This window comes from Esox lucius, chromosome 4 (genome assembly GCF_011004845.1).
Source record: "Esox lucius isolate fEsoLuc1 chromosome 4, fEsoLuc1.pri, whole genome shotgun sequence".
In the NCBI taxonomy this organism is placed as follows: Eukaryota; Metazoa; Chordata; class Actinopteri; order Esociformes; family Esocidae; genus Esox; species Esox lucius.
In genome coordinates this window covers 26,030,256-26,102,344 of record NC_047572.1, presented here as the reverse complement: position 1 = coordinate 26,102,344, position 72,089 = coordinate 26,030,256, and the positions used below count along the sequence as shown (strand labels likewise).

Genomic DNA, 72,089 nt, shown 5'->3' with positions numbered 1-72,089 from the left:
TTATACATTTCCGTCATTGATTGGATGGCTTTATCCAATCAATGATGGCTCTAGCCTTTTGGGGGCCCTAATCAAAATATAATTTGGGGCCCCATCTCCCCTGTTGGTCGGGGGATCCCTAGCAGTCAAAGGCTCCCTACCAGTCAGAGGCCCCCAAGCGGTCGGGGGTCCTAAGTGACCCCTTATGTCGCTTATGCCTTGAGCCACCCCTGATCCAGGGCAATTTTCTGGAGAAATTGAGTTTAAGTGCCCTGTGATTTTAGGTGTTATAACCAGCAGCCTTTAGTGTTCAGGCTACACTATTGATCACTTATCTTATTAAGCTATCTGTCACCTATATTTGTTTTAGATCTATTTAATAAATGTCGGTCACATGTTGCGTTTGCATTTCTCTTCAGTGTATTAATAAATATTTTTCCACCCTAAATAATATACAGGATCAGAATATTTTTGTGTTCCAACTGGTGCTTGGAAAGGAGACAAATATGTGTGTTGTCATGTGCTGACACAGCTGGCTTACCCTCTTATAGAGCACCAACACCTGTTTGTTGTCATTGCCTTCACCTGTGTTCCTGATCACTGTCCATCCCTAGTGCACCATGGCGGTCATTGTTTCGGATTCTATTCCTAGTGTTCTGTTCATGTTGTTCTATTCCTAGTGTTCTGTTCATGTTGTTCTATTCCTAGTGTTCTGTTCATGTTGTTCTATTCCTAGTTTTCTGTTCATGTTGTTCTATTCCTAGTGTTCTGTTCATGTTGTTCTATTCCTAGTGTTCTGTTCATGTTGTTCTATTCCTAGTGTTCTGTTCATGTTGTTCTATTCCTAGTGTTCTGTTCATGTTGTTCTATTCCTAGTGTTCTGTTCATGTTGTTCTATTCCTAGTGTTCTGTTCACGTTGTTCTGTTCATGTTGTTCTATTCCTAGTGTTCTGTTCATGTTGTTCTATTCCTAGTGTTCTGTTCATTTTGTTCTATTCCTAGTGTTCTGTTCATGTTGTTCTATTCCTAGTGTTCTGTTCACGTTGTTCTGTTCATGTTGTTCTATTCCTAGTGTTCTGTTCATGTTGTTCTATTCCTAGTGTTCTGTTCATGTTGTTCTGTTCATGTTGTTCTATTCCTAGTGTTCTGTTCATGTTGTTCTATTCCTAGTGTTCTGTTCATGTTGTTCTGTTCATTATGTTCTATTCCTAGTGTTCTGTTCATGTTGTTCTGTTCATGTCTTGTTTAAGTTTGGTTACGTCTTAATTATTGGATTAAAGGTCCTCTGTTCTCCCGGCGCCTGTGGCCTGCCTCGTGTCCTGCCTCGTGCCTGTAATGTTACACGTGCTTTCGCTTGGCTTTCCATGTATTATAGTCATTCAAAAATATCATTCATATATGTTTGCGAACATATAAAGGGATGGTTACAAAAATAACATTTACCAAAAACCCTAATGAAACAAAACATGCATACAAGAAAATATGTTTGTCAGTTTAAGCTACTGAAATAAATGTATTCAGTTTGCACAGTGTAGCCACACCTGTAGAGAGTCGGTCAACACCAACTACTGGGAAGTGCCTAAAAAGGAGAAAGGAAAGGAGAACATTTCTAATTTCAAATAAGGTCCATGGGACTAAAACATAATAATAAGAAATAATTGTTTGTTAGGAATGTACTCCTTGTCCAGGGCAAACAATATAATATTTTCAACGATTCAACAGATTGCTTAACTTGTGGTTGTTTCAAGTCAGAATCTTTGTCCTTGGCAACATCACACTCATGTCACTTGTGTCACCCTGCATTCAGATCACCCTATTCTCAGATCAAAAGCAATGCTCTGCATAGGGTGTAGACTGCCATTTTAGACATGCCTCTAATCTTTGGCAGCATCCTTCTGTGTGGTAAAGAATGAAACATGCCAACAACAAAGACAGAGAAACTGGGACAGCAGTGTTGTGAGAAGTAACATTACATTATGTAACTACAGTTAACAGTGGAATGAGGCAGCAAATTGAGACCATTTGGAGAAGATGTCATGTTGCGTTGTTTCAGTGCTGTTTAAGTAAAAGAAAAAAGACACAGTACAATGCCTTTCAGATTAAACAAAAGAACGTTTCAATGCCTTCCATACTAAAATGACTGAACAGTGCAATGCCTTAGAGATGAATACCATAACGTCAGAAGGTCTAAGAGAGTACATGCAAGCTGTCTGAAATGGCACCTATTCCCTGAGTTGTACCCTGATATCTGACCAGAGCACTGTGGTATTACAGAAGTGCCCTTCACAGCAGATATGATGCAATTTGGGACTAACCGCACCACAGAGCTGAACCCCCAGCATGCCCTCTGATTGTGAAGAGATAACACACACATGTGTGTTTTTTGTCCTCCAATGAGATGAAGGGAGAACCTGAGGGAGCTTGGCCTGTGACATGGCTATAAGAACTGCACCATCATAAAACATTACATCTCTTGAAAATAAAGAATTGAGAGGCAAACAAGTAATAACAAAACATTGCCAAAATGTATATTGTTTTGGTTTGGAGAGACCGGATGTGTGGGTGGGTGGATTAATGGATGGGTTTATGGATGGATGAGTGGGCTGGTGAATGAATGGGTGGATGGATGGAAGGATGAATGATGTAGTGGTGTTTTGGGTTAAGTAGTAGACCTAACCGAAAGGAGTGTGTAACTGAGTGGCAGCACTGAAAGACGTACAAATGGGTTTCAAGTTTTGTAATACTGAGTCAGATCCATTAGGTCCATTACCTAACATGGATATAACCAAAATCTAAAACAACAGCCCTGTAAAGGATGTAAATAATATGCTATGCATCAGTGGTCAGTATTTAAGAAGTTTTACTCGTGAAAGGTAGTTTTATTCGTGAAAGGTAGTACAATTTGCTAAGCTTGGTAATTTTTGCTAAGCCAGCAACTCTGCTAGTAACAGCTGCTTCATATAAAATGAAAGGGTTGGTGCAAACTAATGGGACATGGATATTATCTGAATCCAATTTTCCACGATCCAATCCGGCATCCAAATAATGTTGTTGACATTTTTTTTTTTCATATGGAAAAAATAGTGGTTATGTTTGTATATGACTGTTCTAATGGAATTTGAATTTTTCATTATTTGCAATCGCAGTGGATTTGCAGCTCTTAAGGACACTTTATATAAGTATGTTTTATCCTACTATCACACATCATATATGAACCAAGGCAGCACATACAAAGTTCACCAAAGGTAGCTAGCTACTGTTGATAAGTTAGTAGCTGCCAGCTAACATGATCATGAGTTCCCAGTAAGCCAGCTGTCTGTTGTTCCCGCAATGCCTACTACAGTAAAATAACGCTGTTACACTCTATACACACATTTTAAATAACATTCGCTCTTGATTTAGGTGCAGCACGTCAACAACAATAAGTTAAATACAATAAGCAAGAATTGATGTCAGACGGCGTAGCTGGCTAGGTTGTCACACTCCAGCTTTGTCAGTAACATCAATAGCTGTAGCTAGCTAGTTATCTAAGAAGCAATTGTTTGTTTATTCAAAATGCTTGTTAGGAGTGAGATATGGTTCACAGTCTGGTATATAGCCAAGCTTTTGTCTTAGTACTAATACTTCCTCCTATATTTCATCTCATCTAATCTCTTTTTTGATATGCATCGTTGTAAGCATTTCACCTCAACTTGATTTTTATTTCATTGTAATATTTTACTTAATTTGATGGATGGAGACTGCGCTGGGTGATGCAGACAGACATATGGATATGAGTCCAGGGGGTCCCAGGGGAGCAGGGTGGAGGTCATACAGATGCTGGTAGTGGCCCTATACCCAGATGATCTACATGTATCTTGCAGGCAGAGAGATCCGAGTTCACAAGCCGACGAGCCTCTAGGATGCTCCAGGACAGTGTGGTGAAATGAACCGTTTGCCACAGCTGCTGTTTGCCTGGGCAGCCCCTAAGTTACACCAGACCAAAAAGAGGTCAGTTCTACACAGAAATTGATTTGGGTTAGATAGACCATTTGGTGGGGTTGGGGGAGTGTGTGTGTGTGTGTGTGTGGGGGGGGGGGATTAAACGGCCCAAAATGAAGGACATCTCACTGAATAAACTAAGTTAACAAAATATATATATATCTATAACAGGATGGGTGTCTGGGCTGTATCTGACCTTGATGCCGATGGCTGAGGTGAAGCCTGAGTATTGTAAATAAAGAAAAAAATGATGACGCATTACTTTCAAAGGGGCCTGTAAATTTGTTCATTTGACACCGTGCTAAAACACCTTTGTCGATATTCCTCTTTCTTCACAACCTCCCACCTCAGGACCAAAGAAAATCAGCCATATAGATACAGGATGGGAGACGGCAAAGCAGTGCAAAGCACATCTCATCAAGTAATGTAAAGCGCCCATACAATGAGCGGGGAAGGGTAGCCATGGAGGAATCAATAGTGCCAGCCACCAATCTGTTCCAGGTGCTTTATGATGTGGCTGAGGCAATTATCACTGGGTCAATATGAGAGTTTGTTGTGCTGGTGGGGATGGAGGGAGAGGAGGAGGGAGGAGGAGGGGATGGGCTGGGTTGGGGCGGTGTGCTGGTGGGGATGTAGATAATTGGTTTCTCCCAAGATACTGATTTCATGCACTGTCTGTATTTTCCCAAAATGGGAATGGAATTTGAAGTGGGGATGGGAGGGCTGCCTAATATTACATAAATAAAATATGTTCATCCTAATAAGTTAAAAAGCTATATAGGACTACGTTTCTCTCTCCATTTAAAAAAAAAGGCATCACCATATTCCCACCTTGTGATTCTGCGATGTTGCACATATTTCTGAGGGAGGAATGTGGGCCCCTTCTGTTGTATTCACGTCTCTTCTCTTTCCCCATGGGGGCCCAACACCAATATTCTGACATGTCGCTGTGTTGATTTGCATTTATGTGCATCATTAGACAGTCACAAGTGAAGGGGGACATTTTGGGAGCCTTTTTGGAGATAGAAGGAAAGTGCCAAGCTTGTGAATACAGGGCAGAAGGAACAGAAGAGGAGGGTGGAGTAGGGGGAGACTTGTGTTGGGGAATTCAGTGGGGAGAGATGATTATGTTTATTCTGAATTACTTGTTTTCACTGGTGCCTCTGTACTTCTTAAGTTGAAGAAAAATTATGTTCAAGAAGCACAGTGTGATTACCAGCATGAGGTCGCCCCTTGTCTTTTTGTATCCCTCTCCCTCCTCTCTTCTCTCTCTTCCCTCCCTCCTCTCATCCCTCCCTCCTCTCCCTCTTCTTCCTTCCCTTCCCTCCTCTCCCTCCTCTCTTCCCTCCCTCCTCTCCCTCCTCTCTTCCCTCCCTCCTCTCCCTCCTCTCTTTCCTCCCTCCTCTCTTCCCTCCCTCCTCTCTTTCCTCTCTTCTCTCCCCCCTCTCGGTCTCACTCTCTCTGTCTCATTCTCTCTGTCTCACTCTCTCTGTCTTGCTTTCCATGATACACAAACTAACTACATAAAAAACAACCTTGAGACTAGTACATCTGGTTCTCTGATCAGTGGATTCCAACAGGAGGGTGAGTCAGAGGGCAAATTTGCCACCAAAAATTTAGAATGGTTTTCTTTTTAATTCATGCTTGAATTAATAAAATGTACAGAATTGAAGGCCCCAGGCTGAAACAATTACTAGTGGTGCATCATTAGAAAGGCAATGGTAGCAGGTGTGTACTGTACTTACATTTGTGAGAGAAGAAATAGGTGTTACAGAAACAAAATCTTAGAAATTACAATTTGTTTTTACTGGGAAATTACTCATCTTTTGCAGACAAATCAACATAACTGCAACTAGTACAATAGAATTTGTTGGGTATGTAATGGAATGCTTGGAACGATGAACAGTAATAGTTGTGGTGTTTTTTCATTACATGAATAAATCGTGATTTTGCTGATTTAAGCAGCTTTCAAATTTCAGAAGGGAAAAGGAAATTCAGCCTACAGCATGCAAACAAAGAGGGTGGCAAAATCTGTCCCACCAACAATACTCTTTGGGCCAGGAAACCTCCACCGATCACCATATTAATTATTTAAAAACAAAATAATAATATCTGAACTATGTTGCAAAATACTCCAAAGGTCCCATGAAGGCAATTACCCCTCCTAAATAATGCAAAATGTTCATTTCAAATTACATTAATGAGATGACAGAATGTGGGAATCAACTCATGAGGGAAGTTGCAGGCACCTTTATAGTTCCAAAACAGGAAGCAGCAAACAGTTTGGTTTGCTGAAACAGAAAGCAATTACCACAGCATGATCCAACAGAGTTGGACAGGGAATGGTGCTGAATAGGGTATTCACAGCAATGTATCATAGGTTTTCCTTAAATAAGCATAAATGCTTATTAGGAATTTGCGACATGCTCACATAAAATGCCTTTCTTCACGTACAGAACACAATGTTCTGTACGTGAATTGGAAGAAAGTCATGTGATTGGTTGACTCAACTGGCATCACGAACAGGAAGAGGGCTGAGGTTGCATTGTGAATGGCTAGCAAGAACATTAGACCCTACCTTTCTTTATCCTAACCTAAACCCTTGCTCATAGCCTATCTTTAACCCTTATCCAACATTTAAAACATAAACGTCTTCCCTCAGAGCATATCCGAAAGAATCATGGCCTATTCACAAAGTTCTTTTAAACTCAGAAAAAAAGTTACGTCCAGTGCCCAAATCTTATTGAACAACTGAAAATAAATTATGAATTTTGTTTGTATGTATCATTTCCATGCAATTTTCTGTCCATTTCACAATCACCTGTGACCATGTTATGGCTTTTGACAATTTACTTCACTAAAAGCAGAAGGAGTATTTGGAAGACTCTTTATAGTAGAATAAGACCTAAACCTGCCAGGTAGTTAAATCCATCCATAGATGACCTGCAGCCAATTAATCCCACACTGTCATCATAACCTCCTTCCACATCCTTGTGGCTGTAGAGCTGAACTAATACCAGACCTCAAAAACTGTAAAAGTTTCCTAAACCATCCTGGGATCTCGTTGAGTAATGGTTCTGTAATGTCCCCTAAGGGACAGCTTAAAAGCTCCATGGAATTGAACACAGTCAGTTAGCTTTGATAAGATTTGCCAGTTCATCTTACCTTCCAGGTTGTATTTACACAAAGTAAAAAAAAAAAATCCTTTCACCCGGCAAAACCAGAAGAGGACTGGCCACCCCCCAGGTGTCTGGTTCCTCATGAAGTTTCTTCCTAAGCTTCAACCCAACATGGGAGTTTTTCCAAGCCACTATGTATAAACTCTGCTGTTGATTGCTATTTTGGGTTTCAGGCTGGGTATCTGTAAAAAAAAACTGCTGGTGTAAAAAGGGCTTTATAAAATACATGTGTTTGATTGGTCTTTAGCACCATCTGTTGAGTACCTGAATTATGTAAATAAAAATGATTTTATTTACATACCCCAGAGGTAAAAGTAATTGCTATAACCCCACCCAAGCCCCTTGAGCAATGGCTGTCTATTTTTAAGAACATAAAAAAACACAATTTCTCTTTCTTTTGAACAGCAACAATTGCTTGTACAAAAGACACTCTTGTTCGACATTTTAGAGAAGTAAGGTATGAAGAATGTAGATGTTTGTGTTAATTTGTCCCTGAAACTTATTTCTCTGTTCAACAAACCAAGAAATAGACTTAAAAATGTATTTCTTAATTGTGGTTGGGTGACTTGATCAGTGTAACCAGAGCAATTTTCATTTAATTGATTATTTACTTACTAGATGTGTAAAATATGTTGTTTAATTTAACAGCAGGGCAGGGCCTATAAACATGATCGCTATCATGTTCTGGACCACCAACTGTTAAAATTGGTTTCTGTTCATTGTGGTTCACCTTAAAAGCTAGTGACCGGTCTTCGAATAAAGCAGCTGACCAATTGAGTTCGGTTCTGGGTTAGTCCAGATTAGTAAATGTAGGAATGGCCAATTATGATGGATGGTTGTCTGTTTTCCACTCCAAAATGTCCTGAATGATCAATGTTACTGAAATGAACAAAAAATAAAGATTATTGGTGGTGTACTTCCTTTGAAATGTGCCAGTGTTTTAAAACTCAAAAGTGTATTGATCTTGGTTTGGTAGAGCGCTCTGGGAAGCATTTTGTTCCTACCTAGATTTTTTTTGGCAGCAATATTTCTTACAAACATTTCACAGTGACCTCCTGAAAAATGTATATCCTCAACACTTTTATTTTATAGAGCTCTAATTACCTTATCTACTCCAGGGCAGAACACCCTTCTTATATTCTTCCCCCTCCCAAATTGTATCTTCTTCCACATCTCCTTGAAAAGGTGAATGATTTGTTGTTGCTTGAACAACTTTCACACATTGATTATATTTGTAGACTTATTTAGTTATTTCATATAAAACATTTATTAGTGTTCTTTGCTTTTATCATTGCACTTAGGAGAGAATGTGAACCCTTTGCCCTGACTTTTTTATAGGTCCGTGCTTTGTTGCCAACAGCAAAAGCCAGATGCCCGAAATATCTCACAGTTGTGTCCGTCTAGCCAGGCTGGTTTCTCTGGGCTGCAATGCATCTTAAGTAGTTGCAATAATCCTCCTAATTAATTATAAATGTGATTGATGCTCGGCAGAATGCCTGGCGACAGCATTCCGATCAATTACGTTTGATTTATAGTGTAGATCTCCTTTAGTGTGGATGATTGCGTAATAGCTGCATAGCAAACAAACCCCAAATAATAAATTTCCGGCCTCTTTTGAATGACCACTCTAGTGCAAGATGTCCGCAATGGCCCTCCTGTTGCCTAAGTAGTGCACTACTTTTATATGATGCCCATTGGATCGATAGTGCATTATGTAGTGGATATGGGGGGCATTTGGAAAGCAGGCCCTGACTACAGCAGTCTTTTCGTAGAGCAGTTCTTTCCCCTCCCTTACCAACTAGAGCTACAGGGTCTTCATATTTCATTAGGGTAATTCACAGCGAAGGTCATTTTTATGAATTGACTGAAGATAGACCCGGCTTCGTCCCAAAATCGTTAGGAAAGCAGGCAAGAGGCAGAACAGTGGTAGCGGAGTCCCAAATGGTGCCCTTTATCCTGTATATTTCACTAGTTTTGACCAGTGCCCTATGAGCCATAACTGAAAATAGTGCACTGTAAGGAGAATAGGATGCCATTTGTACTGTTAGATTTCCTCTACTGCTATGATTCAATAATCAACAGAACTAAATCATTTCCAGTCTATTGCATCTGTAGCCAACAGGCTGGAACAAATACTGGAAAATAAATAGACCACTCACACCGACTACGGCACTGCTTCCTGCATCTTAGTGTTTTGGGCTTTTGTGTGGTTGCTGTTGCAGGTTTTCACAAGATTTATTAACTAATATACCATACATTATACCATTTGTAATATACCATACATTATACCATTCGTAATACACTATACATTATACCATTCGTAATACACTATACATTATACCATTCGTAATACACTATACATTATACCATTCGTGATGTACCATACATTATACCATTCGTGATGTACCATACATTATACCATTTGTGATGTACCATACATTATACCATTCGTAATATACCATAGTTGTAAGTGCTATCTAAATGAAGTACTATAGTAGCTGATATACATTACACATTCTGAACAATGTCAAATACTAGAATTAAGCATTAGTTGTTTAGTATATACTATACAATGAACAGGGTGGTTCAAATCCTGAATGCTGATAAGGAACATACATTGACTTGTTGCTCTTGTAAACCGGTTACCGACACGATTAGAGCAGCAATATTAAAAGCATCAGGGAGGTTTGTGATATATTGCTGATATACCATGGCAATACAAATATACCACTCCAAAACGTGTCGTGGCTAACAGCTCTTACCGCGGCAGTATACCATACCCCCCCACACCCCTTGTTGCTTTCTTATAAAAACTACCAGCCAATCGACATTTTAACCACCAGGTTTAATAGAGACTTTATACAACAGGTATCATGAAAAATTGACTTTTATTGTTCTAATTACAATAGTAAACAGTTTTTAATAGCAATAAGGCGCATGGGGGTTTGTGTACCATGACAAAGTTGTGTGTCGAAGAGCTGCACGCTGTGTTGTGCATAATAACTGGCCCTATGGGACATATACAGTGGGGAGAACAAGTATTTGAGACACTGCCGATTTTGCAGGTTTTCCCACTTACAAAGCATGTAGAAGTCTGTAATTTTTATTATAGGTACTCTTCAGCTGTGAATGACGGAATCTAAAACAAAAATCCAGAAAATCACATTGTATGATTTTTAAGTAATTAACTTGCATTTTATTGCATGACATGAGTATTTGATACATCAGAAAAGCAGAACTTAATATTTGGTACAGAAACCTTTGTTTGCAATTACAGAGATCATACGTTTCCTGTAGTTCTTGACCAGGTTTGCACACACTGCAGCAGGGATTTTGGCCCACTCCTCCATACAGACCTTCAGGTTTCGGGGCTGTCGCTGGGCAATACAGACTATCAGCTCCCTCCAAAGATCTTCTATTGGGTTCAGGTCTGGAGACTGGCTAGGCCACTCCAGGACCTTGAGATGCTTCTTACGGAGCCACTCCTTAGTTGTCCTGGCTGTGTGTTTCGGGTCGTTGTCATGCTGGAAGACCCAGCCACGACCCATCTTCAATGCTCTTACTGAGGGAAGGAGGTTGTTGCCCAAGATCTTGCGATACATGGCCCCATCCATCCTCCCCTCAAAATGCTGCAGTCGTCCTGTCCCCTTTGCAGAAAAGCATTCCCAAAGAATGATGTTTCCACCTCCATGCTTCACAGTTGGGATGGTGTTCTTGGGGTTGTACTCATCCTTCTTCTTCCTCCAAACACGGCGAGTGGAGTTTAGACCAAAAAGCTCTATCTTTGTCTCATCAGACCACATGACCTTCTCCCATTCCTCCTCTGGATCATCCAGATGGTCATTGGCAAACTTCAGATGGGCCTGAACATGCGCTGGCTTGAGCAGGGGGACCTTGCATGCGCTGCATGATTTTAATCCATGACGGCGTAGTGTGTTACTAATGGTTTTCTTTGAGACTGTGGTCCCAGCTCTCTTCAGGTCATTGACCAGGTCCTGCCCTGTAGTTCTGGGCTGATCCCTCACCTTCCTTATGATCATTGATGCCCCACAAGGGGAGATCTTGCAATGAGCCCCAAACCGAGGGAGATTGACCGTCATCTTGAACTTCTTCCATTTTGTAATAACTGCACCAACAGTTGTTGCCTTCTCTCCAAGCTGCTTGCCTATTGTCCTGTAGCCCATCCCAGCCTTGTGCAGGTCTACAATTTTATCCCTGATGGCCTTACACAGCTCTATGTTCTTGGCCATTGTGGAGAGGTTGGAGTCTGTTTGATTGAGTGTGTGGACAGGTGTCTTTTATACAGGTAACGAGTTCAAACAGGTGTAGTTAATACAGGTAATGAGAGGAGAATAGGAGGGCTTCTTAAAGAAAAACTAACAGGTTTGTGAGAGCCAGAATTCTTACTGGTTGATAGGTGATCAAATACTTATGTCATGCAATAAAATGAAAATTATTTATTTAAAAATCATACAATTTGATTTTCTGGAATTTTCTTTTAGATTCTATCTCTCACAGTTGAAGTGTACCTAAGATAAAAAATGACAGACCTCTACATGCTTTGTAAGTAGGAAAACCTGCAAAATCGGCAGTGTATCAAATACTTGCTCTCCCCACTGTATGTGACTTAATTTACATGACTTAGGTGCAGAGAGTGTTTATAGTGTACATGTTTCACCAGTGATTGGTGATCTCAGTATTTCTACTATGCATAATTGAATGCATAATGAGCAAAGGCTGTTTAGGGCTACAGAATGACCTCATATATATAATGTGGTTTCCAGTGAATTTTCAGAATGTGATTTTGATATTTGGCGCGGTGAGTCGCATGTAATTACAGTGTGTTTCTGCGGTTACTAGTTTATAGTAATTACAAGTCTAACAGAATGTATAAAGAAATGAGACATCATTATATCACACTGTGTGGTTTGCAGTGATTAGTGATGTTGTGCAGTCATTGATTGGACTATAGTAATTAGAGGCAATGTGTTACTCTTTCTGCCCCTACCAAGGCTTTCTTAATTAACCAGCCAGTGATTTACTGGAAGACCGTGATTATTCCTGCTCCCGTGCCGCTGGGCCGATTTTGTGGAGCACCAAGCCCTCATGTCTGTCCCACTGACCGACCATTTTGTTGTCGTTGCAAATTAGGTGTGCAGTGTGATTAATGTTTAGGAGTCACCCTTCTAAGAGAAGGATCAGCAGCAAGCCGTTTCATTAAATGGTTGTCTCTATTACTTAGCTAACTAATGTAGCTTAAATAGAACCAAGCTTTATCAAAGGCACAAATAAAACGTCAGCCATATTGAGTTGTGGTTGTGCAACCAAATCCCTGCATCTCATTCAGAATGCAGAGGCCTGTGTGGTGTTCCACCTTCCCAGTTTCTCCAATGTCACCTCGCTTCTTCGAACTCTACACTTTGGCCTCCAGTCATATCTTGAGTCCACTTCAAGGCTGTGGTTCTTGCTTGCGAAGCAACAACGGCCTCACCTCCCTACCTTCAGGCAATGCTCATCCCTACCCGGGCTCCTTGTTCGGCCTCCTCTTCTGGTGGGACCTGCTTCCCTTGGATGCTAGGAGAGCAGAGCCCTTACCTGTCCTCAAAATATCTATGTACTGTATATTAAACATCCGTAAACTCACCATTTCGTGGGGTCCTTATATGGTTCCACTCCCACCATCTCTGTCTGTTGTCGGTTGTAAACTTTTTATATCTCATGTATATTATTAATTTGGTCTCCATTCCAGCACTGACCTTTTCTGATAACTAATCAATTGGTTTGAATCCACCACTAAACATTGTTTTTGATTCAGCTACAGTAGCTCTTTTAAAATGTGCACACTTACTGTAAGCCGCTCTGGATAAGAGCGTCTGTTAAATGACTAAAATGTCAAATGTAATCTAACTAGTTGTAATACCTAGCTTGGCCATACACACAATGGGTGGGGGTGGATTGCTGTTCATAGTTTTTCAACACAAGCCGTGTTTGCAGACAAAGAAACATTTCCACCCAGTGCAAACACTGAATTTGTACATCTAAAGACACAACAGATCTTCTCATCTAACCATGCTGTCTTGCATCCCATTAGTTAGTTGATGTTTCATAATAAAAAGTGCCTCTTGGAAATTGCTCATAATTTGCCACCACCTGGCACCTGCCGCCACATCCTCCCAACCTGCTCCTTTCACTTCCAGAATTTCCTGGCCAGTTAATTGCTTCTATCAACTGGTTTTCCTTCAGTGTGCCACAGTGGGCAAGACACAGTGGCCAGCCAAACAGCGTGCTCCACGCCATCCATCATTCCCTGGTATTAACTACTCCGCCACCCATTGCAAAGAAAAACAATTAAAGTTAAACTTGTTGATTTGTTATGGTCCATCATCAATCAAAGCTCAAAGTGAGGACTGCCGTCTGCGCTTCAGCTATGCAGCTACCTTTGCAGCTCTCTACCTGGTTGGTTCGCTTCAGTGGAGGCTGGTGAGACTTTAAATTGGAAGGCGGCTAGGGCGTTGTGATGGTTGGAGCACAATGAATGGAAGGATGTTTCAAACACATCAGGCATATCTGTTTTCATGTATTTGGCACCCTTCTGTTAACTCCATTTTAGGTATTAGTATGAGCTGGTTACCCCTCATAGACATCTAAACCAGAAATAGATGGTTTGTCAATAACCGTAATTTTTCAGGGAAATCATTTGTAGAGGTAAAAAAACAACAATATAGGACTGTCAAGGTTTCTAAGACTGCATAGTCTTAAACTCGTTCTCTTTACAGTCTTTAAAATCCTCTGAATTCAACAAATGGGAGGAGAAAGTCTTGTGTAATATCCAACAGTGCTTCTCCCTCAGAACTACAACAACATTCTGAAAGACATTGTTGTGAGATTGGTTTCAGAAACCAAGATTAGATTTAGCTGTCTTTACATCCATATTATTTTTCCCTACATTTTAGCAGCATATTGTTTCTTAGTAAATGTCCACTTTTCCCAAATTAATAATAAATGCATTAGAATTAACTTTATTAGTAATTATTAGAATTAGCATTTAGGGCTATAATAAAGTTCCCTGGAAAAGTCACCCAAATTAGATATTGTTTTTTTACATATATTTAAATGTAAGTAGAGCACAAATAAAGTTGACATTAAATAGTATGAAATATACTGTTACCTAAGTTTGAAAGATGTAAAACACATTTAATGCCTTTAAAAATAATTGTGTCTTGGGTCTCTTTAAAGCACATACGAAATAGGCTGCTATTCAGAATACTGACATGTTTGCAGTTGTCAGCTGTTAATGCACTGTAAGTGAAATTTAAAAGCTGCGTATTGTTTCCGTAATTGTTGCTACAAAAGCGTCACATCTGGAGTCACCATCAAAGACACTTTATAGGTGTGTCTGATATTACAATTTCTTACCACTATAGATCATTAAGTTTGACACAAGGGCTGATCAAAAAAAGTGCACAGTGAGATTGCCCTTTGGCAGGTCTATTGTGCTTGCTTGACAATGCAATGGCTACAGTCCTGCCATGCATATTTTGCTGCTGTTGAAATCAGGATGTCAGGATCCTCTTATGCAGGCAGAACATAGAACACAGAACACTGTCCCTGACATGTAATCAGTTCATTTATTCATGTTCTGACATTTCAGAACCCATGTGTGGAGTGCTGTGACATTCTCTCTCCACGTTTTCTCCTTTTCAGGAGACTGGAGCAAGAGCTAATAAGAGAGCTAATGAGATACAGCAACAGAAAGTAGATCTGTGACTCCACAGCTAGTCGGCCTGGGCAGGAGACAGGGAATGGTGGAGAGAGGGGATGGAAAGAGAGGGACGAAAGAGAGGGCTGGAAAGAGAGGGCCAGAGATAGGAGGTTTGGAGAGGGGCAGCTTCAGAAAAGGAGGACTAAAGATAGGTCTAGAGAGACATGACCGGAGATGGGTGGGCTGGAGCGGTGGAGAAGCCCGGAGTGAGACAGGGCTGGAGGCGGGGGGTCAGGAGAGGGCCAGAGAGAGCTGGGCAGAAGGGTCTGGGGAGCGGAGGCCATGGCTGAAGCAGGGTTAGAGGGAAGGTTTGGGGGGTCGGTGAGGGCTGGAGGCGGGGGAGAGTCAGGGAAGTCTACGATGTTGGACAGCACCTGCCTGAATATTTTATGGATGGTACTTTGTCTGAAGAATGTTTCAGACATACTGTGGCTGCCTGCTTCACCTAATAAGCCTGTGCAGAGCATAATGCACCTCTCGTTCTCTCATCAATCCTAGGATCCATTATGTCAAAACCCGAGGAAGACAGAAAACCCTTCCAGATTTGCCATATTTATTGAGCTTTGCAATATTTCTTTGGATTGCGTTCCGTGACAAACAGTGTGTGTAATTAAGGCTGCCTGTGTCCTAAATGGCAACCACCCTTCTATAAGGTGCTTATGAGGCTCATGTCCAAATTAGTGCACTGAATTTGGAAAAGTGTGTCAACTGGGACGTGGGCAGTGAGTGAGCGACACGACAGACAGCTGCAGGACAAATTACCTTATCCCGTTAGAATCAAGCCAACGTTGCTCGGTGCATAACTTAGGCCTTGATTGGATTTTCATGTAGCCACTTAGCATTTTAACATCCAAGATGTTTATTGTTTTAGATAATTCTGGGTAGTGGGATGGAAAACTGCCAAACTGCCGAATAATAAAAACAACAACGAAGAAAAAGAACATGAGACGCATTGAGTAGTTTACTGTCTTTCCGTGATTATAAAACATTTCTCGGGTGAGGGTGTTGTTGTCAATGTGTAAGTGCATGTGTCAAACATCTGTGCAGGTGTGTGTGTGTAAGCAACTAATAAGCTGTTATTATGGATGTGCACAGCTGTTGGGCAGGTCAAAGCAAATTAAGCCTTTGAGTGTTCATTACAGAAAAGCATTTAATAAAGAAAAAACTAACATTTGTACAGCTCCTGATTGCTCCAAACAGCAACTATTATTAATTGCACACAGAACATTTCAAACAAATTCGATTCTCTGATTCAATTGATTGTATTTCTGAAGTAATTCGCAGTATCACAGAGAGCTTCTAACATCCGTTTATCCTGATTTTTGATTCATATCCTAAATGTTTGGTGTTTTGCGTCCATTTAACTTACAATATTGCTTGCAATATTAATTGGTTACATTCTCCAAAAAATTTGACTGATTGAACTCAAAGAATAAGATTTAAAGTCCCATTCACAAAATGTCTTCCCACATAAACACGTTGACTGACTCTCAAAAGTCATGCTATCCCTGGATCACCAGTTCCAGTTTATCAATGCAAATGAAAAAGACAGACGTTTATATTATGCTAACAAAGCAAAACTTAGTTTTGACCCTTTCTCCAAATTTGCTGGATCAGTTGAACTGTGCCGAAGAGAAACTAGATATTTGTTTTTCATTCTTGTCAAGGTCACAATGTGGAGGTTTTGTTTCAGGAATCTATCACGGCCTCCCTGATACACAAACAGATTGCTCTGCCAATCCAACATCACCCACAACCCTTTCTTGGTTATTGTTAATGCCAGACATCGCTATATTGAGAACAATGTCATCCATGCAGATTGCCAGCAGAGCAAGGCATTCAGCTTCATCCCATATTGCTTTGTATTCCCTGTTTCTGACGTCGTTTGACAATGGCCCGAAGGTAGTCCCAATGGCTTGAGCTCAAAAGTAGCACACCTAATATCTCAATTTTAATTATTTCACTCAGGTTATTGGCTCACATAGAACAAGTTGGCTCTGTACGACAATGATAACTCTAGCTAATGAGCTGTCTAGAACACAGAAATGCAACTATGGCCTTCTGCTTGGAGAGGCTAAGTCTTTCAACTACTGTAGGACAGAGATTATAAAGGTTCTCATGACAAGAGTACTGAAATGTTTAAAATTACTCCCCCTTGTTTAAGGTGCCATTTTGTCATCTCAATCCCTGATGATCAAGTTCAATAGTATACAACAAAAAATTATTTAATAATTCTATTCTGAAGCTTCCAAAAATAAATAATGATTGAGACCAGCACTGGACATAGAATAGCATTGAAAATGTACCCAAGCGGTTGGCAAACCAAGTAACGTTGGCTGTAGAATATATTTTAAACATCTAAATTGCTGCAATAGAAAGCCAAAAGTGACTGTGATTGTGTTGCTGTTTTACTCTGATGTTAATACTTCACATTGTGAATTGTTAATGCTACCATTCATTCCCAGTTACAGTTAATGCAGAAACTGGTTCTTTGTTAAATAGTGGCAGACAGATTTATCAGAAATGATTAAAATCCCCCGATTTAACCATGTGTAATTAAACCTAGCCTGATGATAGGTAATAACAAACTCATTTAAATGTGTCTAGGATGCTTGCCATCTGAATTGCACTTGCCACCAGCCACCTGTAAGCCACTGTCATACTCATGGTAACCCCGTTACAGTGGAGTCACTCTCTTAGTGATGGCGTGTAAGTATATGTAAATAGTTTAAATTGCCACTGTAACTTTCCCAACACTTACCATAGCTGCATGTGATTTGTACTAATATGTCATTACTTTTTCCAGAAACCCCTGCAATTCAAAATCTCGGCCAAATGCCACTTGCTTCTGTTTCCATAGATCTGTAGGCCTCGCATTATGGCTGGCATGCAGAGATCGCATCTTAGCTCCTGGCTGACTCTAATTTAGGGACCTTTGTCACAGAGGAGAAGGGCTTCATGCTGGGGATCTGCCGTTGCTGGGTCACTCTGCCAGCCAAACCATGTCAGCCACCCAAACGGCTAATTTGTTGATTTGACCATGAAGCCCTTGAGTCGAAGGATGAATGCCAAATGATACTACCTTCCCTTTGAAGTGCACTACATTTGCCTAGGACCCATAGGGACGGTAGGGAATAGGCTGGGGAAGCAAGCTCAGTATCAGAGGAGTCATCAAGATTTCTATCTTTGCACTTTTAACCCTGTCAGCGTCTCGCTCCAGGGCTGGCCGGAGAATTATTTGTCCCAAATGGCACCCTATTATATATTCTTGCAGTAAATTTGACCTAGGCCATAGGGCTCTGTTCAGAAGCAGTACACTACACAGGGTACCATTTGTAATGCTTTTTCAGGGGTCTCCATCCTTTTCAAGCGTGATTGCTAAAAATGAAACATTTTGCCATCAGCTCATTCATCTCCTTGCTGAAACTCTTCTCTAGGATCTTAGGCTTTTAAAGCTTTCGAAACATCTCTTTCACATTTGATATCTAAAATCTGTTTTAGATTTTCACAAATTATCCTGGTTTGTTTTGGTGTAGGATTTGTTATCTGCTCTTCAAATCGTAAAGGTACAAATATTTAAATATTAATAGCAATTGTGATGTGTTCTGAGGCTATGCCAATGAGGAAATCATATCAGAAGAAAACACATTAACAAGAGAGCGTAAAGTATTTTTATCAACCCACAAAACATTTATCATTAGTGACTGGCTAAACAGAGTGAGAGCTAGACATACCACACTCACATATATACAGACACGGGCAGTGTAGCAGGAAATGAACTCCCCCATGTGTATGTTGTTAGATTTGTCTATCTAAGCCAATAATGGCTCCAAAACAGTTGAGGTAATGTCAGTATTTTGTTCATTAGATTGTAGCAAGGAGTTCACCACCCTTGGACTTTGTTGCAGCAGGAAGACAACATTGATTTAATCAGGAGGTCTTGCCACTCATCAATGCAAAACATTACGGAATATCAAAGTGAAAAATAAAAACTGTAAAGATTTATCTGTAAAGTTAATTACAGACACAAAACTGGATGCATAAACTGAAAATAATTGGTTGCATAAGATTCCATCCCATTTGCTGTGACACACCTGAATGAGCTGTGGTGCAACCAATTGTCTTTAGAAGTCACGTAATAAGTTCAAACGAGTCCACCTGATTGCAATCAAGGCGTTTCACACAATTTCAGATTAAATACATCGACTGGAGGCCCCCCCAGTCTGGCAGGTCCCCTAACATCACAAAAAAACCAAGGAACATTCAAAACAAATACGGAATATGGATCTTCAAAGCCCCAATCAGGGGTAGGACGTAAGAACATTTTCAAGCAACTGCAATACCCTAGAGCACAGAATAGTTTACTATTAAGCAATGTAGAGGAAATGGCACAGTTTGTGAAGAACACACCATCCTCAAAAACTGAATATCTGGGCATAAAGGGCCCTGGTTAGTGAGCCACCAAGTGGCCTGTGGCAACAGTAAAGGAGTTACATTCTTGAGCTGAGAGACACTGTACATACTGCAACAATAGCCCCGGTGATTCACGAAGTTGGCCTACTGTATATGGGACAGTGGCAAGTAAAATGCCATGGTTGAGAAAAAGCAGGTGGCATGTGGGAGACTCTGAGACCAAGCGGAAGAGGATGCAATGGCCTGAGGAGAAAACCCAGTTGAGGTTGGCACGAGACCATTGGAGAAGTTTAATCTTCCAGCGAGACAATGACTCCAAATGTACAGCCAAAGCCACACTGGAGTTGTTTTCAAACACACGGGTCAATGTCCTGGAGGTGCCCTCTCAAAGCCCAGACCTCGATCTAATTGAGAATATGTGGAAAGAGTTGAAAGAAATGGCCTTGTTCAGAAAGATGAAGATGGCATAGAGCAGACTCTTCGTTATGAATTCTGTGTCTACCAAATTGAAACTAAAGCAACTTTAACAGTTTGAAACTTTAACAGTATAGACTTTTTTTCAGTGGCAAAAACACCTAATTAAATCCATTTTGATTTCATACTCTAACACATTATTAAATGTGGAAAAGTCCAAGGAGAGTGAACACTGTTTTTGTGAGATTTCTTCATAAGCCTTTTGTTGGAACACGTGAAAAATGCACTTTCAGAACTGTTTGCCAAGGTAATGATAAGCGGGGTTGGTAGCTACTGGACAACCAGTTGGAGAGCTCTGATTTATGTCGGGTAAAATATAGCCACACTATTGAGAAACTGCTGGGGCTCTGCAATTACGAGCTCTGACTCATCTGACTAAAGGGACATTGAAGTGAATATTCTGATTCTGAGTGAAGATATTCCATTTGGTTCTGAAATATTGGAGATAAGCCCAGTCAATAGTTTCCATTCAACTCATTCCGCCGGAAGCCATTTTGTTCTCTATGGCAAAGCTACAAGGATAACATCAAGCTGTTCAGACTCTTTATTGAAGAGGAGGAGGATAGGACAGGGAGAACGGGAGGGCAACCTTTTATAGGAGAAAAATCTATTCGTTATTACACCAGCGCGGAGCTTTGAAAAGAATCACACCACTGATAGATGGGAAGAGAGGAAAAAAACAGAGAGAAAAGTACAGTGGTTGAAATGGTACTTGAACTTCATGTTCCTTTGTAGATGTTCTTCTTAGAATGATTCAGATGGTTATTTTCAGATTTTTTTTTAATCAAGGAGCATAGAGCAGCAAGTTCATTCACATATGTCCATAGAATAATAGCAGACCCCCATTAATGGCTAGCAGTTTCTGTATACAGAGGTCAACAAACTGTACAGATACAAAGTTTGGTTAACAAGTAACTGTTATATAATATATCATATATATTTTCTTATATATATATTTTTTCCTAAAGTGGAATATTTCTTTCATTCAAAAGGTTGACTCAGCGATATGATGAAGATGCAGAAAGGAATGAGTATAGAGCATCAGTTACCAGAAAGTAGTGAAGACTGTTGAAAAGTGATGCACAACTTTGTCTGTGTTTTTGGACCCCTGACTACCACCCTAATACACTGTGAACAAGATGTGCAGATATTTTGTGCGACTGGGAGAAAGCATCTTCCTTACTGTAACTCCGCATCTGCTGTGCTGCTTGAGGCAACGTCTTTTCACAGAGTCTACCTTTAAATTTTTCAAGAGCATTATACTGTAGACCACAATCACAAAGCCAGCTGTCTAGCAAGTGGTGCCAGTGGCATCTCTTATCTTTAAGTTTCTCTTGTTCGCTCTTGCTTCTCTGCGATCAGAAGGCCTAGTGGGTAAGTCTATTGGGCCAGTAAAAGAAAGTTTGCTTTGTTGATCGTTGCAGCCACTCCACAGCAGGTACCGGATAGTTAAAGATCCAGACATGGTTTCCGTCACGCACGTTTTGCAAAGCTGTTCTGATTATCATCACAGTCCTTGCTCAACCAAGATTTCTAAGCTGGTAAACACTAGCTGAGGAGATTGTATTCCCCAGCTAACAATCACAATTTGGCTCACAGATGCCCATCCTGTCACAAGGACTTCTGCTATTTTGTCGGAAAGGAAACTCTGGCCATCATACACCGGTCCACACTGGGTGTTGTAAGTACACTGTGACCAGCGTTTATACACCTTCCCGTAATGATGCAGCTGTACTGCTAGATATTGACTTAGGCCACTGCGCCCATTCTCAACCTAGACTTTGTATTGACATGTTATTTCAGCACCTTAACCTATAAATGTTGATTAAAAACAAATCTTTATTGTTTGAAACAGCAACTGTAATGTTTGCTAACTGTAATGTTAGCTAACTGTAATTTACTAACTGTAATGTGGAGCTAGCAGTAATTTGCTAAATGTAATTCGGAACTAGCTGTAAATTGTTAACTGTAATAACAGCCTGGACTTTCCACTATAACAGTTGTTTCCCCACAACGAAATTGGGAAGGAGTCTTCCGCTGTCTTCCTCTGTGCATCTCTATATATTGTACATCCATAATATACAGTGGGGAGAACAAGTATTTGATACACTGCCGATTTTGCAGGTTTTCCAACTTACAAAACATGTAGAGGTCTGTCATTTTTATCATAGGTTCAGTGACAGAATCAAAAAAATAATCCAGAAAATCACATTGTATGATTGTTAAGTAATACATTTTCATTTTAATGCATGACATAAGTATTTGATACATAAGAAAAGCAGAACTTAATATTTGGGCTTCTTATAGAAAGACTAACAAGTCTGTGAATATATATATAAAAATTCAATAATAAAGACAAATAAGTCTATAGTGTCGAAGTAAAGAAAGACATCTACAAGTTTTTGTTTTATTTTGGGAAAGAACACTAAGCATTCACAAGCCAAATGCCACAAATCATCCTGAGAAGAACTTCCCTATCGTGAAGTGCAGTGGTGGCAGCATTTTATGGAGATGCTTCCCTGTGTCCAGGACCGGAAAGGCTGGGAAAAAGAAGACAGATAGAGAATAAGATAGCGGGTAAAATGGATGCAGCAAATGTCATAGAAATCATGGAAGGAAATCTGCTGAATTCTGCGGACCTGGGACTAGGGAAAACATTGATTGTCCAGCAGGACAATGACCCCAAACATACAGCCAAAGCCAATGATCAATAACCTGGAGAGGCCCATTTTGCCAAAAACTCCTAATTCAATACATTCTGATCATGTTTCATTTTGTAACACAATAATCACAAAGTTTTAAATGCCACAGGTCCAAATTCCATCTTGCCTTACAGATCTGGCATTTACAAAATGAGTACACTGTCAAGGAACTCAACATATGCAAAAATATTGATCACACACTGTTTCTGTAAAAGGCAAGCGTTTACATTTCTTCATCTGTTTGAAGAAAAGTGATACAATTTGACTTGTGAGTTTCATTACCAAAAGCGAAATCTCAGACCACACTGGCCAGATTTTTTACAAAACCTGTCTGAATGATTAGTTTTGTCATACAGATACAGCTTCCACATAATTCCACTGATTGAACGATTGCAACGGTGGGTGTTACCTGTTGTCGTATGATAACATATTTTTCAATAATTGGAAGACAAAAAACATGCCAATGTGAAATTTTGGGACCTAATGAGTAAGGTGACGGTGGCATTTTGAACCTAACGGGCTCCCGTTCTTCAGCCGGTCACTGTAGGAGAAGTCTCATTAGAGAGATTAAGCCTGTCCTCTGAAGACTAGCACCTTCCACGAACTCCACAAATGCTTCTGGGAAATGAGTGTTGTACATGTTTTTGTTTTTTGGTGTGTGTGTGCATGTGGGTTTTGTGGTTTTAAATGTGGTGTTTTGTTTATTTTGTGTTTACGTGTAATGGCATGACCGCTGTTGGATGTGGCACTGTTCCTTTTCTTGGTCAGGGGGAGAACACGCTGCTTTATATTTCTGACCTCTGACCAAGCAAAGGAAGTAGACCATCATTAAAAATGGCAGCATATCAAGCTTGCAATGCAGCTTTGGTATAGTGGTGTGCACTGTTTCCATTCATGAATTTGGACAATGCTAATTACGGACTCGGACAGCTGAATAATGGATTGTTTAAAAAAAAAAAATACTCTATGTGCCTTCAGGAACAACTCAGGTTAAATAGACTTGTATCAAAATATGATTTTTGGACAAACTATCCCTTTAACAAAGATAAAGGATTAAAGGTAATTTAGCCACATAACTAAGGGAGTTCCATGATCTGTACTGTCTGTGTTTCTGTGTAGGTACATATCTTAGCTGTTTGTTACAAGGTACACAATTACAAGTCATCATTATATGTGGTATTTCTCATTTTAAGAGACAGAATGAATCTTTTGTCAACACTTAACAAATTTTGCAATAATTTTGACAGGATATTGACATATGCATTTTATGCTACAATTTGACGTTGCTATTTTTTTCCTGTGAATTTGAATCACTTGGTGAGATCAGAGTTCATCACATGGTTGTCTGACTTTCCACCCTTTATATTTTGTTACAAAATCTATTGCCAAGTCCATACTGTTTGGGCTACAAACAGATCAACTTCTAGAGAATGTTGTGAACAAAACACAATTAATTTAAATGCATTTAATCCCATTTTGTGTAACGTTTTGAGTTTTGCAGGCCCCAAGTGCGGACATGAAGTGTAAAGAAAAAGGCTTTTAATAACGGAACGAAAACAAGAAAAGTACAAGAAACGGGTGGGCTGGCAGGCAGGCAAAAACACAGACTGGTAGAGGGACGAACATAAACCTAGCAGAAAAACACAATGACTGGCGAAGGGCTAACAGAAGAGGGCAAACTTTATAGGGAACTAAACAACAAACAGGTGAAATCATTCAGGACCAAAGGGAGAGAACTCGTTCAGAAACGAAAGACAAAAACCAAACAAAACAGGCTACAGGCAAAGACAAAACACCAAATGGAACCAAACCTAACAATTTGTTGTTAATTGCAATTCTGATGCTGACTGGAAGTCTTTGTTAGGACTCTCAGTGAGCCCATTCGCATATAGAGTGCAAAATCATAATTGAAGAACATAAGTTTTATTCCATATTTCACACTAACCTGGTCAAATTCAAAGCAGCAATTCTTCTCTTGAATTATAATATATTTTATACCAGAATGTGATGGTTTACTATTCAATATTGTCATACAATGTCACACATTTCCTCAATGAATACTACTCAATAACAACTCATCTGAGCAGCTTGTTGTGATGTTATCATCAGGGCAGGGCCTCTACAGTTTTCATAGTGTCTTAACAGGTGCATGATTCTTGACACTAGAGAGGCGCTTTATCAAATTTCTTTTTCATCATCAACCAGAGGCCTTTCAACTTTAAATAAGCTCTGCCTCTGGTATTTCTGCTATTTCGAGTAAGGATCATGGCAACATGTATGCATTGTTCAGCCGTGTTGATAAAAACCTGATTAATATAAGTTAACAATGTGGTACCAGACGCATGAGTTAACTGTCTGTTTGGTATTGTCACCGTTCCTGTCATAATGACGTGTGTCAGGTTGCACTTGAAGGCCTGTGGTGGCCAGCCAGTGAAGGCTTCAGATGTAGTAATCACATCTGTCTTTTCCACTTTGTGTGTGTATGTGTGTGTGTGTGTGTGTGTGTGTGTGTGCGCATGTGTGTGTGTGTGTGTGATAAAGAGAGAACATTTGTTTTTGTAGTGTACATGCAACCACAAATCTTATTTCAAAGGTTCACTTTGATCACATAATCAGTCCACCTGAAATTGCCAAAGGTCTTCTCTAAACACAGAGCTCTCAGGAAGTGATCATAGATTGTCTAAAACTGACCTCACACTTACCCAGACACATCCAGCAATTTCAATTCCAGTCGATATGCAGCTGGTTACTGGCTGAGTGGTGGTGCCCTGCTGTCGGTTTTAATAGTCTGGTATTAGTGGTCACTCTTATTTTCTCTTCTAAACCAGTGATTGCTCAACAGGGTACTTTTCAGAGGGAAAGAGATTTAAGTCGGAAGACCTCAGTGGCCCTTTTAAAAGTAACAAGTAGTGCATTATGTTCAAAAGTAGTACACTTTGTTGGGGAACAGGGTGCAAATTAGGACAGACCCATACTTAGAATACCAAATCATGTTTTTGTGTGCGTGTGTGTGTGTGTGTGTGTGTGTGTGTGTGTGTGTGTGTGTATGCAAGCGTGTGAGTAAGTACACAGTTCTAGCGTGTGTGCATAGTCGCCAATAGATCATCCTATGTTATCTCATTAGTTTGCAGATTTAAATAAGGTTCTCATTTGTCAAGTGACAAGTTGATATCACATCTGACAACCGAGGGACGTTTTCAAGACCCTGTATTGTCCTCAAATCACTTTGGGTATTGTATGTATAATCAGTCTTCTGCCTTGTATAAACTGCTGCTCATACAGTACCGATTGTATCCCAAACAGCATCCTATGTACTCCATAATTCACTAGTAGTATATGGGTCCTGGAGAAATTCTATGTACTCTGTTGGGAATAGGGTCCCATTTGTTATGATCACATGATGTTAGGAAGGAGTTAGACGAGGACAATTTGAATACTATCCTGTTTTATGTTCTCTGTCTCAGTCTTAATCATCCGAACAGCATTACTTTGTAAAGTAAATGTATTGAGTATTAACAAAATTCAGAGTTAACGTAGAAGAACTAACATGTACGAATAGTCAACATGGATACAAAACCGGGTGTGTATTGCAGCCCTTTCCACGTGGCTACACCCTGTGAGGAAATCCAAGACAGTTTGATGGCCAGACTCCACTGAGAGCATGTGTTTGTGTTTGCATGCTTGTCACCATTAGACTGATGTCAGCAGAGAGAGAGAAAAAGAGAGGGAACCTTGGACACAATGTCCTGTTCTTTGAGAAAAAGCTACAGCAGACAAACCCACAGATCCCTTTAGCACCTTCAGACATATGTGTGAGTTATGGCTGTGTTTAAACACTTTATCTGTGCCAAATCTAGTTATATTTATCTAACTTTATAGTGCAGTACAGCCCATAGGGTTCTGGTCTAAAGTAAAGTACTAACTAGGGAACATTTTGTAATTTGGGACAATTATTACACATTATTAAAGGATAATGGGATGTTTCTCCTTGAGGCCAAACCGCTGGTGCCCGTTTCTAAGAGTCAAGGTCAACGACATCCACCATTGAGCAGCCGTCTACAGTAATAGGTCCTGACAAATTAATACATATTCGGCTTAATTATTAATTACCCGAACTGGACACACCAATACTGTTCATTGTAATTGACGGCAAAGGAGAAATCAATAATGTTTTAATTAAATAATTTATTAGGTGTGAAAATGAAGGGATGGATGTGCCGACTGTGTTAGCTGATAGGACAAACAGAACACTTTCTATTAACCCTGGCTAATGATGCATTAAAAACAAAATAGTATTACAATAACATATGAATTAATATGCTTACATTTATGTATTGTTGACCATTTACAAGGTGTTTGGTTATAGTACTTATATATAATATAAGTAATAATGTATTAGGCACCCCTGCTCATTAACACAAATATACAAACAGCAAACGTGGTTGCAACTCTAATAAAGCATCCAGAAAATGGTCAAGAGGTTTATTTGTTGTTTGACCAAAAATTGCAACGGGGAAGACGTGTGATCTGAGTGACTGAATACTTTCCAAAGGCGAAGTATCTACATTGTCAAGACAATGTAGATGAGTGTATGTGCTCTAGTACAAGTATGCCTTTACCATCCCCTGTTTTAATCTGAAGTATAGCGTTTGGAAACAGATGTGTGGAAATGGGACTGTCTGTGAAGGCTACTCCACTTACAACATATACTGTAACCATAAGACAAGCTACCAGACCATATTCAGGTTCCATATTCAGGGCACACAGAAGACAAATCATGGGGAACAATTTAAAAAATATATTTTTCTTCATCACCATGGAGAATTCAGAGAGCAAATGATTGAAAAAGAGACAAAAGGTTGATTACCTTCATAAATGAAGCAACGGTTATACAAATCTCTATAGCCTAGAAACAACCTTCCGCTGTATTAAGCATAAATACAAAGTTTAAATCAACTGAAGCTGTGATGAACCTGCCTGGAGGACCAAAAAGTGTATTTGCCCCCACGCACAGTGGCACCTCTGCGGTCAGGCCCTGACTGTGGCCCCCAGGCGCACAGAGATACCTAGAGGCCTCCAGCTAGAACCTGACAAAATGGTTACAACAAATCGCTCAAGCGCTCCAATCTGTGTCGGTTTTTTCTTGACACATAAAAATTTGATAATAACAATATTAAGACAAATTTAACACGAGGTGTAACATCCGTAAGATATTAAAGGTAATTTGTTAATAAAATAATACCTCCTGAGTCATCAAGCTATTTCCCAGATATAAAGTAAAATGAATAAGTGAAGCTTCAATGAAAGAAATCTGATTAATAACAAATCCCTTTTAAGTGATATTACTTGTTAAAAATAGCACTACACAGTAAAGTGTATGAATCACATGTTTTTTTATAGGTATGTTGTACTTCAGACTGTCATTGGCAGACTACTGTGTATGGTTTAGGTAATTAAATAGTAAACAAAATTAATCCAGAGTATATTTCTGAAGACTAAAATCACCACTACAATGTGAATCTTATATAAAAGAGAGCAACTAATAATAGTGAGTCACAAATCTATTTATACAGCCAACTGCATGCATACTCTTATCACATGACACACACAACACCCATTATTCATGGGCAAAAGGAAACGCTTTCAACTCTCGTACTGCGGGGGACCCTGTTCCTGGCGGATGGGAAACCGGTCTGAAGGAATTCCCATGCTGGGCCACCGAGTCGGGGAAGATGAAATCAGACATTTAATAGAACTTGAAGCATACATCCATGGCCCCATAGCGGTTCTCCCAGTCCATATCCACTAATGACTGTGAACACCTGTGAGCAGAAACTCTTCTCGGAGGACCAATGCTAATACGCACAGGTCATGTTCATCTTCTCTCTGAAGCAGGTCAATGTCGGCAGGCAATGTCGGCTCCAACATGGTGGATGGAAAGGTATTTTTTTCCCGAACCTGATAACTTATGCAAAGCATGGAGGCACATGAGTAGTGTACCGACCTGTGTAAGGCTGACATCTTTCATTAGGTTTCTAAGACTGATCAGATCTCTCCTGGTTGGCAAATCAACTACGTTGTTCTTGGATTACATGTAGCATTGTCTTTCAATTTTAGTTGTTTTGCAGTGTTAAGTGACTTAATCTTACCAAGAACTATGTGACACCACATGTTAGTATGCCTTACTAAATGTAAGTACTGTTGCTATCTGCAAAGTTTTAGAGATGGTTTTCCCAAGCAGTCTGGGTTCGAATGAGTAATCGGTAGTAAAGAATAACAAATGTGTTTTTAGTACAGTTAATCATAGCAAAAGGAATGCAATTGAAGTCTAACGTTTTTGTAAATATTTTAGCCCACTATGCCTGAAAGATCCGGCAGACTCTTGGTCCTCTTGGGAGCCATCCCGACTGCATTTCCCTGAATGTACTCCGCTTTACACCCGCTGAATATCCTTAGGGTTTGGTGTTTTTTAATACATAAAAACATGTGGTCTTGAAAATATCTGAAATTATTATGTGTGTGTGTGTGTGTATATGCTCATGGTATTTTATGCAGTCTACTTATAATGTCCTCAGTGCCCATCCTTCATTTCTCCATGTTCTTTGAAACCCGAAAGTGGTCAGTATTGACGGCTAAAGTAGTCTTTAGAACAGAAACACACTGTCAAAGTCATTCACCAGTTCTACTGATAGCAACCTAAGGCTTTCTGTGTTCTTGTTATAACCCATTAAAAGCAAAATCCTTTAAAAAATAAAAAGCAATACAATCTAGCCTGGGTCTCTTCAGGGACTGTATTAAGTCTTTAAGTGTAACGATCAAAACGTATTTTGACAAATAACGGCGTTCTTAAAACTATTAACAGGCTTAAGCAGGATAGTTGAGAAGATTATGGTAACGGATTGCATTAATGAGCCCATTTGAACATTGTTGTTTTTCAAAATACATTGTCTTTGAACACAATTGATCACAAAAAGAAATGCCTATGATAATATGATAATTTGATGTGTTTCATTTTAACTCTTACTGAACTGTCAAGTTGTCTCTTTGTTGCATGTGCACTACCTCCCACAGAAATATACTACAGTCAGCAGCCACGACCAACAGTCTTCATCATTACAACAGCTGATGTAGATACAGATCAGAAAGAAGACTTTGCTTTGTCGGGGATCCAAGACAACAGCAGCAGGAGAGAAATAAAGAGAATGAGAGAGAGAGATAGAAAGAGAAAGAAAAAAGTGGCGAAGACAGAGAGAGCCCTGGGAGGAAGCCAAAGAGAGGAAGAAGAAAGTAGTGTAGTGTCAGTCTTTCTCTGCATTAAAGAGAATATTTTTGTTATTGAAGTCAAACTTCTATCAGGAAAGTGCAGGCAATTACACAGAATGCTTCCATGCATGAAATCCCGCCTGCTTGTTATTGATAAATGTCCAAACACCTTCCAAAGACTTTTCAAATTACCTTTTCCTTCTTATTAAAACTTTACTCATGCATAAAAAAAGAAAAATCATCTTTTTCTAGGAGGTTTGTGAGTGTTGAGTGTGTTGGTTTGAAGAAACTAGGTGAAGACAGAGAAGACCAAGCCTCCCCCTTACTTTAACAGGGTAAGGAGGGAGAAAAGGGGTGAAGGATGCGAGGAACTGGAAGGAGAGAAAGGGGCGTACAAGAAGCATAGCGATTAGAATGATTGGCCAGTAGCTGAAAGGTCACTGGTTAAAATCCACAAGCTGTTAAACATATTCTATACCTGAAAATATTGAGTTGGCTTCTTTTAACGCTTAACCTATAATTATAATAATAATGCACTGCATCAAGATTTGGCACACTTGGCACCTACACATCATGACATGTGGGGGGGAATATAACAGACATAGCTTGCCATTAGCTAAGTGGAATTTGTTATTTAATGAACTTGATTCCAATGTCTATAAATCTTATTAAAATATAAAGTTTAAGGGTTAAGGCTATGTAGACGACAGTATAGTCTACGGCTGTCTGTTAGCTATTTAAATTCAGTCATTTCTGTTTTCATTCATAAAAGATATTTTTATCCTTTGCTTGTTTGTCCACACTTGTAAAGAACTTGTAAGCTGTGTTGATTATCTCTGTGAAGATTTTAGTGTTCACAGAAAGACAGTTAAACACACTGGTAACATTTTGATCATAGATCAATCAACATTCCTTTCGTGGAATTGAAACTCAGAATCTAAGAAGATGGCGGGTTCTGGGTGTGGCTAGTTCTCGTTACTGTGCCGGGGGATATTATAAGTGTGCATTTTCAAGACCACATTTCGTCAACACATAATGATCAAATATTTCGCTGACTACCTGGTATAAATACAAATGGTCTGTGGAGAGCAACAGCAGGCATTTTCAAGCAGAATCTAGATCAGCAACACGACAGGGACAGCTAGCAGACATCCAGCCAGGTAATCCAGAGGGGTATTCCCTAGGGCCCAGGTGCTCCTCATATCCAAACAGACACTAGATCATTTAGCTGGAGAATACGTAGGATCCATCAAGACACCAGATTAGACGGGGTAAATTACACCAGATGTTACAGACCGAACCCAGATACCCTGGCACTTAGACAGTGGCAGTGTGGATACTGGGGACTGAGACGTGGGTCCGTGTACCTGGTAGCCTTCTCCAAAGAAAGCCCTGGACAGGACGAACCAGGAAATTAGGTCCACCTACGTTGCCAAGCATACAGCCCAAGACCACTAAAAGGGACATCAACAGACCACAAAATACTTGGCACGACGCAGTAGAGGCCCCGGTTTTCTCCCATCGCGTTAGCGTTAAGGACGACATGGGGTAACGAGTGAGGCAGTGACTCAGCCCTCTTAATAACACTGGAGACAGGACACCCCAGTGGAGAGAGGGGGGCCCACCAGGCAGAGACGCCGAGGATGGCTCATCGGTCCAGCTCCTTGCTGTTCACCTTCACGCCCCTGGATCAGACTACACTCAATCATCAGACCTACGGAAGAGATGAGTCTTCAGTAAACACTGAAATGTTGAGACAGAGTCAACATCTATCACATGGATTTGGAGATTGTTCCACAGAATAGCAGTGTTACGGAAGAAAGCTCAGCCTCCAGGTTTTTGTTTAGTAATTCTAGGAACAGTAAGTCAGCCTACGTGTTGAGACTGTAGAGGTAAGTACACCAGGACCAATTCAGAGAGATAAGGAGGAGCAAGTGTCTGTAATGCACTCGCTACTGTAAGTCCCTCTGGATAAGAGCATCTGCTAAATTACTTTGAAGTTTATTTAGTGTCTTATCCGGGTAGCCGGAGAGAAGAGCATTGCAATAGTCTAATCTTGAGGTGACAAAAGCACAGATAACATTTGCAACATTATTTTTAGACATAAGTATGTGATTTTTGTGACGTTACGGAGATCAAAAAACTTTCAGGTTTTATGGAAACATCAGGGTCCAGAGTAATGCCAGATCATTTTCGTGACTGTACTACAATCAGGATTCATGGCTGGATCTGACAGCAGATCTCTTTAATTCCAGGTCCTTAAAGTAGCATCTGTTTTGTCTGAGTTAAAAAATAAATAATCTGTCATCCACTTCTTTATATGTGAAACAGGCTTACCTGTTTATAATAACCCAGAAGTAACAACACACATGGTCATTCTACAAGTTGTCTAGGATTCTAACACAAGATCTGTTTGTTCTGGGGGACCTTAAACTAGCATCTGTTTTGTCCAAGTGTAAAGATAAACATGCCTCTTTATCCACTTCTTTATGTCTGAAACACAGGCTTCAGTGTTTAAAATGAAACAGAAATAACAACCTACTTAGCCATTCTATGGCTTGTCTCATAGAATATATATAAATAGCAAGCATTTTCAATCACAAATCCGGTAATGATGGCTTTATGAAATAGCTCTGAGTTTTAGCTAAGCTCCTTTAAAGATTAGAACATTGAACTAGCCGTAAGATATCTGCTCAACAGTGTCTGTGGAAATAGTTATATTTTTGGAAGAGGAGGGGAGACAAGAAAATCAGAAAAAAGTGGAGAGTTACAATGGACCCTCTTCAGTGTCTCAATATTCTACCTGCCCACTGGCCTGCCTCGATGTTAGAAGAAACCTCCTCCATAATAACACAAACCATTTCTCTTTACATGGGTGAATGAGGATCATTTCAAAGCTTCTTCCAGTTTCAAGTGCTTGTTATCTTTTTTTGCTTTCTTTTTCTATGTGTCCTGGTCTCTGTCCTCTCTGGGTCATGTTGTCTCTGTCCCCTCTGGGTTGTTGTCTCTCTCTTCTGTGGGTCCTCTTCTCTCTGTCCTCTCAAGGCCATGTTCTCTCTGTCCCCTCTGGGTCATGTTCTCTCTGTCCTCCCTGGGTCATGTTCTTTCTATGCTCTCTGGGTCATGATATCTCTGTCCCCCTGGGTCCTGGTTTCTCTGTTCTCTCTGGGTCGTGTTCTCTCTGTCATCTTTTGATCGTGGTCTCACTGTCCTTTCTGTATCCTGGTCTCCTGTCGCCTTTGGGTCCTGTTCTCTCAGTCCTTCCTTAGTCTCCCTGTCCTCTCTCGGTCCTCTCTGATTCCTTGTCTCTCTGCCTCTGTCTGTCATGGTCTTAAAAATGAATGTTTTAAGTGAAATGCAAAGAAAAAAATAAATAAATACAGATGTTATTTCTTTCCTATTGAGGATGCTCAGTTAAAAGAGCTGTCATAAGTGTGTTGTCGTCTTCTAACTAGACCAAGGACATGTTACAACAGAGTATGCTGTTCCTCTCATTTCATAAACAGATTGGATTGGAAACACTACTGAATTGGTTATTACATCATAAACAATATGTTCAACTACAGTAGGATAGGACATTGCATCATGACATAGTCCTTTACCACTGACTGGGAACAGACATTGGTTTTATTAAATTCAATTTATTTTTCTTTCAAATACTTTTAGGGCCGGTTTCACGAACATTGATTTTCTAGTCCAGGTCAAGGCGGAATCTGTCTGTGAAACCAGCCCATGGTGTGCATGATGGGGCCTAAATCAAACTCTTAACACACTTGCAATAAAACAAAGACACATTGCATTGAACTTGTTTCATGGTAGAAAGAAATAAACGGCTTGTGAGACACTCCCCCCTCTCCAGCGATCTCTCTCTCTCTCTCAATAAAAATGAAACCAATCCACCACTGTATTCATCTTCTCACAGAAATGACTCCAAGATGACAATGCTCCTTACAGAGTACCCTATGGGCCCTTATCAAAATACAAAATGAGGGTACTATGTAGTGAACAGGCATTTGGGACTCCATTTAGACCACCTCCTGTAGGTTCTGTAGCCTCATTCCTTTCTCAGCCTTGCTCTCCACCTCAAAGACCTCTATCGATAAAGATAGCCTCAGCTTTGAGTGAATACATTTAAATGTTAATGTATTTCTTTTTTAAGATTCTCCTTGGTGGATAAAGACAGTGCTTGTGTCCCAAATGGTATTCTATCCCTTATATACTGTGACCAGGAGACACAGGGAAGTCTCACGGCACTGGATGTGTCCTATCCAACAAGCTTTATTGCTCGGAATCATTTTTATTTACATAGTCAGAATATTACTCGGTGTAATGGTGATTTTTGTTACAGACAACATAAAGGGACAGAATACATATGGAGAGTTTATGACCGTTGACATATGCTGTATTATACAGAAATTGACGTTGAGCATAGAGCTGCCTCAATTGCTGCCCAATTAGTCATAGGATCGGAGAAAGGGAAGTGTGTAAAGTACCAACACGATGAATATGAATTATATTTGCGTCATTGTTAAGCTTTCAAAATATTTACACAGCGTTAATATTGATCAATTAAAGTAGAGTCTTATGGGAAGTTAGAGTGCTGGACCTGGACAAGTACTCAGTCCCAAATGGCACCATATTCCCTTCAAAGTGCACTATTTCGGACCGGGGTCCCTATTGCGGGGCTCATAGGACACTGGTCAAAGTAGCGCACTAAAGAGGTGATAGGGTCCCATTTGGGATGGGACCGAGGTCTGTTATGCAGAGTGAAGTGATGCTCGTCAACAAAATGGATGCAGATGTTTCATTGCCTCCGAGGCAAATACCATTACACCATTCATTTCTGAGTGTGCCGTGGCGTGAGCACTCTCTCTCAATTTATCTATTTTTTTCCCTGACTCTCTCTTGTTCTCTCTTTCTCCATTTCTATCTTCTTAGAAAGCAGTAGTCCAGAAACGGCACATATGCATTGTAGCTTCTAATGGTTCAGGACATAATTTGATCACTTTGTTGCCTAATAAGTCCTGCGATGCAGGAAATAAACCGTAAATAATTATTAGGTTTGAAATGCCTTCTAAAGTTTGCAATTCCCGGTTAAATGTTTTATTCGTTTTAATTTCTGGTTGCCAAATAATTAAAAAAAAGTAATTGCCCTAATGATAAATGCATGAACTCAGTTTAAATATCTCTCCATCTAATATCTAATATCAACCCAGTAAGGGGTGTTCTTATGTCAGTAAGGGGTGTTTGGGCGGGTCAGTAAGGGGTGTTTGGGCGGGTTTAGGTTGGGGTTGCAGGGTTGGGTCTGTTCTTATGTCAGTAAGGGGTGTTTGGGCGGGTTTAGGGTGGGTTTGCAGGGTTGGGTCTGTTCTTATGTCAGTAAGGGGTGTTTGGGCGGGTTTAGGGTGGGGTTGCAGGGTTGGGTCTGTTCTTATGTCAGTAAGGGGTGTTTGGGCGGGTTTAGGGTGGGGTTGCAGGGTTGGGTCTGTTCTTATGTCAGTAAGGGGTGTTTGGGCGGGTTTAGGGTGGGGTTGCAGGGTTGGGTCTGTTCTTATGTCAGTAAGGGGTGTTTGGGCGGGTTTAGTGTGGGGTTGCAGTGTTGGGTCTCTTCTTATGTCAGTAAGGGGTGTTTGGGCGGGTTTAGGGTGGGGTTGCAGGGTTGGGTCTGTTCTTATGTCAGTAAGGGGTGTTTGGGCGGGTTTAGGGTGGGGTTGCAGGGTTGGGTCTGTTCTTATTTCAGTAAGGGGTGTTTGGGCGGGTTTAGGTATGTAAATTACACTTACTGATTATTTAAAATGTTTCCATATTGTCAGGATATCCATCTCTCTTAGGTTGCGCGGTGGTTGAGTGATTGCACGTACTTTCCTCTACATGAGGTCAGGCTTTCCTGTGTCTACCCTTCACAACTGTAGGAGAAGAAACAGAAAACAGAACAGACATTTAAACTAAAATGATAAAAGGAAGGAAAACATAGCAAAAGAAAAAAATACCATATTTTCTGTTTGTTTGGTAAGTAGCCTGGAGCTGGTACTTATGTAAAAAAGTTTAAACCTTTTTGAAAATATATCCACTGTAGGACTTTAAATAAATAAATCAATAAGTAAATCAACTTCATCAAAATGTTTTTGAGCATCAGTAGAAGTTTCACAGCAAGGTTTACATTCTCTAACATTATATAAAAATGCTCACCAATGTACTAATAAAGTTTTTTTGCCAATATATTTGCATCTATGTTTAGGCGGGGTAATCAGCACAACCTCTTCAAATACCATAACTATAAATAACAATTGTAAACACATCAGGAGGAATAGATGTCAATGCCCCCTGATCATTGAACTCAGCTCACATTTTATGCAACCATGGCAAATCACATATAACATAGAAAATCACAGGGGAAACCATAAAGACCAGGGGTCTTGCCTCTCTTTAAGGTTTGACTGCACAGGGAGTCAGCAAAGAGCAGACATTTTACCTTTGGATTCTAGAGACTAATAGTTGGGGTAGGTCATTTTCCTAGAATAATGATTTACTCAATCCCGCTCTGTTTTTCCCCTCGTATGTCTTTTTCCATATCTCTTTTTTCTCTCTGTATTCATCTATCTGAATTTCTCTATTCACTATCTCTCGTTTGTCACTATTTCTACTTCTTCCTCTCCTTCCTCACTCTCTATGTCTCTCTGTCTCTCAATTTCTCTCCAGCTAGGTTTGTTTGTCAGACACCTAATGCCCCAGACCATAAAGGAGGTTGTGCATTAGTTTATATAGTTCATATGTCTGTGCCCTCTAGAGCAATATTTAATTAATGATCAGCGCAACCCTCAACAAGTACAGATGCTGTACCTAATCTAGACTCAGTTACTCACATATTTTTTTTTATCCTGCAGCAGCAGAAAATGCATATTATTATGTGAATTATAAAACAACCCCATTTACAAACAAGTTGGTACGCTGCAATAAATGGAAATAAAAACAGAATGCAGTGATGTGCAAATCAAATAGAAAATAGTACAAAGACAACATTTCAAAAGTTGAAACTGAGAAATGTTATTATTTCTTGAAAAATACATGCCCACTTTGAAATTGATGCCAGCAACACGTTTCAAAAAAGTTGGGACAGAGGCAACAAAAGATTAGAAAAGTTGTGTAATGCTAAAAAACTAAACCTGGTGGAATATCACACAACTGACAAGGTAAATTGGCAACAGGTTTTGGGTATCAAAAGATAATTCCAGAGAGGATGGGTCTGTAGGAAGTGAGGATGGGGAAGGATTCATCACTCTGTGAAAGATTCTACGGGCAAATAGTAGAACAATCTAAAAATAATGTTTCTCAGTGTAGACTTGCAGTTTGGGGATCTCATCATCTACAGTACATAATATCATTAAAAGACACAGGGAATCCGGAGAAATCTCTGTATGCAGGGACAAGGCCAAAAACTAATATTGGATGGCCATAATCTTTGGGCCCACAGGCAGCACTGCATTAAAAACAGACACAATTCTGTGGTGGACATCATCGCATGGGCTCAGGAACACTTGCAAAAACCATTGTCTGTGAACAGAGTACGTTGCCGCCACCTTCTCTGAGCCGGAGCTCATTTAAGATGGACTGAAGTGAAGTGGAAAACAGTCCTGTGGTCTGACGAATCATGAATGAAATTATTTATGGGAATCATGGACACCACATCCTCCAGACTAAAGAGGAGTGGGACCATCTGGCTTCTTATCAACGCACAGTTCAAAAGCCAGCATCTGTGATGGTATGGGGGTGCATTAGTGTACATGGCATGGGTAGCTTGCACATCTGTGAAGGCACCATTAATGCTGAACAATATACAGGTTTTGGAGCAACATATGCTGCCATCTAGACATCTAGACATGCTGCCATAGTAAATTAATCCGGGTGTTAAACTGGCCTGCCTGCAGTCCAGACTTGTCATCCACTGAGAACATTTGAGGAAAACTCAATTGAGCTTAATGCAGAGAGAAAAATCTAAGTATTTAATTGTATATCTTTACTATTTAAGCACTAGCTTATTTTACATGATATGCCATGATACGGCGTGTTTATCATTGTCAAGTGCTGTGAACATTCAGCAAATCACATCTATTGCCATTAAATTCAAAACATAGGAAAATGATGAGTGTTGTGGTAATTTACTGAACTGATGCATTAATGAATTCTACAATGTATTGAGTTGATTGGAAGGTACAGAGACCGTGTTGAGATAAGAAGAGGAATGCCAGATGGGCTGATAGTGTCGTAAATGTAGGGGAGAGTATTTTGTTTTTGTTGATTTTTTCTGTGGCACACATTTTTGAATGGTATCAGTAGATCATTGGATCCTCTGTCAATCTGTTAAAGCTTTCAGTGTATCTGTTCTTTGTTCTCAAGGTATGCAGCCCATTTAAGTTGAAAAGGTTGTTTACACTGTCCCTTTAGTCTCCTAGGGGAAGGAGGGGCAACCTGCCCTTTGGGTAAAACCTAGGAATCGATAGAACAATGGGGAGCATGTATTGTTGACACCTGACAAGCTGTGCAGCATCTCACCACTACTTTAGAGATTTCACTGATCCTGTATTTTGTGTACTGTATCTCTCCTTGTAAGTTTAACTGTTAATAAACAAGTTTAATAAACCTTTCATAGAAAACATAAAAAATGACTACACCGCCCCTTAATATGTTCATATAAAACATTATCAGAAGGAGTTTTATTGCCAAGTAAGTTTCACAACAAACTATGAATATGTTCTGGTCCATTGGTGCAGCAATCTAGTACAAAATAAAGCAAATCAAATAAGAATAGTGGACTGAGTATAAAAACAGTAGACTGAGGAATTAATAAATTACAAAAAAAATATATTCCAAAAATGTAAGGTGCAAGAATTGTCCAGTTGGGGGTTGTGTGTGTTTGTGGGGAGGGGTTATAGATTTGTCCAGTTTAGGTTGTGTGTATGTGGGGAGGGGTCATAAAATTGTCTAGTTGAGCGTTGTGTGTATGTGGGGAGGGGTCATAAAATTGTCTAGTTGAGCATGTGTGTGTACGTGGGGAGGGGTCATAAAATTGTCTAGTTGAGCGTTGTGTGTATGTGGGGAGCGGGCTATAGTCAATTTGGCTCTGGGGGCACGTTCATGAGGCCTACTGCTGTAGGAAAGAAGCTGTTCTTCTGGCGAGAGGTTTTGGTCCTGATAAACCTCAACATTCTACCAGAGGGGAGAGTTCTGAATAGTCAATTTCCAGGGTGTTATTGTAGTTTTAGTATGATTTTCTTTTCCTGGAACTCTGTCTGTCGCACACTTGTTCTGTATCAACAATAAGGGTCCCCATTGGTAGATACACCCACAGCTCATCACTTGGCATAAGTAATATTAACTCACTGACCTCAACAGTGTTCACAGCCTGCCCATTAACACGGCTTTCAGTCCATAGTATAATCACATTCTACTTGCGTCAATGCCCAGCAAACAGCATACTATTAATGAATGCAATACAAGGAAGCAATATGGAAAATTTCCAACAATGCTAAATAAATAATGAAAATAGGATTTAAAAAGACCATCTAACCAGAAGCACAAAAATATGATTTTGTTTTAATATATACAGTTGTGCTCAAAAGTTTGCATACCCTTGGAGAAATGATAATACAGCTCCGGAAAAAAAGAAGTTAATTTTAACCCTTCTGTTCCTCACTCAAAACCTTCCTTTTCGACTTTTTTTGAAAAGCAAAGAAAAAGGTGCAGTGGTCTCTTAATTTGTATATATACCATTTGTAAAGAAAACATTAAACTGTAGGTCCTAACAGAATGGCATAATCATATAACAAAACATGGCAACAAAGACTAAAATGAACTGAAGTCTGCATACCATTTGTTCTTAATACTGTGTATTGCCCCCTTTAGCATCAATGACAGCGTGCAGTCTTTTGTAATAGTTGCCTATGAGGCCCCGAATTCTTGCAGGTGATATAGCTGCCCATTGGTCTTGGCAAAATGCCTCCAGGTCATGCAAAGTCTTTGGTCGTCTTGCATGAACCACACGTTTGAGATCGCCCCAGAGTGGCTCGATTATATTAAGGTCTGGAGACTGTGATGGCCACTCCAGAACCTTCACCTTTTTCTGCTGTAACCACTGGAGGGTCAACTTGGCCTTCATGCTGCATTCATTTTGCCATACATTTTCACAAGATTCCCTGTGCCTTTAGAGCTCACCCCCCCCCCCCAAAACATCAGTGAGCCACCACCCTGCTTCACAGTGATGGTATTCAGTTCACTATAGGCCTTGTTGACCCCTCTCCAATCATAGTGCTTATGGTTGTGACCATAAAGCTCTATATTGGTCTCGTTACTCCAAATGATGAGAAAAGAGCCACCAGTGGAGAACAAACAATTAAAAATGTTCAAATTTTTAATCTGTTTTATTTTTAATGTTATTCATTTACCCTTGTTAGTTAAAAACACACCAAAAATATGTATTTACATTTGAAATGTCTTCATCCTTTTTAAAACTTGTTTGTGTAATGTTTACTCAATATATCTGACTACTAGCCTTGTTTTTATGTTTCCCATGCCCAAAAAAAAACAAAACACTTTGAACATGTTTCTTCCATTTTTATTTTTTATTTTAACTGTGGTAATTTCCACATTTTGGATATAAACAGATGTTCTGCATGCCAATAAAGCCTTGAAACTGAATTGTAATTAAACAGAATTGAGGGAGAGAGTCAGGGCAGAGATTCTGCAGTGCAAGAAAGGGAGAGCAAGAGTTAAAGGCAGGGAGCCGAGTTACAGCAGTAAGGTGGAGAGACAAAAGGAGAGAGAGAAGAGAGGGAAGAAGCAAAACAGGGAGAATGAGAGAGGGATAGATAAAATGACAGGACAGGAGAGAGAGTTATCAAGGGAGAGGGAAGAAGAGAGGAAGATAGAGAGTTAGAGGAGAGAGAAGAAGAGAGGAAGAGATGGAAGTATAGAGAAACTGAGGACGAGAGCTGGGGAGAGAGAATAATAGAGACAGAAATGGAGGGAAGAAGAAAGCGTAAGAGAGAGGGAAGAAGATAGAAATGGAAAGAGAAGGGGGGGGAGAAAAGGAGTCTGAGAGGTAATGCAGGTGAGTTCCAGGTGAGACCACTGTCCATAACTGCGACAACCCTGACAGAACGGAAATGAAAAACTTAAAAAACAGAGGTGTCACACACCAATAACCAATATCTACAGAAAACTGCCAATCAATAGGTTTCTGATCTGCTTACCAGGTACAAAACAGGACCAGGATTTACAGATGTAATCTGTCTGCCTCAGAAGCCTTATAAGATCGCCTTTCCTGCAAAACACATCCACTATATTACATGTCTGATCAATGGCACACTCCATTTCACATCCAAGTCTCACAGACAGATTGCAATTTCGTTTTACACTGCCTTTATGACTGGGAGTCAGTTAACAGCCGGTAAAAACAATAACATTTAGGTGCTTAGTCTGGAGTTTCCTCTAGCAAACACAATGCCTTTCTGACCTTGAAAACCAAACAAAATATATTACACCCTTACTGCCTGAAAAACAAACAAAAAACAATTAAACATCTGTGAGCATGTCCTTGGTAAACAGCATTGTGATGATAAAAGTTGCAGATGTTTCAGACATCCTGTTTCGTGTGTTTGTCTATGTTGGTCTTCTTTATATGTGTGTGTGTCAGTGTGTTTATGTCTGCCGCTCAGTTGCTTTGCTTGCTTGGGAATTATCACATCCCAGCAGAGTGGTGATTCTGTTACTGGTGTGATCCAGCCAAAGGACATTTAGCTACAGTATGTATCAATATTCTGTAAAGTGAGTGTGTTGTTAAGCCTGTTGAAACATTCTATGTTGAGTATTCAATGATCTGATCTGTTATGTTACCATGTGTCTTCAACACTTTCCTATATGATATGCTAGGTTTACTGTACATGCTATTTGTGTAGTTGTTGAGGCACATTTCTAGTCGACAAAGTAAGTTGGGACATACTTTGTCGTTATCACGGCATGGTTCCCAATCGCAAAGCCGTGTGAATGGATTTCGACATCGCTTTATGGTGAATTGGCTTGTTTTGGCTTTTTGGTGTTCTGATAAAAAGCCTACGGCCATTTATCAGTGACTGGTCAACTTTGATAATGATGTGATTTTGTTTCCTCTTGGTGAACACATTGATTCAACGTGGATGTAGATTATAAAACATTAATAAAACATTAGTAAAGAGGTGACCAGCCCAGGTGAAAGATATTATTCGTAACAAGGTGACCAGCCAAGGTGAAAGACATTATTCGTAACAAGGTGACCAGCCCAGGTGAAAGACATTATTAGTAACAAGGTGACCAGCCAAGGTGAAAGACATTATTCGTAACAAGGTGACCAGCCCAGGTGAAAGACATTATTAGTAACAAGGTGACCAGCTCAGGTGAAAGACATTATTAGTAACAAGGTGACCAGCTCAGGTGAAAGACATTTTGACTAACGAGGTGACCAGCCCCGATTAATTACATCTATAGACTGAGCTACTATGGCATGGTGTTCCATGTATAGCATGTTATTCAATGTAAGGCATGTCATTTAATCTAAGGCAAGTTATTTCATGTATGGCATGTTATTCCATGTAAAGCATGTAATTTAATGCATGGCATGTTATTCTATATAAGGCATGTTATTCTATGTAAGGCATGTTCTTTCATGTATGTCACGTTATTCAATGTAAGGCATGTCATTTCATGTATGGCATGTTATTCCATGTAAAGCATGTAATTTAATGCATGACATGTTATTCTATATAAGGCATGTTATTCTATGTAAGGCATGTTCTTTCATGTATGTCATGTTATTCAATGTAAGGCATGTTATTTCATGTATGGCATGTTATTTCATGTATGGCATGTTATTCTATGTAAGGCATGTTATTTCATGCAATGTATGTTATTCAACATAAGGCAATTTTATTCCATGTGAGGCATTTTATTCCCTATAAGCCATGCTATTTCATATACTGCAGTTTATTCCATATGTGACATGTTATTTCATGTAAGGTGTGTTATGCGGTGTCATTCCATTTGTCCTGGCAACACTACTAGATGCCCTAGAACCTCAATCTCCTTTCCAGCTCCGCATGTTGCATTGTGGGGCATGGGCATGTTAGGGCGTGACATCTGAGGGGTGACCCCCTGCTACTGATCATTCTTATACCCACACACACATACACAAACACTCATACACACAAACCCACACACACACAGACCTTACATCCTTCATCTTCACTCACTCTAAAGACAATATTACATCCTTCATCTTCACTCGCTCCGAAGACAATCTCATAGTGTCAGGTTACGTTAAGGTGAACAGGCTAGAGACCAGTACACCCACTGAGTGCATGACTCTTTTCAAATCTCTCCTCTCCCTGTCTCTCTCTTTATCACACTCTCTCCCGTCTTTCTCTCGCTCCCTCTCTCTCTAGTGTTCTGCCTCACTTTCTTTCCCGTACATTGTAACATCTCATGACTGCTCCAATGACAGCTTCAATGCATAGAAAAACATTTATGAGACAGTGGGGCATACAGTGTTGTCAGGTCAAGTTAACGCGGACATGACAAATTGCAATATACTAATCACACAGGAGGCCTGGTGACTGTGGTAACATCTCTAATGTAAACCCGTTTCCAAAACAGCACCGTACTGTTAGAGGGGTTTGAAAGCATTTCACATTTAAGTCATTTAGCAGCTGCACACATAATGAGCAGCTTACAATAGTGACTGCATCCCTTTTCATACTTTTCCCACTTTGAACACACCCTCCACTGCTTCAGCATTGCACCAACGCCCCCCAAGGGAAGATGCCGGAAGGTCCCAGAAGCTTCCAGTGGCAGCGAGCAGAGGAAGCCACACCCGGAAACAGCTGGTCGTCATCAGCTTCTCCGTCCCAAGTGGATGCAACATACAGTTAAGGAGGAAGACAGACTGGAGCCGAAGGGTCAATACGCTATCCATGTACCAACCGCCAGAAAGCCTTCCTGCAAAACTGCCACAGTGAAGCCTCTCCACAAAGCCCACCGACAGTTTGATTGACTCAGCTGTTAGCCTGTTTGTAGTGATCTGATCATTTGCTGTAGGATGATGATGACCTTGTAGTCTACACTGTAGCAGTAACAGGATCAACACATCCGAAAGGCAGATGAGTTAAACATACGATCCCAACAGGTTTACAACCATTAGAAATGTTTACACGACCAGTAAAAGCTTTGCTTCATGAATCAGCATGTCACTATTATTAAACATGCAGAGTTAGAGTTACCTGGTGTTTTTTTTGCTTCATGAATCAGCATGTCACTATTATTAAACATGCAGAGTTAGAGTTACCTGGTGTTTTTTTTTACCTTCGGTTCTTCTTAAAGTGCACTGTAAAATAGTGTGCCATTTTGTATGTGCATAGGGATCTTTGCTGTGCCTCAGATCAGTACATAATCCTTTTCTTTAAGAGATCCTGACCTATCACGATGCCAGAGGCAATCATCAGCTGCCCAAGGACCACTGTCGAGGTTCCTGGAAGCCCTTTTCACTTTTCCTTCCTGTCTCCCTCCATCTCTCTCCATCTTTTATCCAGCTGAGCCCCTCACTGCCCAGTCAAGCGGCAACTGATCCCATTTCTCACAATAACAGAGAGGTGTTTTTCGTTTGGTTATTTAAAAGAGAGTTGTTGGTCGGTTGGTTATTTAAACCCAATTCAGGACATTAAATAATGTGCTGAGATTCCCATCTGTCCCTGACATCTTCAGAATAGCTGATAGATTTGTATTCACATTGACCCCCTTACATCTTGACATGGACCTCCATTGGATCTTAATAAAAAGGCAGCACAGCAAACATGTTTTCCTACAGGTGTCTCTTGATTGTTTAAAGACAGCACGCTAGCAATAGCAACTCAGACAAATGCTGACAAGATACTTTAACCCTGCAACAGCTTTACATAAACATTAGTGAAAGTGACCAACACATACTCATCTGTTAAAATGTTGGACAACTACTGAAAATCTTAATGACACTGTTAAAATAACTCTTAAGACAAGCTGGGCATCCCATTACTACGACACTAAACAGCTCACTTAACCAAGACTGAGCGTAAGCAGAATCTGATAATAAAACAAAACTTAAAACCATAATGGAATGAGGTAATGTCTTTGTGCAGTGTGTGAAACATTCCATTCCTTAACCTTATCTGCAAAAAACAAATCATATTACTGAGGGAGCACTAAAAGATTAGAAGTCGTAGAATTTTAAGTAAGGGACTTAAAATGACGTTCTGTGACTTACCTTGAATATAATGTATGGTGATGCATAGCCGTGTCGCTTCACAGAGTTCATTTCCAAAGATTCTCAAACCAGTGACAAAGCCTACAGAGAGATGAACCTAGAGAAGAACCTCCACAAGAAGGATGGTCTTGGAGCTCTGTGACTGAGCCCAAAATGAAGAAAAAACGTTAAAGTGTAGACTCAACTTGACGCCATAAGCAGGACCTGGCTCTCATGACAAGAGAGATAAGTGAGGTGAAATCACTGACAGAAATCCTCCAATATATTTCAGGCAAAAATTCTGTAATGTGCCATCACAGCAAAATGATTTGGGACTCGTTGTTACAAGGAAAAGGCACAGAGTGGCGTGTTAACAACATTGTAAACAACAAAATGTGTTCATTTATTTTCCCTTGCCATTTTGTTTTGGGGGGTTGTATTTTTTTTCTTTTGTTAATTATTATTTTCAGAAAAAAAAGACTTCAGATTCTCTACTTGCATCGGTCATGTAAAGAAATGCTCACCAGAACAATAAAGCCCCTATGGAATTCATTACATTGAGTGATTTACAGACAGTCTGTTGATATACACTGAGAAAGAGAGAGGATAGAGAGAAACAGACTGCTGTGCCGGAAGGGAAAGGACGACTTGCAAATGAGAGACAATTAAAGAAGAGTCATGTGTCCCAAATAGCATCCTATTCCCTATGTATTGCACTACTTTTGACCCCGGCCTATGATGCTAGTAGGGCACTATACATGAAATATGGTGCCATTTGTGTCACATATAATTAAAGGAGAGAATCTTACACTTTTGACTGCTGGGATTAGGGTGAGTTTAGAGGGAACACAATCTAACTAGTGGAGCTCATTCTCACGTTGTCTTTGTAGTGTGGTCATTATTCACTTCTGTGTTATTCCTTAAGGCTGTACACACACAAACACACACACGCACGCACGTGGCCTCTACACTTCCCTCTACACGCACACAAACACAAAGTTAAAATGCATAAAACAAGGTTGAGATCCAAAGTTATATTGACTGCAGGTCTTCCTTAGTCATGGAGTGCCTGGAGGAGGCATGGGGCTATAACTGAGACATCTGAGAGCATGTTGCACCACTCCGCTAACTTATTACTAATAATCAGGAAGCTGCGGGAGCCCCAATACACCTCCTTAGGAGCCCCCTCTCTCGCCCATCCTTTCTCTCTTTCTATATTCCCCCTCCTCTCTAGATCCCCTTCACTCCCTCACTAGTTCTCTCTTCCTCTCTCCCCCCATTCCCCTTCCCGTCTGTATCTCCTTTCTCCCTTCCCCTCTATGTCCCCCTCTCCCTCAATCCCTTAATCTAGCTTCATCTAGCTTTTCCCTCTCTCTTTCTAGCTAATTGGTCATCTATCCTCATCTCACCACTCTCTCCTTTTTCTCTCTTCCCTCTCTTATCGCTCACTTTAAAACCAGACAGAGACAGAGAATAGGAAAGAATGGAACAGGAAGCTAGAAAGGGAGAGAGAGAGATAAGAACACAATATCTCTTCATCAATGACACTCCTTTAGTGAAAGACTACTTCACCCTCGTGGAAAAATGTACAGCGACGTTTAAGGATGAAATATGATCCTGGAACTCCCTGTCCTTGGGCCTCAGAATTTTTGAACCACACACAAAATAAAGGCCTCTGTCAAACAGTTGTGGAAAATCGTTAAGATTTGGAGAAAAATTTGGGGATAACATAATTTCACAAGCAAATTGGTTGTGACAAGCTGTTAGTAGCAACTTGTAAATATCTTGCAAGCAATTTTGGGAAAATTTACCCAAACTCTAAGCAAAAAATAGTAAATTGCATATTCTGAATGTAAAGAGTAGAGGGAACATGCTTTTAATCATAGGTTTGGTTGTTGCTGTTTTTTTCAGACAGTGTCTTGTCACAAACATTTACACTGGGACAACAGTTGAAGCTACAATTTAATAATTACACAAATTAGACAGTATAGTCTGTGGAACAAAGGGGCTTTGGGATTTTACTGTTGACTGCAGCTTATGCACTGCAGTTTAGAAGCTACAATCTTTTATGAAAGTGTTAATTTTTTATAGTTACTGTTTCGAAACAAGAACACTGATTTGGGTTCTTGTGTGCTTACAACTATTATTAAGCAATCCATCCCCAAAATATATATATAACTGTGTTTGGTATTATGCCTGGTGCACATAATCTTAGTCCTTAGTCTTGAGATTTAGCAATTTAATTGTCAGCTCATGGCAATAATCTGAAAGAATGTATGGTTTTCTTCAGTCAGCAGAGTAATCGTGTTAACGAATGACACACACTGAGCTATAAAAGTTGTTCTAGTCTTTCTGGCACTAAAATCATTTTCTGTCAACCAATTAGGCAGTAGATTTTCAACATTTGGAGCTATTACAGACTATGACTCCAGTTCCTGAAATGTCAGACTCTCATGGACACCTATTGTATGTGTTTTCGGTCTCCTTTGAGTTAGAAAGGAATTGCTCAAAGTGGAGGTAATGATCACCACCGAAAATGTATTGAATTATCCACAAACAAACTTCTAAAATTGTTTGATAATGATCACGATCCCAGATGTTTTCCAGGAATTTCCAGAACCATTTTGCAGATCTAGAAACTTTTGTTTTTTAAATACTGTTTGAATGGAGTGATAGCGCCTACTGAAGGCATGCTAAGTGTTGCATTCGCTACTGTTTTGGAACTGGAAAATAACGTTTTAATATCCTATTTTGCATCATTGCATAAAATGGATGAAAACTTGGCGGGAATATGGAAGAACGTTCTGGGAGAAATGTACTCTATTTAGAAAATTGAGTCAGTGAAACCATTATAACTCTGCTTTAAGCTGCATTATGTGATTCAGCAGTAACAATATTGCACCTCAACACTGCCTGAGAACCAGAGTAATCATTTGTCAGGTTGAATTTTCCCAACAGGTTTTGTTCTGCACCTGTAATGGCATTAAAAACATAACATAAACTCACTCCACAGCTAGCTTGAAATGTTGCAGATGGAGCTATTCCTCTGGTACTTTTTGTATAGCTTAAACATTTGAAAGTTGTCAAGATGTGTGGTCACGTGTGTAGCAAAGCAGAGAACCATGAGTTGGTACCCAGTCTGGGGCAGAGGAAGCTAAACTGTTGATGTCGATTTCATGAACAGCAACTGATGTGTTTCCCGATACTGGTGACTGAAGCAACTGTAAATACTAAGTTAGCATCTGTAAATTGACAGCTAGCACCAGGCGTATTGTCTGTGATTAGAGCGGCCTACATGAAACTTAGCAATATTTGCACCCATAGTCTTGTTCAAATTAATGAGCTTTGCTCTTACTGCACTAGGCAATCTAAATCAGTCATATGCACTTACATTACAAGAAACAAGATTAAACATGTTAACGTTAGCTAGCTAGTCCAACTAGGTAGCTATCTAGATAAGGAGAACTACTGCATAGCTCTTGAGAAATCAACATCGGAGAGAGAGAAACATAATTTTTTTTAAAGCCCTGTAACAAAATGTGATTTTTTTTTTTGTTATTGCAAGTTTGATAGTTATCTATCAAGTTAGCTTGTCGGTCTCAATGAGATGGAGGGGAGCCCTGCTTGGTGCGGTAGTAAAGTAAGTGCCTCGCAATTAGCTGCGTCATTTCAAGCCTAGTGTAACTCCTGTGCACAGACTAGCCCATTGCCCCAGTGGTAGGCCAGGAACGTGCAAGTTTGGAGGGTGAAGTAATAAAATATTCTTGCCTTGCATCGTAGCTCTCTAGCAACTCCTTGTGGTGGTTTGAGCGCAAGTGAGATCAAGGCAGAAGACCAGAGGATGCGTTTCCTCTGGCCCAAGGGGTAAAGTAACAAAATGTCATAGCATATTTTATAGCATATATTGAATTTTGTTAGGCACAGCAATAAAGAGTCTTGGTTTGTTATTTAGTTATCTTAAAAGTATAAAAATTATTCCACTGCACTCCCTGTCTTTTCACCTCACCCCCTCCACCCCTGTCTCTTTACCTTACCCCTCCTCCCGTCTTTTTACCGTACCCCATCCTCCCCTGTCTCTTTACCTCACCCCATCCTCCCCTGTCTCTTTACCTCACCTCCTCCCCTGTCTCTTTACCTCACCCCCTACTCCCCTGACATTGAGCTTCTGTCACCTGTTCTATCTGGGTTAGTGTAATGTGATAGTGTGTATGTTTCTCTTTGCTTGTTGTAATAACAGATACCCACTTGTGAGCCATTCAACTTTTATCAAGAACATCTCAAATCATTCCTCTTCCCCTTATCCTTCCCTCCTTCCACCCCTCCTCCCTCAGTTGCTACCTCCTCTCCCCACATCTCTCCTGCTCAGAAGGTTCCTGGCATGCCTGATTTTACATATTTTGTTCATTATTGGCCGGCAGTGATGACTGGTGTTCTGCCAGAGTTTTGGACAATTACATTTCTTCACCAGCAAACTGCTCACCAGCTTCCCCCTGTACCTTGCTCCTACTGCCTTAATCCCAAAACACCCACCTTTTACACAGCTCTTCCCCACCATTGTCACTTTCTCCCCCTTTGTGTGTGTTCCCGTTTTCCTAACCTGGTGGGGATGACAAATCCGCACACAAGAAAATGTAAACAAGGAAATGTTGACCTTGCGCTGGTCCTTGGCGTAAAAATATGAATATAAACGATTTCAGGCAAAGATTTTGCTAAAGGTTACAATTGGGGTGAGTTTTAATATAGGGTTATGAGTTAGATTTAGGGTTAAGATTAGATTTTAGAATACAAGGACTAATTTTGTAATGTTATAGATGCCTTAGTGTTTTAGCAATGTTGTAAAAACCTGAGTGGTATGAAACATTAAGAATCAAGCGTCTAATCCACTTTGGACGATGACTGAAAGTATAAATAAGAGTCGCTGCTCTGACTCTACACTCACGGCAACCCCAATTCTCAACATTACTGCCTGGGTCAGATAAGTAGCAAGTGCTGAGAGGGAGGAAGGAATGAATGAAGAGAGGGAGAGAGACAACATTTTAGAGATAGAGGCAGGGGAAGAGCAAGAGATATAAAAGTCATACATGGAGAGAGACGGCAAACCATTCTCATTGTCTCTCATCTGGCTACTGACTACAAGCTACACACCACTGACTACTAGCTACAGACTACTGATAACTAGCTACAAACTACTGATAACTAGCTACAACTACTGATAACTAGCTACAGACTACTGATAGCAAGCTACAGACTACTGATAACTGATAACTAGCTACAGACTACTGATAACTAGCTACAGATTACAAGATATAGATTACTGGCAACTATACATATTACTAATAACTTGTCAACTGTTGACAGCAAACAACTGACGACTAGCTACACATTACTGACAACAATCAGCTAACAGCTAACTGCAGATTAATGACAACTAGGTACACACTACTGACAAGTACATACGAACTACTGACAACTACCAGCTGACAAATATCTTTAGATTTCTGACAGCTAGCTACTGACATCTAGCTACTGACAACTACCAGTCGACAGATAGTTATAGACTGCTGACAGATAGCTACAGACTAATGTATCTATAACTACTTAGTAGACATGTAGCAACGGAACAGAGAAACACCACAAGCTACAGTATTACGCTCCATAACATAGTAACTCGCCCAAATAAAACATGGCATAATATTCTGTATATAGTGCAATACGTTTGACCAGGGCCCTATGACAGTTTACATCCTTCTCACTCTGTCTAGCTCTCGCTCTCCCCCTACAACTTAACTTTTTTTCCTGCTCTCTCTCTCTCTCTCTCTCTCTCTCTCTCTTTCTCTCTCTCTCTGTCAGTGGGCCTTGGTCAAAGGTAGTGTGTGAATAGGGGTGCCAGTTTGGACACAGCTAGTGAATCCTGCAGCTAATCAAACACATTCATCTACCCCTTCTACTAATGCTACTGCTGCCGCTGCTCGCTCAGTTTCCCATAGCAACCAGACTGAAAAGTAAAACCAGATTTTTCAACCGACAGATTGTTGCTTAAGATTATTTTTTCTCCTCTCCTGAGCCTCCTCCGCAGTGTTACCTGTGTAGATCAGAGGGACAGAAAGGCTGCACATTTGAAGAGTTTATTCCCCCGAAAAAGCTATACTTCATGAAATGTGAATGAATTTGCTCTTTGAGGAACTCATGAAAGTGATTGTGAATTTTTATTTTATATTTTACTGACAATTGATTTTATAGGGCTATTTAGAATTTGATCACTTGTTGGTTTGATTTCACAGCAATAAATCATAATATTTAGGGGGGGATAATATTTTTTGTCACTCTCTGATACATTTAATACTGCTTGGTTATACAGTACACAGTGAAATGTACATTGTTTTATATAAAACCCTAAAAAAAAAATATATATATATATACATATATATATATATAAAGAAATCAATCAATACAGTAATATGAGTTCTGTAAATAAACTCTTCATTTGTTCTATCAACCTTATTGGATTTCTTAGTGAAGAGAAAGGAACTGTACAGGGGATGGCAGAGGAAGTAGACTGAAGGTAGCTAAAGCTGTGGAGGAAGAGGAGGAGGGAAGGAAGAGGGACACGGAAAGAAGGGGGAGGAAAAGAGACGGGGAGATAGAGTGAAGGGGGAGGAAGAGGGAAGGGGGAGGATGAGAGATGGGGGAGGCAGTGGGATGGAGTAGACGAAGCAAGGGGAAGGCTGTTGCACATATCTGTTGCCATGGGGATGCTGGTGCAGTGACTATGCAGTAATGTACCCGGCCACGGGAATGGAGGCTTTGTTTTCAGAGGAGAGTAGGAGGAAAGGGAGTTAGAGAGAGGAAAGGAGAGGAGGACAACAGGGAGTTACATAAAGGAGAGGAGAAGTGGAGTTAAATAAAGGAAAAATAGGAGGAAATGGGGTTAGAGCTAAGGAGAGGACAAATACATCAGGGTGTTAGAGAAAGGAGAGGAGTGGAGTAAGATAGAGGAGAAGTAGGAGAAGGAGCTAGAGAGGGGAGAGGAGAAGGACAACAGGGAGTTAGAGAAAGGAAAGGAGGAGTGACGTTAGAAGAGAAGTAGGAGGAGAGGGAGTTTGAGAGAGGAGAAGAACAACCAAGGGTTCGAGAGAGGAGAAAAGGAGGAGGGAATAAGGAAGATGAGAGGAGGAGGAATGGTGAGATAGAGGAGGAGGAGAGGGAGTTAGAGAGAGAAGAGGAGCAGGGGTGGAGTGGGAGTTGGAAAAGGTGGATATGAGAGAAAAGGAGGCGGAGACGCAGGAGGAGTCACCTGGGGAGGAGAGGGAGATGTCAGGCAGAGGAGAAGATAGGGGAGTATAAGCCCCAGCCTTCAGCCACATCCACCAATTAACTGGAGAGGGCATTAGTGTTAGAAAGGGGAGTTAGCCAGGCTTTGGACAGAGATAGTGAGAATACTGAACTCCCCGACACTCTCCCTCCTTAGCTTCCCAGTCCATTGATGTTTTCATTCTTCCTTCACTCCTCATCCCAAATGGCACACTACTGTGCAAGTGGGTTACTACGTCAGACCAGAGCCCTATGCTAGCTGAAATTGTTACAATTTTAATAAAGGGAGGAAACATCATATAATGGATGTTTCATAATAGCATGTTCCAGAAGATGAACGTGTTAATCAAACTGGAGAGCAAGGCACGGAAGCAGTAATTTATTGTAAAGGAAAAGAAGACCACTCTGAAATACTGCTGATGTAATCAACTGAAACTGAATTACATTTCATACAAAAATGAATTGGAAAATGTTGATTTCTGCCCAAATAGTCATACCCAGAATACATTACTTTTCATTGGTTAGACATAAATAGCAAGTGGTAGTTCTGCATAGTTGTAGTTACTGTAGGTGAAACTTTTTATACACATTTGAGGACACTAGCTTGGTAGAAATAAGAAAAAATGTATTTGTGTACATAGTATATTAAATATTTTCTGTTCCTATGTCATTATATTGAAAAAAATAATAAGAAATCAATAATGATTTTTGGAATGCTTTTAAAATATAGTTAAATGAACATATTTTAAACGTCACCTTAGAACTGTAAAATACAAACAACCATATTTAATGATTGTTTAAAATTGGAATAATTTCATTGATGCGACAACCTATACTGCTGTGATTCTCTGAGTAAAGCACAAGCAAACCTGCTTCAATTTTTCACAGCAATACATTTATTTATACATGAAATTCAAACTGAGACCACGGTCCCAGGTCAGACCCATACCTGCCTCTTATCGGAACCACGTCTGGGGATGTATTTGAGGGCTCCCAGGAAGCAGCTCAGGGCCGAGGCCAGCAGACGCAATTTGGAACCAGGAACGGCTGCACGGCGGCCAAGATTACGACCACCGCCACGCATTCCTCCCAGACAAAGACCGGGAGGTCGGCCCAAAGGTGAAGAAGTCTCCCCATAAAAGGGTTTTTTCTTTTGAGTTTGATTTCTCCGTCACCTCCTCCCCAAACCCTTCTGGTGAAGTTAATAAAACGCCCTGAACACATCCTCACATGCATTAAGAAAAGCACTCACAGTTATCAGTAAAAAGCCAATGTATCAAACATTGGAACTGCCTTATGGGCAAGGAATTCTATGAGTGTGGAGAAGGGTATTTGCAAACAGTGTTACCTGAGTACTAAGCCTGCATTATCTCTAGTACTAGCCAATCCTGTGTGCTCTTGTGAAGACTGCTGTGTTTCCAAATGAATATCCGAGGAGAGAAAATTAGGCGGTTCCTTATATATAACTTATATGTAAACATGAACCAAAGTCTGGCCCTTCTGGAAGTCAGGGAGTCCCAGCCAACCAAACTGGATGAGTGACAATGATGTGCACATAGGTTTCACCAGTTATAAAAAGCAGAGCTACACGATTGAATGAATCCAGAGGGTTCTAACTGAGGCAGAAGGATCCATACAGTATACAGCAAATCACCATAATCTACCCAACAATGTCCCATAAAAGTGGTATGCACAAACACTTTCATGAAAGTGACATACATGATACTTTTTAAAAACTATGTTCACTTCTTAACCAGCCCTGCAATGCATTTTAAAAGACAGCTTATCACCTAACCAAATTCAAAAGTATTTATAGAAAGTAACAAACTTTTATAACAGAATCATCAAGTGCTGTAATCATCCAACCACCCAGGCCTACATTTTGGGACCTAGAGAAGTACATACCATGTGTTCTATTTGCATTGAATACCAACCTAACATTCACAAGAGAGTTACAGATATTTTTATATGCAAAGTTAAATGTAAAGTACCTAAAATGTTACTCTGAGGGTTGGTCCTTTCTGAACTATACAAAAAATCAGTGTTGACCCCAGCTATTACACTAGCCTGACTTCTAAGACAATTCAGAAACCACAGCAAGTGTATAACAAATGAGGTCAGTTTCTTCAGCAAGATGCAATAATTAATTGCATTAAATGTGGTTGACAGGTCAATAACTAGATTTAATTAGATTTCTCACCAAAGGCTTTGACAATATAATTTATAACTAACGTAAATGGGGTAAATAGTCCTTTGCCCATATCTAAAGCTATCCCTCTGGGATTGTGTCCTCTATGACTATGAAAAAGTGGTTGTGCTTTAATTTTATAAATATATTTAGTATTTGCTCATATTTAGAGCTTGAAATACACATATGAACATCTCATGCAACTGCCATTGTTGAAAATGCTAGGCTTCTCTGCATACTATGCCAAATGCCACAGAAAGCCTCTTGGCTTAGAACCAGAGCAAATGTATTCTTTGCATTGGTAGGCCAGGAAATCTGAACACGCACTTCCTAGGAAAATGACATCACTGTTTTTATACACTCAATCCTAGCTCTTAACAGACAGCAAGAATTGAATGGTGAGAATGCACTGCTTCAAAGAACATGTTGTTCCTGTTTGCATTACAGACCGCCCTGTACACAGAAACGTCAGTTTACAACCGGTCCTGAACCTATACAAGATCCCCAAACTAGGAGACTTTTCATGAGAGTGGTTAACAAATACCTGGTAAAATGCAGGTAGCCATGCTGATGTGTTTGTGATGCATTAGGACAGTAGTCAACTTGTCACAGGTTTTGTCTGTGTGCCTTGAGCAAGGCTGTGTTCCTATGGTTGAGTTTTGGCTAAATTCCTACAATTTAAATTTAAAACAAACCAGTCCAATGTCAGAACAGGATCAGTTCCTATCTCAATTGCCTATCTGCAATGTGGAGATAATATTCAGTTTAGTGTATTGCTGACACCAGTTTCTACCAAGGTTAAGTAAGAAAAAAAAATGCAAGCAAGTCTGTTTTTGGCAAGAAGCAATTTGTGAGATAATTACTATTAAACACAATCAAGCCACCAAACATTAGGTTGGGAACTGAGTTTTCATCCAATAATATCTTGTATTCAGCCAAGTGTACCGTAGTTCCCACATGTTGCTGGCTAGATTCAGTCAAATTACCCTGCCAGCCAGCCATCAGACATGCAAGCCAGTCAGCAGTCAGTCAAGCAAGTCAGCAAACCAGCCGGCAGGAAACCAGTTTGCCAACCTAGTCAGCCGGGCAGCAAGCATGTAAGCCAGCATTCAGGCTTGCAAGCAAGCCATTCAGCCAGCCAGCCAGGTAAAAATCCAGATATCCAGCAAGCCAGCCAGCAAGCAAGTCTGCTGGCAGTCAGGCATAGAACCCAGTCTGTTATTGTTTTGCTGTAGTGAATTCAAGGGACAACGTATTGTTTATTGTTGTTGTTGTTGTTGTTTTTGTTGTACCCTAAATTAGTAAAACAAATTTTGTTTACATTCCAAGTTCAATGAATACAATGATGAAACGTTCGCATTAGAAGTGTAGCATTGAGTATTCCAGTTAGACCTAGTTCCAGCCTCATAATGCATTTTGATGATATTCATAACACATGTAAACATAATTCATAATTTATCAGTGTCGGGAAGATGATGCCGCTCTGTTCCACAACAGCCTGACTCTTCTAACTAACTATGCAGTCAAAATCTGATATGTAGAAGAATATGATTAATTCTTGATGATCTAGTATTGATCAGTCAAATTGTTATAGATAGATATGACAGTGTTCAATAATCCAGAGCATATGTTTTCTTTATGTTTATTTCACTCAAAACTGGTGTTACATTCTGTTCCCTCTTATGTATTTGGTGTTGGTTTATTTTCTATGATTTTTACATAGACACATAACCTTCTCATAGAAAGGTATTTAGAAAATGAATACATGACTTCTTCATTGTGTGTGAAAAAAGATGGGGAGAGAGATATTGACACCAGGAAGGAGAAAGACCTACAGTACATCGACAAAGTGAAAACAACGGGGAGATTGACAAGGAAAAGAGTGGTAGCTAGTAAGTGCTGCAACTGAGCCTGTCTGTGATCAGTGTTTGCGCTGAAATCCGAAGCATCATGTGTGAGTGTTGCCATAGCAGTGATGGCAATGGTTCTAACCTCCCAAAGAGCATGGAAAGTGAAAACGAATCTTTCCACACGTCAGGATGACACAAGGTATTAAATACCCTTTTTCTTTACGATATGACAGCTGTCAGTGAATGTTGCATAGAGGGTTTATACTGTACACTACCTCTGGGAGACAGAATATGGGCCTTGGTAAAGAATGAGACAGCATCCCAAATGACCCTATTCCTTTTCCACTTTTGCCCAGAGCCTATAGGGAATATGGTCGCTATCGGTACCGCAAATAGAGAGATGAAAGATAGGTAAAGAATTAATTTATAGAGAGTGATGTTGCTAGCTTGTAAAAATGAATACAACTACATAGTATGTATCTCGCGAGGGCCAAGGCTATTCCAGAAAATGTGTCTAGCTTTGCTGTTTTGGGGAGCATAACAGTTTACATTTTAGCTGTATCAAGAGAAAATATATTACATGCAAAACATCTGAAAACATTTCTTAGAATCTGCTTATACAGTACTTTAAGATGTTATGTCGGGAATTCTGTGAAATCAAAATAAGCAAGTGGATAAACAAAACAACAAGATAAAATGCAATTAAGAATTCTCATCATGATCAGAACAACTTTAGTGTTTTGGTTTGAACTTAATCGAAACAAGCTCTCATCTCTCTTCTCTCACTTTCTCTCTCTATGTACATCAACCTGAGTTGTGCAGCCAGGCATAAAAAAAAGAAATAAGGAAAATCAGTCTAAAGTTATACAGGGGAATATGAGAGCAGTTAATTTCCAATCCCCCGAGATAGAATAAGAACACAACGTGCAATTTATTTTTTTCTATGATGCCAATTGAATGGATTTGAGAAAATACCGGACATATGCTTTCCCTGTGGAACCCTTCCTGAGGGATGCTTTGGGGATAATTGCCTTGTGAATCTGAAGATGCTCTCTGGGCCAGCTGGAACTGCCTGCTGGGAATCAGAGTTCCAGACCTACACAAACAAAAGCTGTGCCTAATTGAACTACAAAAAAAAAACGATTATATGTAATCCCAATAGGAAATACCACAGCAACTCTGCTATTTCATCTTCAATCATGAAGTTAGCAGGAGTTAATGTGAGATGAAACTATTTCTGAATCCCAAATGGTACCCTATTCCGTATATTACCTGGTGCAAAAATAGTGCACTAAATAGTGAAAATAATGCCAAATCTGACACAGCCAGAGTGACTGTGAACACAGTTTTTAACTGATCAAGAACGTCTAGATGTTGAACCTTGAAACGATTTTCACGTTCGCCTCATGCGTGCCTCATTTGCATCGTCGTTATAGTGACTGTGGTAAACCTAAGCACCAGGGATAGGCGTAAAGACCCTCTCTCCCCACCAAGCCAACCCCCCCCCTCCTCCTCAGTTCTGTTGTGTGATGGAAGAAAGCAGGGAGTCTAATTGGGATGACAGTGTATTAGCCTCTAGCATCTGCTACCTCATCATCTCATAGGGGATCTACACATGGCATCCCTGCGCCAGGCTGTTCACACTAACATTAATTACAGGTACAGTACCGACCAACTGACTGACCAAACATGGGTCTAAATTGTATTTGACATCTTCCAGAATACTTTTAGGGCCGGCCTCTCAGGCACAGATTAATCCTCAAGAGATTCCCTATAGGAACTACTTCTTAGTCCAAGACTGAGGTTGCACAAACACCATTCACCTCATGAAAAGTTATAAACAGTACAGTGAACACATTTCCATATTTAAAAACCCCATGGACCACTTCAATCAGAAAACAATCACTCCCTAACTAGCTAGCTGTAAACATTGATGTTACTGACAAAGCTAGCTACTAAGTTAGGACAGGTGACAGAATTGACTAGCCAGCTTCTTTACCACTTGTGACATAACTAGCTCACTGAGGACTTGGTCCTAATTATCTCTTTGCATTGGTCCTGCCATGCATACCTACATGTATGCCTACTCTACCTAGAATTTCAAGACAAACTGCTGGAGGCAGGGCTTTCTTCTATAGAGCCCATTATTATGGAATAATCTGCCAATTAATGTGAAAGACGCAGACTCAGTTTCAACCATTAAGTTTTTATTGAAGGCTCATCCCTTCAGTAGGGTCTGTGATTAATAAGTTCAGTTTGGTCTAGAGGTGTGAAGGTTAATGACAAGGCACTGGATTCAGCTAGGCACTGGATTCGGAATGGCAATGGATTCTGAAAGGCACTGGATTGATGAACGATCCTTGATGTCTGGCGGGCTCTCCCCTGGGATATCCTCTCTCCAGTGCTAATAAGGGCGTTTAGTTACTGGCTCTAACACTACTCGTGTCACCCTATGCCGTCCTAAACACTTGCACAATTTGCTGTAAGTGAACTCTGCGGGCTATAATCAGCCCTGCCTCAGCCCACCTTGTCATCCCTCTACCTGTCCACCTGGTTGTGCTGCAGATGTTCCTGTGAACATGCAAACATGTTGATGTAGCCCAAAAAGACAATGTACCCTTCTAATCTTCACCCAGCATGGCCAGAAGCGGGGTGGCCATCCCTGAGAGTCTGGCTCCTCTCTAGGTTTCTTCCTAGGTTACGACCCTGTGAGGGACTGTAGCCTACCCACTGTGCATCAATTTCTTGTTGCTTAGTCCATAACATTTTAGGTTGGGTCTCTTTACAAACACTTTGTGACAAGTACTGATGAAAAATGAGCTTAATTAAATTATTGTGATTGATCTATGGCTGCCTTAGCTACTCTTAGTAAGCTTAGCTAAAAAAATCTGCTGGCAAAATTTGGACAAATTATGCTTTTGTCAAATTGTCAAACATCAGAAAAAATGATAAATGACTTTTAAAAGCTAGATGTAAAAGAGCCTGACTAAGACTTGCTCACCTCCTCAGTATACACAGTATTATAAAATATTATAATAATACAAACCCGATTCCAAAAAAGAAGAAGGATCCAGGCACTGAAATGGCCAGCCTGCAGTCCAGATCTTTCTCCCATAAAAAAACATTTGGCGCATCATAAAGAGGAAGGTGCGACAAAGAAGACCTAAGACCGTTGAGCAACTAGAAGCCTGTATTAGACAAGAATGGGACAACATTCCTATTCATAAACTTCAGCAACTTGTCTTCTCAGTCCCCAGACGTTTTTAGTCAGTTATAAAAAGAAGAAGGGATGCCACACAGTGGTAAACATGGTCTTGTCCCAACTTTTTTGAGATGTGTTGATGCCATGAAATTAAAAATCTACTTATATTTCCCTTAAAGTGATACATTTTCTCAGTTTAAACATTTGATATGTCATCTATGTTGTATTTTGAATAAAATATTGAAATTTGAAAGTTCCACATCATTGCATTCTGTTGTTATTCATAATTGTACAGTGTCCCAACTTTTTTGGAATCATGTTTGTAGAAATGGTAAAATATTGATTTCGAATTTAGTTATCTTTGCCTCTGTTCAGAAATGGCCTTAATGGTCCTATGAAAATGCAAAGGCTTTCACAATTCAAAGTCTTTCAATACTAGGCCTAACTGAAAAATATATATTTTTGCATTTGTCAGTGGGCCATTTGGTTTTGCACAGTCAATCTCCTGTGCATAACTGAAACAAAGCTAACCCCCCCAAAAAACACTACACCACAGAGCTCCATGTTCAGCGCGTGTCAGTATAGCCTCTATCCTGAACAAATCCTCCTTTGACACAGGCCGTTTAAACAGCTTATTAGCCTGTAATAGGCTTTATTAATATCTACTAACTTACTGGAATAGTCAAAGGAATTGAGCAATTGCTAGCGAGTCTGCCAAAGCTATTTCATTTCATGACATAAGAACGTCTTTTTTTCTTTCATGGCATAACAACATACTTTTTCTTTCATTCGTGAAAGACACTGATACAATAACCATCAAGAAAGGTGACGATAACTAACTTTAAGTGAAACGATGAGAGAGTCGTGGAAATAAAATAAATAGTAGTTGTTCACAATAAATTCAAACTTGAGTCTTCCACGTGAGAGGCACTGTCTTTAACCATTATGCCACGGCATTACACATTTCACCAGTCGCTAAACACTATTGAGCATTGTGTTAAACTTCTTATTAAGTTTACCTGTACCAGAAATAACGTCTATGAGCTGTTAGATTTTGCCACTGGCCGTTTGAACAGCTTATTAGCCAGTAATAAGCTTACTGGTTTCTACTTACTTCTTAGGAATAATCATAAGAATTGAGCAATATCTAGCGAGACTGAATATGAACTTTTCCATGCCAGAAACAGTCGCAATATTACCGTATACATTTCAGCCAGCGAAGTTTTCATCAATACTGCATAATTCACAATGCGTACCCTCATTAAGCCTGCGAGGAGATAGGAACTCGGGACCTACAGTTCTCAAGTCCGCTTCTCTAACCACTATTCTATTTAACAAGGGGCAGCCAGTCAGTCGCTCAGTAACTCAGTAAGAGACATTAGCTATTAGCCGGCTCCGCTTACGCGGTCCGGCAAAATAAATTACTAATAACCAGGGACATTTGTTTGATATAATATTTGTTTAGGTTGTTTGGGTTGGTAGTTTTTTTAATGTGTGTATATCCTCCTGGCACCACGACTGCACTGCCCTCTCATGCAGGTATTGCACAGGGATGCTTTCTGATGTTTTTGCTTTACAGGCACAGCGGTTGTCAGCCTGTCAGATTCTAAGTGTTTACTACCCAACTGGTCCCTCTTATCGTCCTCTCAATCTTCATTTCCACTTCTTAGAAAGTGACCCTTGATGCGTCCGGCAAAAACCACAACAGTCCCGACTCCCCTTACACGCCCCCCCCCCCCTCCCCCCCCCCGCGCCCCCCCAGTCAGAGGCGAGGGGTTAAGGCGCAGCCCTTGATTGAGTACGAGTTTCACTTCAATGATTAAACGCACAAATTGACACTCAACGCTTGATGTATGTTCTGTCGACACTCCATCGTGATAAATCTTGTGTTTTATTATGGCATGATGGAATGGCTGTTCTTAATGGGAGAAGGTCAGACAGGAACTCTGATGAGCTGAATGGGCGGCTTTTGTCCCATATTCCATATATAATGCATTACTTTTGACCAGGGCCCATAAGTCTCAAGTCTATATTTTCACCTAGTGCCATGTGGGACATAGAGCTGGCAATAATAACAATAGAAGGTCAGTGAGAGTCCTCTGAATGTAGAATGGTATAGTATTAATATACTGAAATAGTACTGTGTCCAGCATTTCGGACATTTCAGGAGAAGGACCACAGTCCATGAGAAAGGTCTAGACTGAAGGCAAAACTCTTGAAAGGTCAGAGAGGAATAATGCATAGTGGTTGAATGATGTTATATACTTATACAAACATGTGCAATCAAGAACCTAAGATGAAAAACACTTTTTGAGTCCAGGTAGAACAAGGTTTGGTTTTATACAACCATAGGTTTCAAATCAAATCCATTCCACAGAAGGTTCTTCATGAAGGGTTAAAACTCAGTTTTACCTAGAACCAAAAATGTGTCTCCTATGGAAACAGGCTCTTCAGAGTGTAGTTTTATGCAGCCAAGTGGTTGTGGCAGTAATTTACAGTCTAACCCTTCATCTACTTTTGAACAGGGAGAAAGGTCATCCAGCCTGAAGGCAAAACAAACATATTTTATGACCGACTGTACAGCCCACACACTGACCCTCCTGAACCATGACACCATGCTCTCTATGCCTTGTTGTCTTTCTCCAAAGGCCTCCTGTTGACTGGAAGTAAGTGTGTGAAACCAAGCATCCGCTAATTTGAATGCCTGGCAGCACCAAACAACAGTTATTTTAAGTCAGAGACAAAAACGGCAACAATTCAGACACTAGTTACTCTGACAAACTAATTTTGAAATACATAACTCCTATAAAAACAAGTGATTGCACCTGCTGGGGAATCTCCAGAAACGCAGCACTTCTTAGCCCAGTCAAAATGTCACTCTTTGGAGTGGTGAGTACTTTGCTTCAGCACTTTGATCTAAACTAGGGGTTAATCCTTTAGCTTAGCAAACAGCTGGGTGGACTTACCTGGGTTTGATTCCTGAAGTGCATTCTAAAATGCACCCCATTCTCTATGTTTGCAAAGTAGTGTCCCTGTGGGCTTTGGCATAAAGTAGTGGACTGCGCAGGGGACAGGCTCCCATTTGGTATGCAGCCTGGTAAGCCCAGCAGAGATAAGAGGGCAGCTTTAAGTCAGTGATCTCTGGTGGACAGATTGACTGGAGACTCTTTATCTCCCTTCACCTCATAGCCCCGCAGTCACTACTACACGACGCTTGTACCCGTCTCAAGTGCCACCTTACTGACTGCATAGTGCACACTCAGAGTGCTGGTGGTGTGGGGGAACATGCTGTCATTCGAGACGCTGCTGCATCCTGCAATGCAAGAGGTGCATTCATAAGCCCCAGGGGGCACCGGTCAGAACGTCCTGCGCTGCCAAGACAACAGAGTGCCATTTAGAACCAGCCTCTGTGTGGGTGAGAGGCTGGACTTCCTTTGAAAACCAAAAACCTAGATCGGACCGTCATCCATACACTCGTGTTTCTGTCAACAGCATGGAGTTTGAACCTTTCTGAAATGTGAACTAATTATATTAGGTTTCTATAAAATACTTTTCGTGAAGCTCTAGTCTGGCTTCACTGGATTATTTAAATTCCACCCCACTCAACTTTAATGTAGAACGACTGTAACCTCCTGTTAGTGCTATCTACCTGTTTGACAAAATCGGCTGGAGAAATTACCTGAAGAAATCGACCGGAGAAATTGCATCACACTCTCCCTCTCTCCGGGAAGGTATTTGAGCTCTGATTGGACAATCTTTTCTCTCTCTCTCTCTTTCTGTCTGTCCTCTATCTCCCTCTATCATGCATCCTCCACCTAGCTCCCTCTTTGGGTTGTTCATCGACCCAACAAAATGAAATCTCAGACTAAAAACTCCTAGTTCCCAGCCTCATACTTTTTGCCATGTCCTTTGATCCGTGTATGTTATTTTAAATGGAAGAGAGATATCTAACAATTCCCCTAGCTGGAAGTGAACGGGGACGTCTGTCCGCTCCTGGCTGAGGTCTCTTTTATCTTCCTGGGAGGATACCTGAGGGACCCTTCACAGGAAGGCGCTGACGCTTCAGAGGAGGCCCACTTCCCTGGGGCATTACTGAGTCCACAACCAGCCCAACTACCAGGGCATGGTCATTACTTTGACCAGCACCCACAGGAAGTGGACACTATGCAGGGAAAAGGGTCCAAGTTGGGACACAACTGTTCACTAGTGCACGCCGCCTCGGGATGGAAGAAATGTAAATGTCTTCCTTTGTAGAAAGTTTTACTGGTGGAATTACAGTGTTGAATACCAAAACAACTTGATATTATAATGATTACTCCTGATACGTCTGGATCCGTGGTCTACTGGTAACACTGACGGCTCTATGTGTGTGTCTCCCCGCTGGCGTCCAGGGTTCTCTAGCCTCCATCACTGACTTCTCTTCACCAGTCTCCCACAGGTAAATCAAAGAAAACTACTTTCCCACAAAAGAAAAAAAAAACATATTGAAGCCGATCACGTGAAAATAATAATCTCCTAACTTAACGTCAAACAAATAAGACACCCACTGGGGATTGAAATTAAAGGCAAAACCTGAATAAATGAGTGGAATAACATAAGTAATGTAGATGCTCCCATATAGGTGTACTGCGTGATGCAATCAACATCCATGCTCTGTGGCCTGTGTAATAATGCTGAGCAGGCCCGGTTGACCTGCATTCTGGATCAAGTTGGCCAGAGGGAAGGATCTAAATGACTTTGAAAGAGAGTTCACTGGGGCAGCGATGGCAGCGGCTTCAGTCATGACGACCGCTCAGTTGGCAAGTGTTTCAATTGGAGCAGTGACAAAAGTTACACCTGCGTTTAGATCTTCAGGAAAGACACCGGCAAACAGGTTTCAGAAGTTCTGTTCCAAAGTGCTGCGGGGGGGCATATTTACTATGTTGTGGCGGGTATTTTTGTGATGCTGTGGGCGGCATTTTCCTGGCGTGATTTTGTTTCACTTGTCCTTTTAGTGGGAAGGGTCACCATAAACCATTACAGAGTTGTCACCTTCATCCAGCGGTGACACATTTCTATCCTGGTTGTCTCTTCTAGGATGGCAATGCCCCCATCCACAGGGCATGAGAACTTGTGGGGTTTGCAGCCATTGAATCTCAACACAATATGGGAGACATTGGACCTACATGTTAAACAACCCTCTCCACCACCATTATCAAAACACCAAATGAGGGAATATATTCTGGGAGAATGGTGTTCCATCTATCCAGTAGAGTTTCAGAGACTCATAGAATCGTTGCCAAGGCACACCGAAACTGCTCTGGCGGCTGGTAACGGCCCTACACCTTACTGAGACCCTTTCTGTTGTTCCTTTGATTTTGGATTAAACCTAGACAGCATGTCAGCATGTAACTTAGATTGTCACATTAACTTCATCTGTAAGTGGAAATGCATTTATTATTTTCTTGCTACCATATGCCAATTCTTTTAGGCTATGAATTTGCAGCATTTATTTTAATAACATTTGTACCCAATATATTTCAGCTGAATCGCAATTAATCTTAACCAGCTGTCCACTGCTATCCCGACAAAACCTCATCATCATAGGCGTCATGCTTATTTACTTCTGAACAGAGGTAAACTATTTCTGTCTTAATGTATTTAATACAGTGGGTTAGCTCAGACTGATAATAAATTAGCATACCCGCAGAATCTCTTCCCTATTTGACCCCTGATTGTTTGGTTGGTGGCTTTCTGTTACCCAGAAGGCAACCAGTTGGTCTGTACCCTCGATACGCCATGTCTCTTTCAATAGTCTGTGTCTGAGTTTCTACCATTCAGACCACAGACGGAGATCCTCATGTTCCAGAATGAGAAGGGTAAAAATGAGGCCTTGACACACGTGCAGGTGCTACAGTACGTAAAGGTATTTGCTGCATTGAAGGAGGGAGGGGTGGGGGGGGGGTTGTAGGTCCTCTGACACCTCCTTGGGCTCTTCATCGGTAGGCTGAAGTAGGCTGAAGTAGGCTGCTCCTGCTCAGCTCTCGGTTTAATATTTTAGTCTTCTGGAGGAAACAACATTTAGTTCATGTTACTTTAGACTTTGGGTTGGTATTCACTGACTACAATTCTGATTGGCCACCCTCTCCCAATGCCCTGTATCTAGACAAAACAGTACTTTTTAAATTTTAGGAATTGAACTATTCTTATTTTAGGAATTTTAACCCTAACCCTACCATCCAGAAGCAATTCCCCCTTACTCTGAATTAGCCATCAGCAAAGAACAAATAAGATTACAAGAACAGCACCATGCCCAGGGACGGTCTGTGTGGGAAATGAAGTCGCGCAAGGTGCCATCCTTGTGACGAATAGTGTCTCTGGATTTTCCAGAAGAAAGTTTTTTTTTGCAGTTATGCTGTACCTTCTCATTTCCTGGATTCCATTGGACTGTGGAGGGCTCTGCACACAGGTGAGCCCCAGGGGCCCACGGCCTTGGATGCTTGTGCAATTTGGCCCGGGATGTTCTGCTTCCAATATTGGGGTTCAAAGGCATTTACAGTGCAAACTGAAGTCTGTTTTCTCCTAGAACATTTGGCAGAGTCAGTGTCAGAATTGCCTTGATTTGCCAGGTACATGTTCACATACCCACGATGCAACTTTTAGCATTTTTGGTGCAAGATGTCAAACGTAATACACCCTCAAAAATGGTGGTACAACACAAGAACAGAATAATGTTCCCTCAAAGGTACAATTTTGGGCATTATGGGGACAGAAGTGCACCTTTTCAGAAATGGTACAAAATGAATTTAAACAAAATAAATAATACTAAAGGGTACACAATTGTCTCTCAAAAACAGTGACAAACATTTGTACCCTTTTAAGTACACACTGGCACTTCTATTTTTGAGTGTGTACATGAAATCAAAACGTGCTGAAGTAAATTAACTCCAGAAGTATTTGGACATCGGCATTTTTTTTCGAGCTATGGTTATACAAAAATGATTGGGATAATGTTCAGTTTATCACCCCTTTAATTTGAGGGCATTTTCAATCATATCGGATAAAACATTTTAGAATGGTACGCTATTTTAGAATGGCAACAATTAATATGGTGCCAAATATATTTTTGATGGATTAACATAAACAATCTGTCAGGTTTAGTACAAGGTCACATATTCATTACATGTAACGTTTGCCTAAAGTCTGTAACCCATTCACATCTCCTGCTTATCTTCCCTGGAGATGCTCCATCTGGAATCTTCAGGTTCTGCTTGTTTTGCTGCATTTTTCCCTTAAGCATTGTCCAGAACGTCGAAGGAATGCTTGACTAGATTCGGATCTGGTGATTGACTTGGTGAGTAAAGAACGTCCCACTTTTTGATCCTGAGAACTCGTTGGAAGCTGAGCCAGTGTGTTTAGGGTCATTACTGTCCTACCTGATGAATCATCATCCCATGATGACATTCTGAGTAAGACTCAGTGGCTGCCACGCACTTCCAAAACACCTCCTCCACCATATCTGACAGATGACGTGGTATGCCAATTCCTTTTTTTTTCTCCAAACGTTACTCTTTCCCATCACTCTGGCACTCTGGTTATCTCACTGCCCACGATACCTTTTTCCAAAACCCTGCAGGCTCTTTTAGGTACACTTTAGGTCATCCTGTTGCTGAGAAAAACTAGTGCTTTTGGCATGTGTCGTGGAAAATCAAGTCCACTCTTTCTAAAACAAATGCACTTCAACTTAGGATCTGAGTTGAACAATGACAGACATAAAACAATGACAGATATCATAAAACAATGACAGACATGCCAGGTCCCTTTGCAGATACACCCACAATTCTAAGTTTGGACCATTGCTTTATACAGAAACTTTTACTCATCACGCCATATGACCATCCTTTTTGGAAGTCCCCTAGGTGGGGTTTACCTCTTGTCCCCCAGCTTTCTTGAGTGTCTTTAGTGTCTTTAGTCCAAGACAAACTCATGGTTAATACTTGTGTCACACCACCAGTAAGCACAAAAGCAATAAACTTCAGAGTCATTAATGTCAAGACACATGATGATGCTCTATTGAGGTGCAATGCTGCTGACATGATGGTTCCCTGGACAAGATACACACATCATGATGACCATGCAATTTCTAAGAACTCATTGTCTGTGTCTGAATTACACATTAATGTATTTCATAAAGCGTGTGATTATAATGCATTTTATAGAAAAATCCCTCACACACGCTGTCTACACATCCACCTTATCTCCCAGAGTATGTTTCTGATCTGTTAGAGATGGGTTTTGTTTTTGACCTTATGCCTTATGAGCGATGGCCAGCAGTCACACTGCTTTGGTCCTTACATTTTCAGACAGTAGCAACAGACTCCAAATGTAAATTAAAAGCCTAGAATAATGAGTAGACATTCACAGCTCTGTGATGATGGAAACAAACACCTACCCGATAATGAACTGATGTTAAATAAACTCTGCAGCACACATAACCAGCCTTAGATGGATGAACAGTGTACAATAACGCACAAACCGACACAGACAACTGCAGACACCTCACAAACACACACACACACAGAGCATTAAAACACACAGAAACCCAAAAGTACGTTTTGGTGACCTTTTCGTTGTCAAAGAGTTTGACATTTGCCTGCTGATGAACCAGAAGTGTTTTTGTGAAGGGCAGCATTGACACGACTCCGCAAAGGACATTATCTGAGCAGCATGACGATGCAACAGACATGAAAGGATATTGTATCTCTGCCTTGTAAAGGACACAAATCCCCTGAAGGAAGCAGGGAGGTAGGAAACAGCATGGATCAGTGGGACACCAGCGGTAGAGGGAATGGATAAAGAGACATATAGAAGCAAGAAGGTGGAGGAGGAGAGGTGATTTACCCACACTCTTCACGGGCCTCTTTATTCCCGGTGTAGTGCAGTACTTCTGACCAGGTGCAGTGAAAAGGGCACCGTTTGGTACACAGGTGATGTTGTCATGGATATACGCCTGGTGGCATTGGGCTGGGTGTGGACATGGGTGAGAAATCTCTCAGGCATCGGCCCCGTTCCCCTCTAATGTCAGAGATGATTACTACCTAATTGAAGTAATCTAGAGTCAGCTGCTAATCGTGGTTAAAGGGTCCGCCCTCTCCTCACCTTGTCGACCGTGCCATTTTGGTTGACGTCCTCATTGGCGCCCTATTCTTTATGTAGTGCACTACATCTTGCCCAGGTCTCCTATGGACAATGTAAGAACAGGGGAGCCATTTAAGTCTTCATCTGTGTCATTCAGGTCGGTGCTTCTCCTAAATCAAAATGAAGAAGTGATTTTAGGAAGTCTGGCATCTTGGTGGTGATACGTCACAGAGGGCTTGACTTTATCTTTTTTTTTTTTATCTCAAGGACATTTCATTTTACGGTTGGGTCACGTTTCTTGTTTAGTGCCAGGCAGGTCTTTATTTAGGCAGGTTGGCAATCATTATGTAAATGTAATCTACAGTATGTACCGCATATAAAGTAAATGCAAATGTGGTATGTGGTGTGTACAGTCAACCCGCGGTGCTTCGTTTTCTTTGATGGTTTATAATGCCGGTATTTAGTGGTCTACGGTTAACTGAGTGTTAATGACTTGGTTAATGGTCATTGGTTAATTGACTAGGGTCATGTAGCAAATGCGTTATATGTTTAAAGGGTAATTCACTGAATCAGATAAAAACACAAATTAAATTACAGCTGCCGTATGTTAATTTCATTATCCTGTCATTGCAAGATTATTTAAATATATTTAATGGTTAAATAGGTTTCTAAAGTTTGCAATTTGCACTTCAAATCTTCAAACTTGATTTGCCTCAATGGGAAATGTACGAACCTTGCACAAAAAATGTATCAAATCACAGTTCATCCGCGAGATTATTTCTAATTGAAATTCAGCACCTTTAGTATACTTAATTAGCTGTTTGTTGGGCCCCTAACCATGCAACTAAAATACTGAAAAAAGGATTTATAGGCTCGGTGATACTTGCGAATGTCAAGCCGTTCAGCTGCGTAATGTTATGTTACTAGGTAATATGAATTCTCTGGTTTATAATACGTTTTATATCTCCAATCTCTCTGTGTCTAGAGTGGCTTCTAATGAAATTTTATTTGAATGTATTTCATTACTCAATTATTTTAAACTCTATCAGAACAAAGTAATATATGTTATTTTTTAAACATGTGCGGATGGTGATTTCATATTTCTTTGACAGAGAAACAGAGAAAGAAAATGAGAAAAGGACTGAGAATGAAAGAAAGAAGATCGACTGAGGAAGGTAGTGGAGAGAAAACGCACTTCACCATTCTTTACTTCAATCCCATTCATTCACCAAACAACGATTGCTTTTACAGGTCTCTGTCTCTCTCTTACATCTGCAAGTGTTGCTTTTCTGTCTGATCTTCCAATGTCATGTAAAAAAAAATATGGAAGAATTTTGCTCCTCATTTATGATTCAATTATCATAAAAATGCCAGCGTCAGTCTGTATAACTCCATCTAAGATAAAACATGTTCACTTTTATGCTGTTTATAAAATGGACCAGTGAGCTGGTATACTGCCTCAGTACAAGTGTGTGTGTTATAGGTCTAACTATACTCATGGGGACCAAAATGTCCCAATGAGTATAGTAGAGCCAGAAAAAAATGTGACTCATGAGGCAAAAGTCAATTTCCGGCTCAGGGTTTAGGGTCAAACTCACAATTCATTTTAGAGTTAGAATTGGGGTTTCTTTAAGGTCCAGAAATTGTTGGTTAAGTTTCGGGTTAATGTTAGGCATTACATCTAGGTAAAGTTTAGGCATATATTTTAAGGTTAAGGTTGGGGCATACATTTTAAGGTTGAGTTCTTCAAAGGGTTTTAATGTTTAAATAGTGTAGCCTAAGTGTACCCTATTTGTTGTTCTGTGGAAGACGCCATGATGGTGCCAGAAACAGCCAAGACACAAACCCTGAGTGCTGTAGACAGCTCAACACTGCCATGCAATGCCTTAGGGCCAGGGAAGTATGAGGTGATAAGATTCACAGCCACTGCAATTCTCAACATTGTCGCTTAGCTAAAATAATGGTGTCACTTAAACTCAACATCATCAAGATCGTTATGTGGGAGTCTAAACCGATCTGGCATTGGGATAGCAATATGGAGGCAACCACTTAATTTGAGGGTGTGGGACTGGAAATGATTATCTCCTCCCATCCTCCCCCTCTCCCCCTCTCCCTTTTTCTTTTACTAGCTAGTAGTTTTTCACGCTATCCCTCACCCTGTCTACCTTCCACCTACTCTATTTGTCCTGTCTCTTTCTCTTCATGTAGGCTGGCAGGATTATTGTTGACTATTGGTCTTTGTTCGTATTATTTTCCAGTCTGTTAATCCTGCCTGTTTTCTGTCTGCCCACATAAAGGAGAGAAAGATAATCTCCTAATCCGTGTTTACAGCTGAAACCCATCTCTTCACCCAATGCGAGAGGCTGCAAGACATTGGGTTAGATAGGTGAGTGATCTCCGGGAATGAATTGGATATCCTCTTTAAAAATGACGAATCCTGTTACGAGAATGGAAAGAAAGTGGGATTATGGAAATCAAATTAGCTGTTTCAGACCTTGTTGCTAAGACTTTAGTAGACCTCAACTACAAAAAAAAAATGTATACATCGTGGGAATGAATATCATAATAAAAAATCCTGTGGGGAAATTATAAGAAACCAACTTGACTTTGCCTGAGCACTTTGTTATCAAGATTTAATAATATGTTTCCCTCCTCCGAAGCACGCTGCTTTCTTGATAACATAATCTGTTGAGAGCTGGTTATGTGTGCTGGTTCTTTGTAAATTATATGTTAAGTGGCCAATTGTTTAGGGGGAACATTTTTAAAATATAAAATGAATATTCCACTTTATCCTCAAAACAATTAAGGATTGACCAAACCAAAAAAGGGCTATTTCTAGATTCTACAAAGGCGTGAAGAACATCATGTCACTATGGCATTACGGATTCAGAAATTATTATTCACAGAGCTCTATTGCGGTTTATCTAAGACTCAGTATAGTATAGCCAGTTAAGTCAGGAAACCCGTGTGGTCATTGGCTCTACGATCAGCATCACTCCTATACCAGTGTCAAATTTCATACTGACTATTTCATTGTCAGGTTACTCATTTCACAGTGCTTGTGAAATGGTGCTCTGTGTTTCCTTTTGTGGGGGGCACTGTGTGCCTTGCTCATTGCCTATGGGATTGCTATTTATGATATTATGGTTTTAATATTATTTTTATTAATAGTGTAAAAACAATAATGTGATAGCAGGGACTTAATGCCAAGAGTATTGTTGTGGATTGTTCTCCAATAAATGTTTAAATTAATACTTGGCGTTTTCTGTCTAAAATAATAATAATAATAATAATAATAATAATACATTTCATTAAATTCTGTGGTATAATGATTGTTAGTTTTCAGACTTATTTAGTTGTCCTAACCCAA

General features: G+C 40.3%; 1 long non-coding RNA gene across 3 annotated transcripts; it reads right to left on the bottom strand.

The window, feature by feature from the left end:
• Nucleotides 1-22,245: 22,245 nt before the first annotated feature.
• On the bottom strand, nucleotides 22,246-45,371 carry LOC105027822. 3 transcript variants are annotated; one of them, XR_829328.5, is made up of 4 exons: nucleotides 45,073-45,371; nucleotides 41,000-41,070; nucleotides 35,537-35,659; nucleotides 22,246-22,328 (listed from the first exon to the last, which is right to left on the bottom strand). It is a non-coding gene; the product is annotated as an uncharacterized LOC105027822 (long non-coding RNA). The 3 variants fall into 3 exon arrangements; XR_004575720.1 differs by lacking the exon at nucleotides 41,000-41,070; XR_829329.3 differs by lacking the exons at nucleotides 22,246-22,328; nucleotides 35,537-35,659 and adding an exon at nucleotides 40,823-40,898.
• Nucleotides 45,372-72,089: the final 26,718 nt, after the last annotated feature.